Source organism: Trichoplusia ni, chromosome 9 (assembly GCF_003590095.1).
Source record: "Trichoplusia ni isolate ovarian cell line Hi5 chromosome 9, tn1, whole genome shotgun sequence".
Taxonomy (NCBI): domain Eukaryota; kingdom Metazoa; phylum Arthropoda; class Insecta; order Lepidoptera; family Noctuidae; genus Trichoplusia; species Trichoplusia ni.
Genome location: NC_039486.1, coordinates 3021895 through 3093983, shown reverse-complemented (window position 1 = coordinate 3093983; position 72089 = coordinate 3021895). Strand labels below are relative to the sequence as shown.

At 33.0% G+C, this 72089-nt stretch overlaps 1 protein-coding gene across 1 annotated transcript; it reads left to right on the top strand.

Annotated features, from left to right (window-relative positions):
* Window positions 1-20592: 20592 nt before the first annotated feature.
* On the top strand, window positions 20593-52487 carry LOC113497494 (carcinoembryonic antigen-related cell adhesion molecule 1-like). Its single transcript, XM_026877061.1, has 6 exons — window positions 20593-21156; window positions 25302-25510; window positions 27079-27289; window positions 29526-29653; window positions 40974-41142; window positions 51819-52487. The coding sequence occupies exons 1-6, from the start codon at window positions 21099-21101 to the stop codon at window positions 51920-51922; spliced, it is 879 nt and encodes a 292-aa protein (XP_026732862.1). The 5' UTR covers window positions 20593-21098; the 3' UTR covers window positions 51923-52487.
* Window positions 52488-72089: the final 19602 nt, after the last annotated feature.

Genomic DNA, 72089 nt, shown 5'->3' with positions numbered 1-72089 from the left:
ACTCGAACACGATAAAAAGTGCACGTTCAGTTACAACCCTTTCAAAAGTTGTGTGAAGTGTTTTTTTTTTTAACCAGTGTCCTGTCAAAGTGGTGACCCAATATTGTGTTGACTAAAAACGTGAAAACTTTTTATTCGAAAACTTTGTGACAGTTTTATTATAATTTCAGTTTTGTTTCGTTACGGAGTTTTTAACGTTGAAAAAAGTTTTCGGACTTTTTTTTGGGTGAGTTTTCTATTGAGTACTTAGCTCTACCTTTTGTAGCAATCATTTGATTCGTATCGATATAATCGGTATCGAGATTGAATCGCGAACAGAAAGGGATTGTGATTTTATTTCGAATCAAATTGTTCGCCTTACAGGTTTATCGCTTTTCCAATAATGACGTGAAATCGTAAAAAGTTTTAAGCTAATATATACGATGTTTCTTTATGATTTCCGTTAATAGCCCTTTTAATGATGGGATAAAATTTGTATAATTTTGTCGCAGACTTTTACGTGAAACGTTTTATAATTTAGGCGTAATGAAAGTTTTTACTAGACTAAAAATGTTGGTCTTATTATTATTATTCCCGTATGAGAAAATTCTAAATATTTGTTAGAAAAAAAGTATAAACAGAATAAATTCATTTATTCATGACTACATAATATAACATAGCCGTATTATGTTATATATTTCTAGCAAAGCTTATCCATGCCCCATTAATTCTAAATTAACATATTCCCACATTTTATAACGGTAACGGTTAAAATATCTTTCGTAACATTATCCTCAAGTAATAAAAAGGCAAAGAAAAACTCCCCACGTCTTGATCTCCCCGGTGGTCCAAAATGATTTATGTCAATCCACAAAGGTCGCATATCACTCTGGTTACATAGTGAGACAAATTGACTTTCGACGTAAACACAGTGTGTACTTTTTACGCACGCATAGGGAATTTATAAGGGTAGTACACACGTAATGTATAGTGTGTAATATTTTACGAGAGTGCACATAAAGGCGTAATGAAAAATTCGTTTATTTTACGCTTGTGAGCACTGTGCAGTTTGTTATAGCGGGGTTTCGATAAAGTCGGTGTTGTAATATGGTTTATATATTACGTCGCATTGACTTTTAGCTATTGCATATAATATATTGTTTTATCAATCAAGAAATTTTGAGTAAAATTATGTTGAAAAATTTTTAATCATAATTAAACAAAATGATAAATAAAGCTATATTACGTCAATAAATTTAGAGGGCATTTGAAAGAAAGGTTTTCGAATCGAACTTAATTTATGTGTCGCACTTAGTTACTTTAAATTTTCTAAATCACGTCAGTGTACGCAAAGCGTTAAAAAAATTGCTTCACGCATCTATTCTATTGGACTTCATAAATTTCATAAGGAACTATTGATTTAATTTTAAATATTTCAAAGATGAATTCTCAACACGAAGTCATTGCTAAAAAAGTACTTTATTTAACTCGAATATTTTAATACCGTATTTAACAAAGTATTAGCTGCTCAATATTTCAACAACGTATTTTGAAGCAGATATACTATTTTTCTTTGCTTTGTCTGGTGAATAATGGAATACTTATTGATGTAATTACAGTAACATTATCTTTGGTTATATACCTTTCCTCACTTAATAGTATCCTAGACCGCAGGCCAGACTGATTGCGGATTAGAATGTGATTGTATATGAATGCTTTGCGTATTTCAAGGTAATAACATAATTGAGCGAAGGTTTTTTTATTATTTATTCTATGTTTTTAGTTTATCATATTTATGCATATAATTCACGTTAATTTTAATTATATTTTTCTTTATACGTAAGTGACTGATCTTATAATTTAAACTAAAATACTGGTATCTAATCATTTTCAAGATCTAATCAAATCGAGCCAAAAACATTCCCGAAAAACAAAATCTAATTAACTCAAACAACCATTTTTTCAATACATTGACTTCTTCAGCAGTAAAAATAAATAACATACTACGTTACATTTAACTGATGAAAACAACTAATCGGTAGTCGTTGGAAATACGCCAATAACTTACAATGAACTGGTATGGTATATGACCCAGCACAAATTAATTCAATTTGCACTGGTTCCTATATAGCTGTGACGTAATATTGATAAAAAGTGAAAAAATATACAAATAGATTTAATAGGGATGCGGATTTTGTATGAAAAATCAAAAAAATATTTTTAGTCCGTCAAAATGATAATTCAAATTACAAAAAAAGATACGTATTTTTGCCTTTATCCGAACTATAAAAGATAAAGATGATTTAAAGTTTAGGAGTGAGCGTGACGTAATAATTACATAAAAATATAAAAATATGCCGATAGATTTAAAAAGTATTTAGATATCGATGAAGTCTTTTTAGTCCGTCAAACTGATAATTACAAATTACAAAAAAAAAGATACGTATTTTTGCCTTTATCTCAACAATAGTAATGACCAAGATGCTTTAAAGTTTAGGAGTGCTTATGATGTAACGATGTCGTAAAGTTATACACAGACATTGTTAATCGTAAATTCCAATCACTTTCATTTGATCAATGTTAGCAGTTCAAAAGAAAAACACGCATTCATATTACTCATGAAACTACTATTGAAATAAAAATGTGTTCTTCCCTTTTGTTGGGATTGAGGTGCATTTTGTTACAAATTACTATTTTAACTTTTTTGTATCCATTCGAAGGCAAAAAATAATATTAAGCTGGCAATATGTAATTCTGTAATATTTTCTTTAAAATCAATAGTTTTCTGTATTCATGTTTAGACTGGGCGTGTGCGTTATTTATCTTTTTGTATGGATTTCTAATTAAACAATGGTAAATGTGAAAATACCTAAACAATGGGAAATTTATATAAGTCAGTTTGACAGAGATTCGGTTACAAAACAATATGGCACTATATGAGTATGAAAAGCTGTTGTAATATTCTGTGTTAAAGTAGCTATTGTTTGTATACGTAAGCAAACTAACATTAAGATTCTAACATACCAAGAGGAATAGCTCCACTAATGAACCACACAAATATTCAGACAACTAAATACGAGTACATTTACACGCCAAGGAAATGAGATCTTTGAATGTCGGCCCCTTCAAAAGCAATTAGTGGGAACAAACCAATATCTTATGGCTTACGTAAACTGCGAATATTGAATGCTATATAACATCTGTATGTGAGTGATCACGTCTTTATGGATAATAAATCTTTAACAGCCTTTGGAGATTATTCCGCGTTTTCGAAATTTATTTTCAACGCTAATGTCCATATTTTTTTGTAGTATTACCGGTTTGCGCCATTTTTTTACATATAATTTTTCTCTGATCAAAGTAAAATACTATATTTTTTGGAAGAAAATGTTCCCTATACAAAATTCGAAGATTTTTTTATTATTTCAAAATGTAGAATGTCACTGTCATATCTAAAACTGAAACTATATCAGCCTAAAATTGTATTAATTCTATTAAAAAACTATTTTCTAACAGTTCCAACAAAATGAATTCAAACGATCTAAAAATAAAAGTTCTACAAATTAACTTAATTAATGATCAGGCCATTTAACATCGGAGTCTGTCGCCAATAGAATGCACTACCTTTTCAAGTAGAATGGGAACTCATTGCCAGGCTCTTTAGTAACTTACTACAGTCAATTAGATTTACTCTTACTTTTAACCCATATTGGTCTATTGTAGAAGATACACATTATCCAAATTGCAAATGATAAATTTTTTGGACTCTACAATAAAGGCGGACAGAAAATTACATTTACAGGGAGTTTATATTCTTTTTTAATTTTGTCTTAAGATACAAAATTAATTTCTAAACATTCTAAAAAACAGCACAATTTAATTTAATTATGACTTTTGTAAGGACGACAGTAACATTAGCTTTAATGGATTTGTTCATCATCGGCCTAGCCTTTTCCTGGTCGGCTTCCAGTCTAACCGGATTCAGCTAAGTACGAGTGTTTTACAAGGAGCGACTGCCTATCTGACCTCCTCAACCCAGTTACCTGGGCAAGACGATACCCCTTGGTTAGTCTGGTTTTCAGACTTTCAAGCTTCTGACTGTCTGTAACAACTGTCAAGATGTAGGAATAACAGCCGGGACCCACAATTTAACGTGCTTTTTTGTTCTTATAATTACAAAACATTAAACTAAAGTAATTACCTACTTACATGAAATTTAAAAAAATACAGTCTTTTGTTATCTGCCAGCCTCTTAAGCTTCTAACTCCTAAAGCTCTATGTTATACAAAGACACTATAAGTTGCATCCTCTATTTATTACTAACCGCTTTCCACAAGTAATTTGTTCGGCGGTCATCAGCAAGAGCTAAAGGAAACTAGGTTAGAGCTGTAAAGTGGAATCAGTTGACTCGCTGCCGGTCATAACTAAACTCATAATGGAATAAGACCATACGACCCACTAGGTCTCTCAATGCTGCCTTTAAAGTTTAAAATTTAGAACGAGCTCTACGAACAATGACTCGACGGAGTAAAAATCAAACCGAATCGAAGAACAAAAAAAAACTTCATCACAATTTGAATTACGAATTTCGAACATGAATGTCTTTGACGGCGTAAAAACATTAAAATCTTTTTTTTTTAATAAATCCTCGTATGACTCAAACTTGTTTCATTTTTACGAAAAAGATTTGTCAACCATTCACTTACTTGTAAAGTCTTTAGGAAATTTTAATATTTTTAAATTGTGCTTAATTTTGTACTGAATTAACAGTTACAATTACATTATACTAATACTAAATATTAATACAATTACAAGAAGCTGCATAAAGTTCTGGTTGTAAATAACGGTGGACTTTGGTGAATCGTGGCTCAGGAAGGAATGAAGTAAATCGTTCCAATTTTAGTCTTTCCAGCAAGAGCTAAACGTTCCCATCACACTGTATGCCACTTTAATGAATCAAAGTGAATGAGATAAATTCGTACAGTTAAGTTCACAAGTGTGAATGAAAAGGATAGTATTCAAATTCACTACGCGATGCGAAAAATGTTTGATGCGAAAAAAAGAATTTGTCCGTTGTCACGTTTCTATAGTTCGTTAACGTTGAATTCAATCGGTTGGTGCTGAATCGAGTGTTTGGTAAAAAGGTAGAGTCGATGACTAACGCTTGACGCGTTATGTGCCCAAGCTTTTATAGGGACTCATGAAAAATTCCGGTCAAATGTTTACTACGAAATTCGTAGCTAGTTTCGTAGCACTTTGTAGCTGCTCGTAGTCTGGTTTTAAAAGGTAAACGATTACTGTTACTTTTTCGTAATTTAAAAATGCTGAAGTATACTCAGTTTATAATTTAATTTCAGTATGAAACCGTAAGACTTTTTATTGAAGTCTCTTATTTTGGCTGAACCCTATTTTTAAAAGTCGTATTTAATCAACTTAACAGCACAATAACAAAAAAAGAACTAAAACAGTATTTAGGTTAATCATGAAAATTCCTGAAACAAAAGCTGAATGAAATTAAATGATCACATTCCTAAGAAGAACATTGAATACTTAATCAATAAAAGTTTGAGATAAAAACTCTTGGCTTTCGTAGCCAGTTTCATTTTACGCCCCGATCAGCATAGCGTCTCCACTTCAATATTACTTAGTTCAAAGCTTTATATAATTACTTAGTTGAAAAAGTTTCAGTGTCGCGATCACAAGGAGAGCTACAACGAGTTTTGAAGGCTACACTATTATGAGAGAATAAGAGGGACAGCGCTCTACATAAAAGAGAACACCGTCTCTCTTTCGCAACAGCTAAAGTATTGCTTTAAATTTTGGTGTCATGATTACAAGGATAGCAGTTAGTCGAACTTTATCGTTTTATTATGGTTCCTTCGGTAGTGCAACACGAACTAAACTATTTTAATTCTGAGGTTTCAGTTTGATGACTTTTTCGTCTATCCTTGATTGACGTCTTTGGTTTTTGGCTATAAGTGAAATTAGAAGACAGAAAACAATAATAAAACACATAGGTAACTACTGTTCACAATTGACTATTTTTATCATCCGTATTTTTAATTCATTTATAGACTTTACATTTTTCAATAAAAGTCAATCATATTTCAAAAATATTTTTCATACCTTTTTATTGCTAAAATTTTCATTTTTATCGAAACGAATCCATCGCTGTCAATATAGTACAGATGCTTAATATACAATCGTTAAGCGCTCGGTCATCATAATCTATCTTGCAATATCGCCGCATCAAGAAAATTGACTCTTAATATTGTTTACATCAAATTTTCATTGCCGAACAGATTTTAAGATTGTTTAAGCACATTTTTTATATAAAATCATGTCCGTAAATAAATAATGATTAAAGAATGGACTCAATTTTTTATTTTTCCATATTTAAACAAAATAAATAATTACAAAATTGAACTTTAGTAAATCAATTCACATAAAAAATCATTGTTTTCACTGGTTTGCAATTAAAATAATTTCACCTTCTCGATTCAAAAGAAGTCAAAATAACATTTTAGACAGAGGCAGTCAAAATATTTGTTTTAATTTTATTTGTACTCAATCAAAAACATAGCCAACCAGGTTAAATCTATCCAAATTCATCAGCATTCCGTCTTACAAGCATCTTAGATATAGCTTAATGGCTGACATCTCGATTCGTAATTCACACGGTACTGAGGCAAGCGTTGGCACACTTGCGAGGTGCCGTCAAAGTGACAGCGCGTTGGAACGAGCATCGCTGTGGCAGCAAATGTGTTGGCTATCACCGCTGGGTCAGTGGATCGAGTTATGCTGATGTAGTATGGAGTAAGGAAGGAAATATAAGCTGAATTGCGAGGTTTTTTGTTTTAATCAGGGTACAAACGCAGACTTAAAGATTTTACGGAACCGTGGTATTGTTACCATTATAACATATCTCTTGAAATCTGTCTGATTTCTTATTTATAATTGAATATCAGTTTTATATGAATTACTTGCCATTCATAACTTTCATATAAGGTTCAAATTATTAATAAATTTCTTACTTTTACTTGCTATATTTTGCTGCTCCATCTCACAAAAAGATAACCTGAATCTTCTCTTATTCGGCCTTTCCACAGTTTATTAAAATATCGCTTTGATACCGCATCTCAGTACTTACGCCCGCGGGAAATAATGCCATACAAACCTTTGTTGCTCAACTTGGTATCACCATCACGTTTCCGTTCGAAACTAGGTGAAAATTCTCAACATTTTTGTGTGGCTAATCCCTTCACATATTTTCCGGTACACAGAGTAATAAATTTTAAAAGCGCCGTGTACAGGTACGCCCTGTTTATTTATAGTTCACATCTAGTTTCGACTAGACTAGACCGATAAATCAAAAACTGTTTTCCTTCACGATGCAACGGGAACTCTTTGTTGCCGTCTCGGTGTGTGTTTGCTTATCATGAACTGACAGAGCCCTGCTTTGGCTATGTAGGTTGTAGATTTTCTCTATCATTTTAAATATTCTCTGTGGAATTTTTGTAGTTATTTCTTCTCAGAACTGTTGTCTTAGAAACTTCGCACCGAGATCATTATCGTATAAAAAAATGTACAACCCTTTGTTTCGCTAATTAATAGTTATACCAAATACTACTACATATTTAGATAGAATACACTATCATTATTTAGTTACGAAGAACAAACACAATTAATATTCAATTGAATGATAAAATGCTTCTCAACCAAGTAAAATCACAATTACTTAATAACACAGAAGTTAATTATTTAAAAACAGCTCAAGTTTTTGCTTACAAAAAAAATAGCTAAGAAACAATTTGATACGTTTTCCTAACAACATTTTAATGAGCATTCTTATCCTGTCTTCAAAATGAGAACGCTGGAGTATCAAGAAATTCCAAGAAATTATTTCTCAGGTTTTGTATAGTTCCTTTTCTGTGACGTCAGTTTTCGACATGCAACCTTCTTTGATGTAAAACATGTTTGTTACCTCCTTTTCCCTGTACACTGTAATTGGGTTCTGTATTATAATATGTTGTAGTTTGTCTTTTAGTTTAGGTACTGTATACTTCTAAAAGTTTTCTTAATAAAACGTAGGGTATATGTTATGAAATTGGAAAGGTGAGATAGTAAATGCTGGTTTCTTGAAGAAAGAACCTATTTCTTGTTTCTATTTATAATCGCTATTTAGTAACTTATTACTTCGGTAGTATCATTGTCAGTCAATACTTTGGTTTTCCTTTTGCGAATTTTGTTGTGTGTTAATCAATTCGATACCATTTTTTTTAATTCATTAGCTATCATATTCTAATCTATTTATGTGGATGTGTAGTTGTGAAATGGAAGAGGTTCTTAATTTTTTTACCTTAAAACTGAATGACCCAATTCTGTTCAATTTATTTTAAATTTAAAGTGAAATTACCATTAATTGGTCCCGTAAAATTTCAAGAAGGTTGGCTCAGTTGTTTTTACTTAAAATCGGTCGATTGTAAGTTTTTCTTCTAAAAAATATTACTTCGATTCTTTACTAAGAAAACTAAAATCTAGTTTAGGTCAATCGAAATGAGAGCAAACTAACCTATTTAATGCCTTTTATTAAGCAATAATGAGCAATTAACTTCCTGCCCTCAAAAGACCAAGGTCATATCTCAGCTTAGCAAAGCTTTGTCCAAATTCTTGGCATCTTTGAATTCTTTTTTTTTTTGGTTTTTTCTTTTTATTTTATTTTTTTTTGTTTTTTTTTTGTTTTTTTTATTTTTTTGTTTTTTCTCTTTTATTTTTATGGTTTTTTTTTTTTTGATTTAATTTTGTTTTTTTCTACCTACATAATTTTATATTGTGTTATTTATGTCTACTTACGTTATAACTTATTATATATATATTTTCTTTTATAGATATCGTGACTAATATATAATTAAATGGGTTATGTTTTCTAGACGATGAGCATATCCTCTCGTGCTCTTCTTGCCATTAAAGCGATTGACGAGCTTGTTTGGTGAGGTATTCTGACAGTGAAATATCAGATCACGTAAGTGAAGATGACGTCCAGAGCGATACAGAAGAAGCGTTTATAGATGAGGTACATGAAGTGCAGCCAACGTCAAGCGGTAGTGAAATATTAGACGAACAAAATGTTATTGAACAACCAGGTTCTTCATTGGCTTCTAACAAAATCTTGACCTTGCCACAGAGGACTATTAGAGGTAAGAATAACATTGTTGGTCAACTTCAAGTCCACGAGGCGTAGCGAGTCTCTGCACTGAACATTGTCAGATCTCAAAGAGGTCCGACGCGTATGTGCCGCAATATATATGACCCACTTTTATGCTTCAAACTATTTTTTACTGATGAGATAATTTCGGAATTGTAAAATGGACAAATGCTGAGATATCATTGAAACGTCGGGAATCTATGACAGGTGCTACATTTCGTGACACGAATGAAGATGAAATCTATGCTTTCTTTGGTATTCTGGTAATGACAGCAGTGAGAAAGATAACCACATGTCCACAGATGACCTCTTTGATCGATCTTTGTCAATGGTGTACGTCTCTGTAATGAGTCGTGATCGTTTTGATTTTTTGATACGATGTCTTAGAATGGATGACAAAAGTATACGGCCCACACTTCGAGAAAACGATGTATTTACTCCTGTTAGAAAAATATGGGATCTCTTTATCCATCAGTGCATACAAAATTACACTCCAGGGCTCATTTGACCATAGATGAACAGTTACTTGGTTTTAGAGACGGTGTCCGTTTAGGATGTATATCCCAAACAAGCCAATAAGTATGGAATAAAAATCCTCATGATGTGTGACAGTGGTACAAAGTATATGATAAATGGAATGCCTTATTTGGGAAGAGGAACACAGACCAACGGAGTACCACTCGGTGAATACTACGTGAAGGAGTTATCAAAGCCTGTGCACGGTAGTTGTCGTAATATTACGTGTGACAATTGGTTCACCTCAATCCTTTGGCAAAAACTTACTACAAGAACCGTATAAGTTAACCATTGTGGAACCGTGCGATCAAACAAACGCGAGATACCGGAAGTACTGAAAAACAGTCGCTCCAGGCCAGTGGGAACATCGATGTTTTGTTTTGACGGACCCTTACTCTCGTCTCATATAAACCGAAGCCAGCTAAGATGGTATACTTATTATCATCTTGTGATGAGGATGCTTCTATCAACGAAAGTACCGGTAACCGCAAATGGTTATGTATTATAATCAAACTAAAGGCGGAGTGGACACGCTAGACCAAATGTGTTCTGTGATGACCTGCAGTAGGAAGACGAATAGGTGGCCTATGGCATTATTGTACGGAATGATAAACATTGCCTGCATAAATTCTTTTATTATATACAGCCATAATGTCAGTAGCAAGGGAGAAAAGGTTCAAAGTCGCAAAAAATTTATGAGAAACCTTTACATGAGCCTGACGTCATCGTTTATGCGTAAGCGTTTAGAAGCTCCTACTTTGAAGAGATATTTGCGCGATAATATCTCTAATATTTTGCCAAATGAAGTGCCTGGTACATCAGATGACAGTACTGAAGAGCCAGTAACGAAAAAACGTACTTACTGTACTTACTGCCCCTCTAAAATAAGGCGAAAGGCAAATGCATCGTGCAAAAAATGCAAAAAAGTTATTTGTCGAGAGCATAATATTGATATGTGCCAAAGTTGTTTCTGACTGACTAATAAGTATAATTTGTTTCTATTATGTATAAGTTAAGCTAATTACTTATTTTATAATACAACATGACTGTTTTTAAAGTACAAAATAAGTTTATTTTTGTAAAAGAGAGAATGTTTAAAAGTTTTGTTACTTTATAGAAGAAATTTTGAGTTTTTGTTTTTTTTTTAATAAATAAATAAACATAAATAAATAGTTTGTTGAATTTATTATTAGTATGTAAGTGTAAATATAATAAAACTTAATATCTATTCAAATTAATAAATAAACCTCGATATACAGACCGATAAAACACATGCGTCAATTTTACGCATGATTATCTTTAACGTACGTCACAATATGATTATCTTTCTAGGGTTAATTAATTAATTAATTTAATTACCTACTTGGCTTGAGGCTGCAACCCATACACACATATCCATATATGTATTTATTATTATCATGCAGCCAAGACTAATAGGTAGAAGCCACCACTTCAAACTCACTGTTCGCAACATGTCGTGGGTTCGATCCCTGGACACACAAAATGTGTGACCAATGCTGGTTTGAGAGTGATTTTTTGCGCATATGACGTGAATGTTTGTGAAAAACTTACATTAATCATTTAAAAAAATTCAAAGATTGAGTTTGCATATATTGGCCACCCTCACAAATATTTTACAGAACGACACCTTCAATTATTACAGTTCAAGCTTATACGTTTAGTTACGTTTCATAATTAATATACAAAAACTAAGCAGCTTAATATTTCAAAAGCAACAATCTACCTAAAACTTTTATCCCCGTGACCGTGTCATATTCTCGGCAAATTATGATGCGTCATCTGGCAACCCTCTCCCACGGTCAAAGGTACAATAGGCCCGGTCTCTATTAATTTCATATTACTTTCATTATTAAGAGATGATAATACATTTTTTCCGGTAAATAATGGACAAGTGAGGTAATACGAGTCACGCAAGGACATAGTACATTCTTTTGTTGTGTGTGTCGAAATAAATAGATTATTTTTCGTATATGGAGGTACTGAACTATGAAATATTAGGTTGGTAGGTAGATGAGATAAGGAAGGCCGGCTGTGCCGGAACGTCTTTGCGTTATTATAATAATGAAACGCTAAGAAATTAATGTAACAACGATTTTAATGCTCAATAATCAATGTTTTATTGCATCCAAAGAATACATGAACCCTGTTGGGCACCGCAAGCTTCAGGAGCTTTCTCCTAATGCTTGCGGTAGAACGCGCAATAATAAGAACCTAAAAAGGTTATTTTCTTTTGGAATCCATTGATTATACATATACTGTTTTTATACAGAAAACTATCCGTTTACTAATACTGATTTACGTAAAAATCTTGTTAACAAGCCCAGCCTTTAAGATTTACACTGGCCGATATACTTCTTTCCTAATAGGTTATAATTGTAAAAACCGGTTAATTGCGAGTTATACGCGTGGCACTTAGGGTAAGTAATGAAAAGGACAAAAAAGAAACAAAAAAGAACGGGAATTATTTCAAATCAACCATCAAATTTATGACCGTGCCATACGTAACGTAATACCAACTTTCATTAGATTTTTCTTTCAAACGAGGACTCGGGCTTAGTTTTCTCTAAACGGACGGACGAAAATTTCTTTTTTGAATTATTATCCACGTATTCCCACAATATTCTTACAGCAGCTAATAAGAAAACATATTTGGAAAACACAAGAACACACGTAACGCAGTATCGTTATGAAAATTGATGTGTACTTGCGGTTGTTTTGTAATTGATTGTAATTAACTACGTAATGTGACACAGATGTTTCTTCGCGGGTGTGTAATATTAATTGCTTAATAAATTATTATGGTTTTGTCTTTGAGTTTGAATCATTCTTGAAAGGTAAATTTTCGGGCTACCGGAGTAGGACCTATATTTGTGTGATCTACTAATTTCTTTATTGATTATTTATGATTTCGCAATGAGCTAGCGTTGTAATCAATGCTAAACGCTCCTTACCTATATGTGTAGTCATATCCACCTAGCGGTGGGATTTATTTAGGCTCAGTTCATAATAATATTTACCTGAACAATGTGACAGCCCTAAAAGCTTTGAACGAAATAAACTAAAAACAAAATTCCTATTTCTGACTTACAAAGTTTTCGGTTCACTGATCAAGAGTTTTAGATTTCTTTAAACCAAACAACACGAAACAATATAAACTAGATACTTTTTCATAACTCCCAAAAGATTAGAGAAAATAAAATTTCGAATTTCAAGATCATTTTTCTTTATATACCTAACTTGTAACTTTTCTTCAGCTATCATATATAAAACAAAGCATGAATCATAAACTTTATTCCTCAATTAAATTATGGTAAAATGTACCTACGCATATTCACCGAAGGTTAAAATTACAATAGTCCTTTGAAATGCCGATCGTATTATTTGAAACTCAATAAAACGCTTTATAATAAACCTATAAACGTTCAGTCCTGACAATAAAATTCAAGAGCTTACAATTGCTTTAAACTTTACGCTCAGCGTACGTCATATTTGTATTTCAAACCAGTCAGGTGCGAGTCGGATTCGCAAGACTGTTCGTTCCGTACAAATAGGCTAAAATGTAAACATATTTTTGAATTTTTACTCTACTGTATTAGGAATGTTGGGTAACTCATGGTTTTGAACCATGATTTGAAACCATGTTTTTGTATCGTACAGCCGTAAGCGTCGCATACCTCGATAATGTTTTTTTAGTTTCTGCTTAAAGGACTTTCGGAACTGAAATACAAAAAATATATATGTATGGCTATCACGGTTAATAAGATACAGCTCGGTGATAGATGGACGGATAGACATTCGGGTCTCAGTATTACACCAACGTTTTTACCCTTTTTGCACATAACCCTAAAAAGGGCAAAGCCTCGTTATGTATGCCATAATGGGTACCTGAGAGGCTTTATTCAAATATATCCGGGTTCCAGTTAAACCGACATGAATAGTACATTTAGGAATATTAAAGAATTGAAAACAGGTCAATTAAGAGTCGCACTCAAGTATGCAGGATTCCGTACAATAGCTTAAGGTTGTACACTATGCATGTACTTTTATTAGCATAGGGGCCATTTTCAAACCTACAATTTTGTCACATAACCTTGGATCTACAGGGATGAAATAAAAGGAGAATTTACGTCCCACCGAGGAACTTATACCAGAAACAAACAAAACATTAAAATACCGTGTGAACATCAATGAACTATCCATTACTTAAATTTATTAAGACATATTGACAGCTAGACTGATGGTTAGAGGGGATAAGTAATAACACCTCTTCTGCTCATCCGTTTCTGTCATCGGGATGGATAGCGATCCTGAATATAAATGCAATCTAAATAATAATATAAAATTTATATAAATAATTCTTATGCTAATCTAACTTCTGTTACGTTTTTTTTTTTATTATTATTTTTTTTTTTTTTTCGCTGTACAAACTATAAATAAGATCGAGTCAACGGTTTGACTATATTAAGCTTCCTGTTGAAAAGTTTGACATTTTATTTGTCGCTTTAGATTTATTTGTACGAACTTTTTGAAGCTTTAAATCTAGGTCATAAGTACAAAATAATAGTAATCTACATAAAGCGAAAATCTAAGTTCAGACGTAAATACGTACTGCAGCAGCTTAAGAGCCACATAATACTAAAAGTGAGTAATTTAGAAATATATTAATTTGACTTAAGAATAAAGTAGAAAAGAGAAATAAAAAAGATATAAATCATCATTGTCTTTATAAAAAGTAAAAATACCTGACATGTATCTGCAAATGAGATATAATGATACAGAGCTGACCAAGATTTATACTACTCGTATATCAGGCACACTGTGTTCCTTATCGGATTAACACTAAAATGCATTTATTTTAGGTAAGATTGTCTTTATTTAAAAAACTCTAAATAAAAAAATAATTACTAAAATGTGTTAATCAGCTAATACATATGTATGAAAATATAAGTAAATGTATAATCTTTATCAGTCTCTGTAGGTTCATATATGTATATTTTTACCTACATATGTAAATTCGAAATACATAAATGTTTTACTGAAAGAGTCGAGAACTTAACTATCAAACCAAACAAAATACATCAAACAGAATACTCATATCGTAGAAATAAACAAATATGTTGATATACAAACAATTTGTCACCTTTAAACATTAATTTTACCTTTCACCGCCTTCCTTGACTCGTATGGTGAGTTAAGCTTTAGATTTATTGCCTTACAGTAAGCCCGACGTTCTTGTGATATAAATATCGGTATTCGAGATTGTTTGCTTTGCTAGAAATGACTTAGTAAATATGTACTGAAGTTTTATTTTGTAGAGATATTCAGCAATACATATTTTTTTTTTTTTTTGACTTGAAATGTCTAGCCTTGTTGTGAAATGGCTTTGACTGCTTTACCGGTGGCCGTGGGATCGATTCTGACCAAGGTCTAATGTTTGTGAGATAAGTACATAATTTAAATAAATAAATGCATTTAATTGGTATAATAATTTGTTAACTCTGTGTACCTCATCTTTCATCTATAGTATGTTATTATCAGTTTTCTGAGACTTACAGTACAATGCTTAGTTTGAGACTTGGCGCGTAGGTAGTGCGAAAGATGATAAATATTGTATTAGGTAATATAATTTTTGTTACTTTTTTTTTATTAATTAAAACAATTTGTAAGTGTATATAATATTTTAAGGTATATGTAATTACTGAACTTGGACTATCAAGATCTTACTAATCCTTCTAGAGACACAGTTTTCACCCAGTTCACAGGAAACTCTGCAATGATAATGTACACAAACACAATTAATTAAAACACAACACAATGACATACAACTGAAATGGATGTCCTCAAGCCTTAACACATGTTTCCGAACAAAACATTAATAATGACATTTTTAAATGAAACTCTCTCGCCACAATTATTTTAATCCCTTCGATTAAAAAACCAATGAAACAGTTCAGTAGGCAGGCTAATTGAAAATTTTAATATATTACGTTGTGTTATTTCTTCTTCTTGAAATAACATTTATTAGTACATTTTAAGATTAGCACGTATAATATTTTGATATAAACATTTATGACTTCATAAAGTTTATTTTATCGTTTAATTTTATTGAGTTCTTTATAGATATGTTTTAGTGCTGAAATAAGTACTCTGAGAATGGCCTTGAAAAGGAGGTTTTAGTCTAGTCTAGTTTTTAGTGATAGTACTTAAAGTTTATTTCCATATCATCCTTTAAAATACAAAAAGTTATGTAATCATGTTTTCTGATACGTTAAGTGGCATGATGAACTTTTGCATGAACCGTTAATGACCTTATGCATAGATTGAATTTCTCTGTTTAGTTAATACTGGCCATATCTGTCATAAGTTACCAATTATTTTGGAAAATATTTATACGATCGCACCAACAAAATATCTCATATAACAAAACCAATAAACCACTAACAATTATTTACCCAACAACAACCAAACGTCTATGTGGATAATTGATAAATACGTGAGCATCTTAAGGGGAAGCGAGGGTGAAACGGACCACAAATATGACGTATCGTTTTGGTAACCATCAGTCTTGTTTACACAAGTAGCGCTGGGTACGACAAATTATTTCATTTCCCACCCACCGCTGACGTAATGGAAGCCATTGTTTAACAGCGACGTGTACTGCGAATGGCCTATTTTTGCCAACTTTCCCCGAGTATCGTTGTTCCAGCCATCTGCTGTTAGTATGTAGGTATAAGGTTACTGGTAAGCTTTTAGTGCTCTCATTTTTTGGATTATATTTCTTTGTGAGGCATCTGGTTTCGTGTTGTGTGATTGTTTTGCTTTGGATTTTTTTTTTCATTTTTAGAGCATTTACGATTTTGTTTAGAACAATGTAATTTTCCTTCTATGGTTTCCCTTCTTTAATGTAGTATTGAAAGCCTGCCCCAATATTGTAACGCGTTGAGAATGTGGAAGAAATAATATAAAAAAAATATTCAAGCAATGCTAGAAGCTCATCTTATCTAGAGCATCTTGCAAAATAGGTATATTCTAAATACAAAACAAGAATTTTTAAAAACAGAGTTGTTACAAGTATAGAAGCAACTTAAATATACATCAAGTTCAAGAAATTCAGTTTTATTTCGAGAAGAGGCTTCGATCAAGACATCGAGATCGCATGAGAACCTTTGATAGCCGCCATAATACAAAGCCTATTGATATTAAAGATCTGAAACCTACACCATGCCGTTGCTACACTTTGAGAAAGCAGCGAGGCAGCAATTCGTTTTAACCTTATTACTTCCACGAGATCGGAACAATATGGCATTGAAAACTTTCCATTTTTGGCTTTTGGATGCTTATTGATTTAGTCCCAGATTTGTTATCAACATTCTGTAATTAAGAATCGTCGAATTCTTGTTTTTGTTTAATCATTTAGTTTGTATTTCATTTTCGTACGATTTTTTGTGTGTTAATAATTATAATTTAAGATTTTTTTCATGTTATTTGTCATGTCTTCTTTTGTTTTATACTCTGTGAAATAAGTTACGAGGCAAGAAATAATATTTAAATAGCCTTCCACGTTGTTTTTATGTACGGATAATACATTTAGTTTATTAAAAAAAGGAGGACTTCTAAAGTCGAAGCATTACCAATTTAGAATTCTTTGATTGAAACCCACACAAACGTATAAGGTTTTACGTAATCAGCAGCAATTGAAAAAAATGTGGAAAGTTTTTGGTAATATTGGAAGGAATCCACATCGACATGAAAATATATTTGTACCAGTTTGACTTCTGACGATTGTGCGATCCATAAATAGTACTAGGAATAGGTTTTTTCGCTATACAGGGAGTTTCTAGGGTGTTTCCTTTAACAATTAACAAAAACCCCTTTGTTTATGCTGTAGATGATCAAAGGGGTAGTATTTGAAGATAAAAAGGTGCCCCTCTTAGTACATATATAACATTTTTCCTAAGTCAATAATGGTTCTCAAAAGTACGTCAATGACATTTTGTTTCGATAAACTTCGATAGTCATCGACGAGATTTCAGAAACGTCATGTTGCCATTTTCTCCTTACTCAATCGAAGTAAGCTACCCAATTCTGTTGCCAATTTTATACGCCATATATCACAAACAAACTAAAAAAAATACTAAATAATTTATAACACCCTTTTTTATTTATAAAAAAGAGGTCGTTCGAATTTATTAACGATTCATGTTAGGACTTTCCATATTGTATTTTTACTGTTAAATGAATATGAAATGGGGCGTGAAATTTCAGTATGCCAACTAGCCAAATGATTTAGTCTGGGCTATTTGACGGATTCTGCCTAATTGAGTGGAAAATATGGCCGACAATTAGTGACGTAAAAATAGTTTTAGTGAATACTATTTAATTGCCTAATTAGGGTGTTAAATCTGTATGATTTTGCAATTGCGCTGCAATATTATTAAATAAATTGTAGGCATTATTTTTTGTTGATCGTATTACATTTTTGTCTTTGCTTAGCGAAATTTTGCGTCCTATCTTAGTGATGATATTAAATAGTACTGTGTACTGTAGACTATTCTATTATTACTAAGAAACTAATTAGTAATAGCCAAGTCACAATTTTAATTTGGGCCATTTGGTAAGAAATGCTTGGAATGTTTTTGTGTTTTTATTATAATATTAAATATGCTTATGAATAATTGTTACCATACCACAATGAAATAAAAAAATCCTCGAAACCTGTTTTTTTTTTGCTTTTAAAAATATCGCTAGAAGTTTTTGAAATAAAGACTAGCTATTGCCAAATACTGTTCCTTTAGTAACGCTAGAAGCTTCAGTTACACAAAGCTTTTATTAATGAAAACCTTCGTACATTGTATGTATTGACTTTAAGTATTTGTCCATTGAGAATTCTTTGGAAGTGGGCCACGAATAGGCTGGCTTCGTACGTTGAAAAATTAAATAACCAGTTTATCTCTAACTTTAGAATTCTATTTTGCAATTAAATTTGTAAGTCATTGTTAAACCTTTATTGCTGTTATTTGACCTTTGTTTCTGGATTAAGTGCTTTTTTTGTTCAAAAACGAAACTTGACCAATTTGAGCCTTTGGAGTTACTCGCTTGTTTGCTATTCCAGGCAATAAACAGTATGAACGCTTCATTTTTTCGATAAGATGTTATTAAGACCGAAGTTTAGGTTTAAAGCAAAAAAAAATCCACCATAAAAACCATTTATTTTAACTTCCAATTACACTTATTTTAATAAGCATAAAATAAAATTACGTATCCTAATCAGCATACCATATTCAAAACCACACCTGACCCAACCAGAAATATTTAATTTAAATCCCCACTGCCCACTCATATGACATCAACCTACTCCAGACATCCCTATTCTCGTCACGTAAACGCCAAGGCCTTCACCAACAAGTTTCGAGTTTCCCGCATCTGTCTCGCTGGCTCCAACACGACCATACATTAGTCAGCTGTACCGCAACCGCATCGTATCATAGTCTAAGAGTTTCAGCACAATGTACTTACGTACCTACCTATGTATTTTATTATATGGAGTGGTTTAAGTCATAGGTATATGTTTGATTATGTTGGCTGGTTTAATGTCTTTTAAGGATGGTTGACTAATGTAAGGTTAGACAAAGAGCTGTTTAATTATTTAGCATGAAAATTATTATTGTAAAAGTGAGTGTGTATGTTGTGTTTTTTTTTCAAATAAGAGGAAGGACTGGTAACTTAATTTGCTATACGCTTCTAACATACTTCGATCAAAGTTCATTTATTCAAATTAACCTCTAAATATAATTTTTAATTTCAAAATACTATTGACAGCACTCAGAGCCCATGCCGTCTTACTCTTTAAAAACGCACTTATAACTCATGCTCTGGATAGAAAATAATGCAAATTACTGCACGGACAATAGGGATGATGACTGGGTATAAAAAGAACAAATCTCATTAATCCCTCAGTAAGATAATTGAAAGGTATGAGACACGTATTTTTTCCTTTTTCAGAAAAACTAGAATTGACAAAAGGTTAACTGCTTTAAAGTTTAGGAGAGGGGGCTTGTGACGTAACGATAGAGTAAAATTTATACTCAATCGTGACGTCACGCGTAAGTTTCATTCACTGTAATTTGTTCAATTTATGTTTGCGGGACAAATTAAAAAATACGTATCCATTGTTATACAAAAATCTACAAGACGCTGCAAAAAAAAAATGTCATCATCCCTATTCTGTCTATGCCACTTTAATATGTTGAGGCAAGTATATTTGCTACCTCTTTACTCAACATATTGACTTTACGTAACTTTGAACTTAACTAATTAAGTATGACGTATGTAGTACTAAGCTGAAAACAATATTGTTATCCTTGCGAGAAACAGGTATTAAATACTAACACCACTTCTACGAAGAAAATTGACTTAAAGTTAATTATACTAAATAATGAAATACCTTAGAAATACGCTGCTTAACATTACACAAAACATACCTTTGTTATATTCAAACGAATCTCTTTAGTATCAAGTAAAGATACAAGCAAGAAACTAAAACATATGCTAAGAATGACTCATAAAGAAGGTTACAAAACGAAATAAAACACGTAGAGAGTCGTCTACTCAAGAAAATTGTCATCTTTACAAACCCTACCGTTTTGTACGGGCGAAGAAATGCCGCGTCCTATTTTACATAGTCTTAAGCAACGTGCTCACTATGTGACAACTAGCTTAGATACGGATCACTTAAAGGTTTTAGCGGCACGTACGCAGAGTTCTTGATATCAGCAGGTTTTATTTTTAAATTAAACTGTGATATGTAGGAAGCACGTAGGAGCCTTATATTTTTACTATTTATAATTTGTATACTAGAACGATTTAAAAAGGTGGACAGCTTGAGGTATTTGCTACCCGTTAGCAAGTCTATAAACTTATTAATTTTAAAATGTAGAACACAGGCGTAAAAAACCGGTCGTAATATAAACTGTAGGATAAATTATTGTTTGTTTTAATTACCTTGTACCAAATACATTAAAAAGTTTGCAATTTATAGAGTCAAAGTAAAGAACTACTTACGAAATTAAAAAAAGAAATATTTATACTAATTTGTTTTTGTGTTCGAAACATGGTCGTAGATTTGTTTGGCCTTAGTTGACTTCAAGGGCGATAACTTTGGGCTATGCTATTTAAAACCCATTTATCCAAAACGAAACATAAATGAAACCTTTCTTATTACAAATTCAGCTAAAATAACCCAGAAATGTGAAAAAAAAACAAAAAAGTATTCGCCACAATGAACACACATCTCTACAGCGAGGGTTTCCAGAGGTTATTAGCGCATTCTTTTGTTTCAGGAGCGATGACCTTCCGCCCGGGGGAGCCGGCCTGAGAGATGGCGCGAACCTCAGCCGTCTGCCTATTCACTGCTCATTTTCTCTGCTGTATTATTGGTGAGCACTTTTTTTGTTGGAAGCGTACTTGTATGATGCATTGTTTTGGTTTACAGTGTAATATATATTTTGGTTCAACAGAACTTAAAAAAGGTCTTGTAAAATATCAATATAGATTTTGCTGCAGTGGTTAGGTTCTGACAACTAATGAGTAACCATAAATTGCTTAAGAAAATATCGATAATAGCAAAATATTTTCTATAATTTCGGTTTCCGATTTCTAGTTTAATAAATTAACTAGAAAAAATATCGATTCTTAAATTAAATTAAAAATCGATTAAGTTTTGCTGCAGTGGTTAGGTTCTGACAATTAAAGAGTAACCACAAATTGCATAAGAAAATATCGATAATAGCAAAATATTTTCTATAATTTCGGTTTCCCATTTCAAGTTAAATAAATTAACAAGGAAAAATATAGATTGTTCTAACACTGCTTAGGCCACAAAAACATGTTGTCGTACAGTGATATCTGAAATTGCCATAAAGATTTAGATATCTCTTTATGTATTCGATATTTTAACTTTTTAGAAATATTTTAAGCTGAAATATTTCACACGTTGCTGGTTGTGTAGCAATATTTTTGATATAAAATATTTTACGAGTCGTACTAATACGACCATGAAACTTAATTACAAGGGGATGATAAATGTTTAAAAGTCACGTACCCTTATAAAAAGTAAACAAATTTTACTTACATCATAAAAAAAACGATCGTGTAAATTTTGATTTTACTACCAAACTAGCCACGCCGGTGAATACATATTAAAACTGTTTCACTAAAATTTTAAGGAAAGTAACCTTTTAATCTTCAAACATATTATACACCGTTATAAATAACTAGCTTTTCACCCGCGGCTTCGCCCGCGCCGATGTCGGTTTTATCACGTTACCAAGAGAACTCTTCAAAAGTCCGGGATAAAAACTATCCTATGTTCTTTCTCAAGGTCAACTCTACCTCTGTACCAAATTTCATTAAAATCAGTTCAATGGTTTAGCCGTTAAAGCGTAACAGACAGACAGAGTTACTTTCGCATTTATAATATTAGTAGGGAAGGGATAAATAACAGCAGATATTAACAGCTAATTTAGTCTCCCTCGTACCGTTTAATGAATACTTAGTACGCACGACGCTTGCTTCGCCACCCTTATCTGCTAAGCCTGAAACAAATTGTTAAGCCGCTTTTATAATTCAAACGATATCTCTCATTTCCTATAGAGAAACAGTTGACTGTTGGTTATACAATCAGTTTTGACGGAGAGTGGTGAGGAAATATCAGTTTAGTAAATTAAGTGGTTATGAGTAAGGACTGATAAGGTAAAGTTGCTTAAAATCAAGGGGTTTTTGTGAATCCCGCAAATTGTAATGCTTTTTGTGAGCTGAGATCGAACCATCAACCTGTCGCTCACTGAAGGTTGGACCATTCGGCTGTCCGTGCAATCCATACAGCTGACGTCATAATCTTGCACAAAATGTAGAAAATTGACATTAAATATTGCAAGTTTAAGCCAGTTTAAGACATTCCTAACAATTGGATATCAATCCATTTGTCATAGCCGTAATGAGATTAATTATTGATATTAAATTTTGTCTTCTGAAGTGCTGCGGATTGCATAGACCAAACGCTAAACAATTTTAGTATACTTTATCAATCCGATATTGACAGGCGAAATGAAATACGGTATGTTATTTTGTTTGCTGTATTAGAACACTCATCAGGATTCTTATTTATTTATATTCTTCTAATATAAAAAAACATGTAAAATGACGGACTTTATGCCTGAGAAATTACATATCAATCTAACAACAAGTAGTGAAGGGAAACGATGAGTACATGCATAATTTTATAATTTGAATAATTGAATAATAAAATTTTATTAATTCATTCGTTTTTCTGAAAAACACGCAATGCAGGTACGATACATCTATTCACGACAGTCGTCCATACATTTTTCATGTCCGTAATAAAATAGGTAAGAGCACGTGCCGGTTGCGTAACTCTCTATAGTAATAAAGTGTCGGTAAATTCGTCCGTGCAAAGCTGTGGGATCATAATTTAAAATTTACCACTTAATCAAGCTTCAACTGACAATCGCGATTTACGTCCCTTTGTGGACGTTTCATTTTCCTCTCAATTACTTTCTTCAGGTCTTTAAGAGCGCGATTAATTTTTAATCTGTTGAGAGAACCATTAATCTGATGGGATCGTGGCAGTTCTAGTATAAATTAATGAAGATATCGTCTGTTTATTGTAGCGCCCGTCTAAATATTCACAATTACAACTGATTTACGATTCTGTACAACGGACTGTTTGAAGTGAATTTCGTTTGGTATTCTTTATTGTTTGTTCACGCTTTGTTTTGTTGTTTGATTATAAATTAATTATGTTGTTTTAGTTAACAATGATATACTTAGTTAATTAACGATTAATTACAGCTAATGTTTGCAACAAACAATTTTTGAATAAAAAAATAATTGGAATTGTTTAAATACTGGACAAACACATAAATATGTTACAGACATATTCACTTTTTATTAATGTTCGGTCTATTCAGTCCAACTAACTTGTACCTAACATGGTCTAAAATTGTATCTGTGTAATTTCTCCTAAGAGATCAAACTGAATGGTAATTGGTAGCAGCAGAGTACCTTAAGTTCGTCATATAAAAACTAAAATTACAATTTCATTTCATACTGTTTTGATAATTTTATTCATTTCCAAACTCTTTTTCAAACAAGGTAAGAACTAATGTTTCTGTTTTCATCAAATTGGACTCAATAATAGGTACGTGTTTTGCATGACAGCTTAACCTGGTGTCTGTTGCGAGACAAACTAATTGTTTTCGTGTTAGCAATTGATTTACGATTTAAATTGGTCGCGTGTTTTGTTGAGTGACATTTTTGCTGCAGTAATAATTTGAATCTTTCTGTATTTCTAATTTGTTACATAAAATTGTATTTGGTTCCAAAACTTACCAAGTCAAAAGTCTTTGACATTCAAACACGCTTTCTTTTTGATACTCCCGATAGTAGAGTATGTCTTGTTCCAGTGCACAGTTGCATTACATAATCTGAATAAATGTTCCTTCCTTAAAGTAACGGCCTCAATAATTTCAGAATGTGCTACGTAAATCACCAATATCGTATCTGCAGTGCTACGCAGACCGTAGCACAATAATAATGCTACGGCTGCGTAACTTACGTAGCAATGACGTCACACTGTAGTACCTAAAGATCGTTTTCAACACTTATGTTTATGGTCATGTTATTAATTTAAAACCCTCTTCATTTATTTTACCTAAGTAAAAATATTAAATGAACAATATTAGCAACAACTAGCATAAAATCTAACAAAATTAAAACAAAATCTCTTCTAATCTAAAAGTGCCCATGAAAATTCCCATTCTATATAATTTTTACGTCTGAGGTTGTAAATTATAAGGACTTTAATTTATCAAAGGAGATCTTTAATCTAATTCGAGGAATAAAAAGTTCTTGCGAACTTTCGTCAAGGCTCCAAACACCTCGTTTCTTTAGAAAGTTGACTTCTGTAATTATAAGCTTTAACAGCGCACAAGATTTGTTTGTTTTGTTTATTTCAAAACGTCTCGGTTAAAAAATGAAAATTAAGTGAACCATGAAATAAGAGAAGAAATACACGACTAATAGAAAAAAATGGTCCGAAATATGGAAATACACGTCATAATATTTTATGTTCGCAAAACTACTAGATTTTCAGACATAAAATTCGGAGATATTTAGGCCAGCAGGCCGCCGTGATACCTGCAACGGGATATGTCAAGCTTCTAACAAAAATTGAGATATGTCGTTCCATATAAGTAGTAAAACTTGTATGAAGTTCCTGAATAAATTTATGCGTTGAATCTTTTTTGTATACAACATTAATATTAAAAGGCGAAAGTTTAATATATGCTATGCTTTACCAATTTTATGAAATTTAGTATGATTATTGACATCCTGGGTTAACACAGGCTACTTGTAACTGAAAGCAGGAAGAAGGTAATCAGAACGTCTAATTGGACTTATCATATGTATTGTTTAAAAGTGTAGAGCAGGCTTTTGCCGATGTGCCGATGAAGATTGTTAATTTTATTATCGTCATTGCTAACATGATCTCTATTTTCAGTATGTCGACAAGACAGCGGCAACAATCGCCCTCGAGACCAAAGCACGGTGTCGGAGTCATCCAGGCGATTCAGGACAGAGTTCCTTGAAGACTGGCCACACACTCCCGGAGCACCATACTTCGACCCCAGTACACCTGACAATGTGACCGGTTTAGTTGGACACCCTGTCATCCTGCTATGTAAAGTCAAGAATTTGCAGAATAGAACTGTAAGTTGTGTTTGCATTACATTTTTTTGTGGTTCTTACTTTACCGTATTCAAAAGACTGATTACTGGTTATCGCATTAGTATAAAGTATTTTAACATGCACATGTTATGTTAAGAGACATAACAGAGCCCTAACAGGGTATCATGTATGTACCTTTAATTTTTATAACATCTGTATCTACTCATGATCGCAATAAATATTTGAAGTTTAAAGTTTGAATAGATTTTTAAGGCAATTACAATCATAACCAAATTTAAATATTAAATTAAGTGAAAGAAAACCAAACCGCAAAAAAATAGTTAGTAGTAACTATGTAAATAAAAAAAAACGGAACTTAAACGACGTGAACTAATTACACAAACCAATTACCCAAAACTGCACGAAAATAATATGTTATGAAAACAACAGTTACAACAAACCAAACTAAACAGCAACCATTATACAAAACAACGTTAAACAAAGACTCAAAACTGCATTCGAATCCAAAAACTCGAACTGCAGTACAATTATAACAATAAGGCTGGTTAGTATTTGTTTAAATGTATAAACTTTACAATGTATTTAGGTACAGGTGCGATCGTTTGTATAAACTGTAATATAGAGCTAAAGGTCCCAGCAGGAACAAAGTGTGAACTCAATTCTGTTCGACTCTACAATAGGCAATTTTCAATATGTGTAGAACTCATTTTAGCGAGTGAATAGAATGTCATTTTGAGAGCTGAAATGTACTTTCGAAAATGTTTCTTTTCTTTTGTGTACGTTTAAGTATTCACAAAAGTGAGTGGATAAAGGTAAAGAGAGTTAGACGGAGAGTAAGTTGTCTAATATTTTTTTCTCCTATTTTAATACGCATTTAAAAGTTGCAAATCTCAGTCTACTGGCGTGAGTAAAAATAAAACATATTTTATTTACTCAACTTTGAATATAAATACTTTAGCGCCTCTATTAGAGTCCAAAATACCTTGTATTTATTGATCTTTTAGATGAGACTTCCAAATACTTTGATAAATCCTAATTGAAATACCAAGGAATTGATGAGTGACCCTTACTACTCTTACAATAAGACTCACTATTGCTATGGATTATAGATGTATTTGTTATCATTGTGAACCCTCCTCAAAGAAGTTAGACAAGGCAATCTTCTAGATTAGATATTGTGATGTCTTTTTGATTAACAAAATGTTTCGCCAGATTATTCGATAAGTTTGATGCGCTTTTGTTGGTTATAAATTGGTATTTCGAACTTGTCCAGTAATTTAGTTCGGACTTTAATTACACATTTTCTTGTTGGATCACAAAGATACTAACCTTATAGTATTCTGGCTTGTGTTTGCCTAGCAACCTAATTTGGTTGAAGCTTAGGAACTTTTTAGATATTAATAGGTCACTCGTTAGTGATTGAGTCGCTTGTTCGATTGAATACGGTATTAATTAAGCAATTGATTAAATTATGGTAACAGAAAAATCAACACACTTCAGGGTCATTTTTGGACTTGGCGGCTTCTACAATAGTGGGTCCATGAAAAGTAAGCTTTATGCACTTGATTTTAAGGTTGTTTTCGGTGCAGGTATCATGGGTTCGTCACCGCGACATCCACCTGCTGACGGTGGGGCGCTACACGTACACGTCGGACCAGCGCTTCGAGGCGCAGCACAAGCCGCGCTCCGAGGAGTGGGCGCTGCGCATCCGCAGCCCGCAGCGCCGCGACTCCGGCCAGTACGAGTGCCAGATATCCACCACGCCGCCTATAGGACATGCTGTCCATCTTAATATTGTAGGTAAGTAGAAAAACTTTTAATATATTCCTCTTCTTCACCACCTCGATGAAACAAGTCGAACGCAAAAATTTAAGCTAAGACAATAAGCATTTTCCTCATGGAAAATAAAAATTGCTAAGGGGCAGTAATTTCTGAAGGAGTAAAGACAAATCTTATTATTTTTTTCTTTCTCTTGAAGTGTTTTATGTTATTTTATTTTATATTAATTATGTTCGAAAGAATGGCCAGCAAAAAGCACTTTTTCATTAAATAGAATTTTACTATTTTAATTTTCTAGTCTGGTAGGTCAATTACTGAATACGTTTGATCTCAAAGTAGCTAGACAATTACACGACGTTTGGCCGTTCATCCCAAAACATCTAAACAACAGATTATGACGTTAAAGGTCAAAAAAATAATAATATTTGGATAAAGTGAACTTATGCTAATGAGTTTGATCCCCGTCTTGGTTATTTTCGATAAGAACGTTGAAAAGAGCACGTTTTATCTTGTTTGTGTCACATAAAACGTTATCAGAGTCATGAATATGTGAGGCACTAATTTCCACGTCCAAAGTACTCTGAAAATACTTACCCGCATGCATTCCTATTTGGATAGCTTCCAATTACACTGAATGAAGTCCATTCAAAGTTGGAATCGACCGCCAAATTTCATGGCTATCCAAAATCGTCCAAAGATTGTAACAAGCCACGTAATCTTTCCATATTTTCCGAAAGGATCTCGAAAACATATCTGCAGCCAATAGTCGTTGGTGATATAGACAAATTCTTGGCACTGGACTGAGATAGACACAAATAGTTGACGTTACTGGAGATCAAGGAGCATAGGGTTGGCGAAATTGAAAAGAACCAACTTCAGATAGAGGGACAAAGTTAAATAGAACACTTTAGGAGAACTTTTGTTTGTATGGTTTGTGCTTCACACGCTGTCCTCTGTGAATGTTACGTATGTTTACTTTGTTAGTTGTTGTTCTATTATTATTTCATTATATTATAAAGTTGTGCCCGTGTTTGTTTCGGAGGCAAATATTGAGTCGATTTCTGTAGTGTTATCGGTTTTGGAAGTTTTGATAGTTCGGTTTGATTTTATGTTTTGTTGGTATAACTCTGTGTACCTTCCCGAAGCGTTGTTATAACTTTGAAAAGTGTTTCGGTAAAGTTGCTATCCCTATTTTAGAGTTTTATTCTACTTTTACATTTTAATCTACATTGTTCGCAATATATTTTGACGTGTAATGAAACACTGGATCATTCTAGAGTGTGTTGTATGTAAAGTAAATATTATCCAACTAGAAAAACCAGTCATATAAAAAAACGAAGGGTAAATCTCTACTCCGAATAAAAAAATCATGAAAGTAAATGTCGTTTTCGCTTTCATGCTTCAAATGTAATGGAACCTTTCTGTTAACGAACATCTGTTTCGCACTCTCGCAAAATGTCAAACTTTCCTTCGGCGTAATGAAGCAAAATTCATGGAAACTATTTTTTGCTGAAGGTTACACAAGTTACAGATATTCGTCACGTTATTACGTTTTTGTTCGGCTGTAAGTGGTAATATTATACGGACATGTTACATGTTTCAATATATATGTTTTGTAGAGTCGTGGGTATGTTTCGTGAAGAATATTTTTTGTTTCCGTCATTTTCGCGACTTTCCTTTTTTTGTTTATGGCTTGGAATTTTTAAGCAATGCTTTAGGTTAATAATCATAATGGATATAAAGTGGTTATAAATTCCTTTTAGAAAAAAAAAACAAGGATTACGCCTAGCTACCAGTTTTCCTTGAACTGTTGTCGTGAAAAGACTTTAATAACATAAAGAGTTCTTGTTTAAACCATTTTCAAGGAACAATTAAAATTACTAAATTAAAAACAGTTTCAATAAAACATGTTGTTTCATAGAAACTTGTGGTTGTGCACATTACATAAGTGGATCAATCATAGGTAAAGTTACGCTTGACGCGGTTGGTCCGTAGATGGGTGAGCATTTTTGTCTGAACGAGTTTAGTAAGGGAAACGATGATGATGTTTTCCCAGAAAACTGATAGTTTATTTTAATAAAATTAAAAACCAACTCGTTCCAAAAAAATGTCCCCAACTCACAAACTATAATCCCGTCTAGCTCAAACAGCTTCCTTCACCTATTAAAACTATTTAACACTATCAAAAACCATACACGAATCTTTAAGCACAAATTAACCCTTAAGTAACAATGCCTTATTCAACCCTTGTTCGCAGAACCGGAGACGGAGATCATGGGTGGACCGGACCTATTCATTTACGCGGGCTCCACAATAAACCTGACGTGTATTGTTCGACATACACCTGAACCGCCAAACACTATTAATTGGACGCATAGAGGGAAGGTAAGGAGTTCACTTATTGAGGTTATTTTACGGTTGAGTGTCTTTTGTATTGTTCACGACGATAAGATCTATATAATCTTGGCTTGTTTGGTGAAAATTTGAAAACTAAACTCTTAATTAAAAATACGTCTTTCCTCTGAGAACATTTATTTTAACACTGACACATGTCATATCCTACGATACTTAGATGAGTGAACTGTATGAATGTAATTTGAATGTGTGTGACCGAATGTCTGTGCACGTGAAAGATTGAATCTGATTTGATGTATGAACTATGAACTTAATCTATTTAAACATACCGCCCACCAAAGGACGTAGTACTTTACAAACCTAAAAACAGTTGTATAGGTATACAAAATAAAAATCGAAACAAAGTCTGAGTACAAAATTAAGCTATTGAAACATCAAAGTGTGTATGTTGAGTACTTAAATGCAATACTTAAAAATAACACGCATATAAAATATATCTTCACATATCTTAAGTTCTAAACAATTTTATAAAGATCAGTGAACCCCGCCCACCGTGATACAAAATGATAACTCCACTTAGTCCTTACTTACTAAATGCATACTTAAACAGAGCAAATACAATAGACAGAATATGCTTCTACTTTATGAATAATACTTATGCGACAATAATTAGGTGGGGTTACACTCTTTAATTATCAATGTAAAACATTTAAGCGACAAATGTTAACAACAAACAAAAGAAAAAATACAAATCCCTGTTTGTATTCTATACAAACCTACCATAGCAAATGTTCGTAACATAAAGATTAACGTAACAAAATACAATATGTATATTAATATTTGTTCGTTTATACAATAATGGTTCTTAATAACTGGTAAGAAGGTACTTAGATATCTACATTATAACATTATAGCTTAGTAAGTTAACATCAATAGTGAGTAAACAATAATTTTACTTAGGTAGTAAACATAATTTACTAATGGGACGTTTGAATTCGCCATTTTTACATTTAACGGATACAACACGTGCGATATTGTCTGGCCCTAAATATTTTTTAGTTATTTTTCCTAAAATCCATTTAGCAGGTGGGATATTATCGTCTCTTAAAATTACTATGTCACCAACTTCAGGTTCGGATCTTTTAGTGTTCCATTTATATCGCTGATTAAGATTAACCAAATACTCCCTATACCAACGCTTCCAAAAGTTATTTACAATTTTTTGTGTTAATCTCCATCTATCCAGACCTACTACATTATGATTAGAATTATCTTCGTCGGGGATACTTATCAATGGTTCACCTATGAGGAAATGTCCCGGTGTTAAAGCTTGAGGTTCGTTAGGGTCATCACTCATTACTGTTATTGGCCGAGAATTAAGACAGGCCTCGACCTGAGCTAAAACAGTAGACAGCTCCTCATAGGTAAGTGTGCTATCTCCGATTACCTTGTATAAATGTGTTTTTACGCTGCGAACTCCAGCTTCCCAGAGACCTCCAAAATTAGGGGAATTTGGAGGAATAAAATGCCATGTTGTATGCTCTAAGCTCAATAACTCCTCAATTTCACGTGGCACAGATGACTTAGCACGATCGAACATCTCACGAAGCTGTTTGTTGGCACCAACAAAATTAGTGCCGTTGTCACTAAACAAATCTTGACAGTGACCTCTCCGTGCTGTGAAACGTTTAAACGCTGCAATGAACGCCTTTGATGTCAGATCTGTTACTACTTCCAAATGAATGGCTCGAGTAACCATGCAAATAAATAAACAAATATATCCTTTATAGGATTTCGATCCTCTACCAGGTGAGAATCTCACACTAATAGGTCCCATGTAGTCACAACCGGACGATTTAAAAGGTCTGGTTGGTTTCAACCTAACTTCTGGAATTTGACCCATCAGTTGGTTGCTTTTAGACTTGGAATATCTCAAACATTTAATACACGATCTGTAATGACTTTTAACTAATTCTTTCGCTCGCAATATCCAATATTTCGTTTTTAAATAACACAACATAGCTTGAGGTCCACCGTGAAAGGTTTTATGATGAGCATCACTAATTATAAGCTTGGTAAGATGACTCTTAGCAGGCATAACGATGGGATGCTTTGTATCATAAATTACTTCTGACTCATCAATACGACCGCCAACTCTTAGTATCCCATTTTCATCAAAAATGGGACAAAGAGTGCGGAGCTTACTTTTCTTGGGGACGAATTTCTTCAACTTTAACTGTTTTATCTCTTCACTAAAATTTTCTTCTTGAACTTGTTTGATGCATACAATTAAACTCTTATCTTTCTCCGCAGGTGTTATAACATTTGTATATGATTGTTGTTTTTCCTTTGGTAGTCTTAAATTCTGTAAAACCCTTCTCCAATAAGATATAGCTTTTAAGGTTTTAGACAGTGATGAAAACATAGTCCAGATGAATTTATTCTCCAATACAGGTAAAACAGTTAAAGATGTGTGTTTTTCTTCTTCATGAGTGTCCTCGATAATGACAGAGTTATCAAACTCTGTAGTTGATTGCGAAAGCCAAGAAGGTCCTGACCACCATAATGAATGTTCAGGTAAATCCTGTGTTGCTATGCCTCTTGAAACACAGTCAGCTGGGTTCAAATCAGTTGTGACATGATTCCATTGACTGTAGTCTAAAATATTAAGAATTTCCGACACACGATTACTCACAAAGGTAGTCCAGCGGCTAGACCCGCCTCTTAGCCAGGCTAGAACTATTGTTGAGTCGGACCACGCATACCAGTTGTCCTTCGGAATGTTCATTATTTGTGAAACTTCAAATAATAATTTTGCTGCTAGAGCTGCACCACATAGTTCCAATCTAGGAATTGATATCTCCTTCTCAATAGGGGCCACTTTGCTTTTTGCTGATACCAAACTTACACAGATTTCGTTGTTATTATTAATAACACGAATGTAAACAGCAGCGCCATACGCTACCTTTGAAGCATCACCAAATGCATGCAACTCAACCTTTGACCCTGGACTAAAACAATACCATCGTGGTATGTTTATATTATGTAAATATATCAAACTTTCTCTAAATTGTGACCATTCATTCGTTAAATCTGTAGTCAGTACATCGTCCCAATCAAGCTTCGACTTCCACAGCTTTTGGATAAATATTTTTGCGTTGATGATCACGGGCGCAATCCATCCTAATGGGTCGTACAGTCGGGCCACATCCGACAATACCTGCCGTTTAGTAACAGGTTGTGTAACGTCTGGTAATTCTAGTGAATACTGAAAACAGTCTATGTTCTTATGCCATTTTAAGCCTAATACCTTCATGACAGCGCTTGATTTTAATCTAAATGAATCGTCGCTACTGTGATTGTCCTTTCCTATATGTGTCAATAAGTCTTGATTATTGCTACTAAACTTTTGCAGTTCAAAGCCGCCACTGTTCATCAACTTGTTCATTTCATTATATATGTGTACAGCCTCTGGTAGTGTCTCACAGCCAGTCAAGAGATCGTCAATATAGAAGTCCCTCTTTGTAATACTTGATGCAGTAGGAAATCTTGCATGTTCTTCATCAGCTAACCTTTGAAGGGTTTTTACAGCCAAATATGGTGCGCACGCAGTACCAAAGGTCACTCGCAATAATTTGAAATGTTGTAACGGCTCGTTTGCTTGTGGTCTCCATACAATTCTTTGAAAGTCTGTGTCCTCAGAATTGACTTTCACCATTCTAAACATCTTAACGATATCTGCTACTATGCATATCCTGTGGCTTCTCCAACGCATTAGAATGTGTCTCAAATCCTGTTGTAACTTGGGACCCACCATCAGATTATCATTAAGCGAAAAGTTGTTTAATCCTTTACATGACCCATCGAAAACTACTCTCACTTTTGAGGTGTCTTTATCTTGTCGAACCACGGCGTGGTGAGGGAGATAAACTGCTTTGGGATTATCTACGTCTTCTTTTTTTATTGGTGTCATATGATTCATTGTAAGATATTCTTGTAGAACATTGTTATATGTTTCCTTTAGGGTAGGATCTTGCTGTAATTTCCTTTCTAAATACTCATATCTTCTTGTAGCTATTATTACTGATTTTCCATATTGACACTCTGGATCTTCTTTATCAAAAGGTAATTTAACTATAAATCTTCCTTCTTTATCTCGTGTTGTTGTTTTGTCATAAAATTCTTCACATTGTTTTTCTGTGTCTGTCATCTTCTTCTGTATCAGGTTGGGCTCATTTTCCATTTCCCAAAATTTTCTAAGCAGTTCTTCTCCACTTAAGTGTAAATGCATGGTGATTATTCCATTATCAGCAGAAGTTGAATTTTTTGACACCCTCCCTGATAATACCCAACCTAGGGTAGTGTTTTGTGCCAATATTTTATGGTGACGCACAATACCATCCAATAAAATCTCGCTGTATACTTCTGCTCCAAGAAGAATATCAATTTTACTAGGTGTGGCGTAACCTGGATCGGCTAGCGGTATTTTATCTAAATGTAGCCAATCAGGTGAATGTAACTCGGTTGAAGGAAGCAATGACGTAACAGATCGCAAAACATATGCATTTACTTGGATTGAAACCTCAGGGTTATGACGTGATACCACTCGAAGAGAAACCATGTGCTTGACATTCGTGTGGCTACCGCCACCTATACCGGAAACCGAACCGCTAACATGTTTACGGGAAAGTCCAAGCAATTGAACAACTGACTCGCTAACAAAAGACGCTTGCGACCCTTGATCTAATAATCCTCTTAACTGTTGTTTGTACCCGTACTCATTGTACGCCCAAACAGACACAGTAGCTAACAAAACTTGACTCGGTTCTAAACCTCTACTCGAAAAATTTGTTGAAATAGGTGTACTCACGGGTTTGTCTGACTCACTCTGCATAAAAACATCCTCAGTCTTTGATTCACTGCTCACTTCCTTTTCAAAATGTAATAATGAATGGTGCCTCCTGCCACATCGCTTGCAACTTGCTGGATTGCGACATTTAATAACTGGATGAGATGGAGAGAAACAATTAAAACACAAGTTATTGTTCTTAACATAATCTTGCCTTTCCTTTACACTAAGTTGACTAAATTCCTTGCAATTATATATATAGTGTTCACCTTTACACTTAGAACATTTAGTAGTTACGTTAGAAATATTCCTTTTACTTTCAATAGATCCATGAAAAGACTTCGACTTTGTGTTAATATTGGTACGTACCTTGTTCGAATCGATCATCTCCAACGACCTAAATTTCGATTCCAAAAACTCAGATAATTGTGTCCATGACGGTAAGTTGTCACTAAGTACACCTAACTTATATTCCCACTGCTTTACGGATTCAGGATCTAATTTAGAAACCACTAAATAAGTAACAAACGCATCGTTAATTGACTCGGTACTAATACCCATATTACGCAAAGATTGTAAACAAGTTGTAGTTGTATCCAATAAATGTCTAATGGCGCTAGAAGATTCGCTAGTAACCGGTTTTTGTGTAAACAATAATCTCATAAGTGCATTACAATTATAACGCTTATTATCATAACGTTTAAGTAACTGTTTCCAAGCTTCGTCATAATTATCATTAGTGATAGAAAAATTACGTAACAAACTTTCCGGCTCACCTGATAAATTACTTTTAAGATAATGTAATTTTTGCACCGGAGACAGATTCTTATTGGTATGAACAAGCGAATTAAACATATCGTAAAACGATTGCCACTCAACATATTTACCACTAAATGTAGGTAACTGCACACGCGGTAATTTCACCTCGCACTCACTGACCGTTTGTTCAGCACTTAATTTTGGTGTTACGGACGAAGTTTCACTCGTTGACGCGACATAAGGCTGCAGGGCTTCTTTCAATAAAGTTTTGTATGATACATATAATTCCTCGAACTCTTCATATATATCTTCCGTGAAGTATGAATGCTGTTTGTCCTTCAAGGTCACCTTGCCTATAATAGACTTGTGGCCATCTTTAAACACTGTCCACAGTTGCTCCAAATTGTCCAATCTGGTTTCCAAATATGGTTTTTTAATCCGTTCTTTCGGTGTCTTTTTATAGTTTTTTTCTGCCTTCTTCAGGTTTTCCAGCACTTCCATTTGATATGCCAGAAGCACTTCCATGGTGTGAAAATGTGTAGAGAGACGAAGAAAGACGTTAAAACTCCAAAATCCAAACAAATTTATATAGATTTGAATGATTATTTTGCTAATGATTTATTAGTTACTCGCACGATGTTAGCAAAGATAATCCACTCTGGCATGCTATTGTTCTCGCAGTGCCGACGACGCACGTGGTCATTGGAATCGACTTGATAAAATCCGGCTCGAAGGACCATATGTTCACGACGATAAGATCTATATAATCTTGGCTTGTTTGGTGAAAATTTGAAAACTAAACTCTTAATTAAAAATACGTCTTTCCTCTGAGAACATTTATTTTAACACTGACACATGTCATATCCTACGATACTTAGATGAGTGAACTGTATGAATGTAATTTGAATGTGTGTGACCGAATGTCTGTGCACGTGAAAGATTGAATCTGATTTGATGTATGAACTATGAACTTAATCTATTTAAACATGTATTGTCTTGTAGACTTTGAAGTATTAATTTGGTTCATTGTGAATTTTTTTTGGTCCTAGGAAAAGGAAAAATAAGTTTATATGAAAAATTAAAATCGAATAGTTTCACCGCCATCCTACTACTTCAAGTGTTTTTAATTGAAATCGTCTTTATTTTGAAAGAATGATTCTCTTAAAATATAATCCATTATCAAAAAAGCTGATCGCATTGATATGAAATTGTAATCGCAGAAAAAAATAAGGCTAAGAATATGGAGCTCAAATTCTACTTAATATATATAATCTGCATACAAGCCACGACATAAAACAGAAAGAATGAAAGCAAAATATTGTATAAATAGCTTTTATTCTTTCATAACGTTCACGTCACAGCTGACAGTTAAGTGCATTAAGTCTTCAGTCCAGTTGGAAACTACGACAGTATAATTGAAATAGTTCTTTGTAGAAATAAAAATATAACTGGTAAAGATGGAAAAAATGCAAACGTATTTCCCATTTTTATTTTACTCGTGACGTTGTTTGTGTTCTGTCAGCAACTTTGTAACTTCGACTTTAGTTATGCTTTTGTTTTATCACTTACTTTAAAAAAAAAAATTACTAGCTATCAGTTTCATTGTATGTTGACGTGGTTTAAAATAATGTGTCATTATTTTTCTTTTATACATAATATGCTTGATGTAGAAAAAAATTCCAGAGTTTTTAATCATCTCGTTTAAATACACCTTTGAAAAATGTCCTCGTGCTGTTTTGCTGGTTTTCCTTCACCGTTTTTGGCAAATCATAATCACTTGGTAATAGGCATGTAAACGCAAAAGAATAATAATATAATGTGTTTTTGTCTTGGCATTTATTGATAGTTGTATATATCCTCGTTGACCTTTGTATAAAAAATATACTAAAATAACTTGTAGTAGAATACAAGACTCAGCCCAATAGCGTTTAATTTGCATAATATAATATAATATATAATATAATAATAATATATTTCCAAATAATAATATGTCAATTGTGTCTCCCAGACGTGAATCCTTGACCATTACCGTGAGATTCCACAAAAATAAAATTCTTAAACTATTTCTATTTGTAAGAAACTTTAACCTCAAGAGCTTTTCAAATCCTCCAATCAGGTCAAGCTAAATCTATCTTTTCCTTTTCTTTTAATCCTGAAATAACAGACAAAATAAAGATCAAACTGGTCTCTTCGCTTTGCTTATAGTCTTTTTCTTTTAAATATTTTTTTAGTTTATCCCAGTGTTGTGCAAATATCTTCTTCATTATTTATTTCAGGCTGTTCTTAAGCCTTTGTTCATCAATTCACATTGAGCTTTGACTCACTTTATCTTTTATCAGGTTTTCGTTCACCATCGTTTTCAGCCTATTATGACTGTACATAATTATCAAGTCTTATTCATGAAATCACAATCAGGAAGCAAACACAATGCGGCCGTATGTAAATACTGAAGTCGATGCTTCTTTTTCATTATGTATGTTAGACTTTCACTATGTTTAGTTTGCTGTTATAGATTGTTCATGATACGTAACCATGTAAAAAAAATACTTTTATACGTATAATTACTATTATTTATTAAACCGCGACAAACCGTCGAAAAATTATTTGATTGTAACTTCAAACAATTAATCATGACTGGTCTGCCAACATAATAGAATGTTTCCAGAACACCTTCAAAAAATTTGATTATTATAGTTTTTCTGAAGGATTTGTTGATTTTATGTTTACGTTACATTCACAAGTTGTTAAGTAATGTTATTTTCCTTGCACTGTTGGCTTTGAACGGCTTTGCATAATATAATATATGTTAAAGCAATCGCTTACACGTCAGCTTAAGCGACTGCATCTAATTCATATCCAAGAGAGATATTGAACTGAACAGTTAGGTAGTTATATGTGATAATAGTTAATAATTAATATGAGGAGTATGATAAAATTTTCAATGTTTTAGATAACTTTGAAAAGTGTATGTCTATTTAAATATTCTTTTCTATGTATGGGAATGAAATGAAACTGAACTGAATATAATAAAGAAGTGGTTCTAATTTATGGCAAATTGCTTGAAATTAGGTGACCAAACTAATTCAAATGCTTGATAACGTATGAAATACCCAATTTTAGACATTGTTTTTATTTCTTTAACAAATGTTCCGCATTAAGAAGTTTCATGGCAGACAGATTCACAAACATTCAAGTTACAGGTGAAAAGGCCAACAGACTAATGCCAAGCCATCGTGAAAAGTTTGTGTTATGCCATGTCATACCCGTGACACGTCGCGCAAAGTGTGTTTTCGTAGTGACATCAAGAACTCAGCAATACGTAAACTCTATTATAAAAGACAGATGGCTTATACTCTCAAAATCCCGAAACTAGTGTGCACTCGCTTCAGTTTATATGGGCCGAGCTCGCTCGAGTGCATTCCAGATTGGCGTATCTTGAAACGCAGGCGAGTCGTTGAAACAATTACCGGAGTCACGGAACTCCAGGACATTATTTTAAACGAGAATTTCTTCGTTGTAGACACTCATTTGATGCTAAGCTCCTTACGTATATTCGAGATTTTCGGGAACTAAATGCTGTGAAATCTCCTTATTGAAGATGGGTATCACAATTGGATCTCCTTGTGTTTCTGTATAGTGATTTTAATTATGTTCGAGCAAAATTATTGCGAGAAAGCCTTATTTTAATCTAATTATTAATATATTTACCTACTCATTTCTTAATTTGACTTTATCTTTTAACAAAGTATAACTATAATTTTGAACTTTAGATTAAAATGAAACGTCTTTATCAGAGACATTTCAATTCAGGTCTAAGTATTAGTAAAGTTTGAACGAACAAACCTGTACCATGACGTCTTAAACAAGGACTTGCTATTGTTCAAGCTAGATAGAGAACTTAAAACGAGTGTTGGCATCTCTTTTACACATTGGCAGAAGTTTTACAACAAGAGTTCAGAAATATAGCTCTATGTAAACATCATTCAACTTTAACTCCAACAGTTGCTTGGTCTGATTAAAATCTTTACTGCGTCAGAAAATAATATTATTCTTTAAAGTTCTTAGGAAAAGTCAGACCTTAAGACTTGAAATTAAAATTACATTTCAGTTTTATTTGATCTTTCAGCTTAGTGCCTATCTTTGTGTGATTATGATTCGGATTGCCATGTCATTTATGCAAGCAAAAGATTCTAAATCTTATTTTTTTTAAAGTAGGAGATGCTGCTTCTGAATTCTGTAATTTCTTGAAAGATGTCTAGTGTGGAACATTAGATGCACTAAATCAAGAAACGTACTCCGCATATGGGGAATATGAATGGTCGATGAAGCACCACTTGCTAAGATTGAATTGCAGCAACCTACTCGGATTCCTATTTGGTTAAATGACAACTAAATAGATCATCAGTTTATGTTCTGGCGTTTGCTGACCTTAACACTTTTAGCACTTAAAATCTATTTTTTCTGACATTGTTCTTCGTAACTATATGCGTGATTATACCCCTAGGGAGTCTGGCTTGCCATTTATGCCAATATATTTCTAACTTTTCAATAGAACACAGTAATATAACTCAGAGCAATGAACTTATATCTACACATTTTCCTCACCAATATTATCAAAGATTCAAATTGTCTAACACCCTTGTGAACTTAGAAAAGTCCCTCTACACTGACGTAATAAAGGCTGCCTTCAAGAAATCGCAGGAGAAATCAAAATTACCATTAACTACGATTGTTCTACTGACTGTGTTGATAAAACTCTTGACAGCCCTAGAAACTTTCTCAATGAAAGTTTTATTATTATTTACGAGTATCAAGTAGTTCACGAACAGTTCTTGTTTATTTCGAGAGGTGTACGATTTTGGTTTGTTTTATCTAAATTGCTTATTTTATACGAAAAGTCAGTGGTCTAGAAATATCTCGGTATCGTCCGAGAAAATTGGTCTCCTTGTCTCGCTTCGCTTTGACTGTTTGTGTGAAACTTTAGTTATTCGGTGAAAATAATAATAACTTTAAACAAAAGAAGATACCTGCATGTTGTAAAAGGACGTGGTTTAGGTGTTGAAAAATTAATAAACATGTTTGAAGTCACTAAACATATGATAAAGTAAAAGCAATATAAGCCATAGTGATAATGCCAATTGGTTTCCCTGTATATAAGTGACTAATTATTAAATTCACTGTAATACAGTAGATTCCACTCAAAACAATACAAATACTCGAATAATACGTTCGTTATAATCAAATCAAATGGAAACGCCAAAGCAGTATGAAATATGCAACATTCAAATATTATGCAATATGCAAATAGGTCTTAACGCGTTTAACGGTACCCGCTCAGATTAATCTGCCATTTGACAGTTGTTCTAGCTAATGGTTTATTTCAGGGCTAGTATTTTAGTGACCTAGTTCAAAAGTGCCATTTATATAGATGTAAATCTAGGAAAGCCATTATAATGTTTTACAAGCTTGTCTAAAATTCGGCCCATTCCAGTTTGTGGCATTATTTTGTTGTTTCATGGAAATAAATCATGAAAATTTTCTCTTTTATGTTTCATGCACAAAAACCTTTTATAAAAAAGCATACCTGCATCAAAAATGCACCGGGTAAAAATATTTCTGTTCCAACTTTTTAAATAGCCACCGTTGCTTTCTAATTGTGTATTTTTTCTAAATTTGGCAAAATTATTAGTAGTTTTTCTATTTGCCTCACCCACAATTCAAAATATATTATTTGTCCAACAGACGATAAACTTCGACTCGACGCGTGGCGGTATATCCTTAGTAACTGAAAAGGGTATACACAGTAGCAGTAGGCTGCTAGTGCAGTCGGCGCGAACGTCAGACGCGGGCTCATACTTATGCGCTCCGGACAACGCGCAGTCAGCTACAGCAAGGGTACATGTACTTACTGGTAAGTCTAAAATGCTTCATATGTTCATTGTATAAGTCAAAGTTTTGATGACACTGTTTGTGCTTAATTTGAGACTAAAAAAACGGTTCTACAGGAATTGTAGCAGTGATGTCTTTTCATAACGTCATTGAATTATCATACTGTCTCTTGTATTTCAATATGTAGATAATAATGTTTTTTAAGAGTTGATTCCTGCAATCTACATAGTGTTGTTCGGTACCGCAAGCACCATAAAAATATTGACATTACATGTAAATATAGAGTTTTAGACCATTGCTTGGCTTTTTAGTATCTTATATTTGTAATAATGCATAAAACAATGTTTGGCATTGATAAGCTCTATTTTCTTTTTTTTATTGCATAATTTATTTCATTCTTCTTGTAAAAAGCAAATCAGCACAACGAATCACGAAAATGAACTTTACTGCTTGAACATAAAGACTATAAAACCCAACGTTCAATTTTACAGTCTCACGTCATTACTTGTTCTAAGTGGTTTCTGTTTAATGTTGTAGCAATACTAAGTAACACAAAAGAGAAAATACAACTTGCTGTACTAAGTACTATGCTAGCTCTCCAAAGAAAGATAGACAATAAATCAGAGCTGTCCTTTATGTAATTAACTACCGTCTCAGTACGTAGTTCAAATTAGTTAGACAATCGTTAGACGTCCCAGGATTGGATTTGTGCGGTTTTAATCATCCTTATGTGAAACTGGTTTATTTAATATTTAAAGACTTTGCTTGATTAAAACCATCTGCAGTTTGGAATTCTAGAATAAAGCTGTTTACAATTTTAAATTACTTCCGAATCCAGTTCTTTCTAATGGAATTACGACGATGTTGCTTCTTATGAAACTGATCCTAGCGCTAATTTATGGAACTACGGTAGATCGACAGCTGAGAAGCTGATGACACTCAATCGCTACTCGATCAAATCAAATAAATCTCATCAGTAGAAATAAACCTGCAGAACTCACGCGCACTTGTAAGACTTTTTTTGATCAACCCTGTTTTTGCAAATAGAATTTTGTAAACAGCAAAAAGAGGTGTTAAATATTCAGCTAGATGTAATGAAACACGTATAAATATTACGGTGAAAAAAGGTGGTTTCAAGAGAAATAGAAAAAAGATATACGTAACATATTATTTTTCTTTATTTGCAAAAACTGTAATCTACTGCATAAAACACTTTAACTGGACTACAAGATCACGTGCTTAAGGGAACGAAAAAAAAACGAATGATTTTATTTTCCATGCTTGTCCGTAATTTTTCCCAATGTAAACTCGGATTATCCCTGAACGTGAAAGTTAATAAAGACTGTGAAAGTCACGTGTGAGATATTGTCTTTCCCTTCCTGTTCATGTTTTTTCTTAATTTCCCGCACTTTGACATCGTTAGCCTGATTAATTAGACATTAGTCTATAAGTATGTCAACAGAAAAACGGTCTGCTCCATCTGTTGACGTGAACTAATTAGCTGTAAGGGATTTGAGTTTTTGCGAATATTGAAGCTAATATTTTCTTGCTTACATACGAAAATATAATACTTGCATGGTATACTAGAATATCGTAAATATGGAGCAATTTATACAAGAACAACGAGTATAACATAGTTATCGTACAAGGATCATTTGGTATAAAAACTTACCATTTTTGTCATTCAATTGGAATCATCATCGTGTTTTTTTCTGATCGGACTCTCTAAACAAAAAAATAATAAAACAAATAAATAAAAATACCGAAAATATTTAATTAACGTCTTTCAAATAAAAAAAATCAAGTTTCTAGACAGAAATAATAAAAGCTAGCAGAAAATAATTATAATTCACAACTTGAAGCTCCCTGAACATTCCACATCAGAGGCATGCATAATATAAATCAGTCCTTTCATTTTACGAGGCACCTTGCTTTAAAACATCCAGCAAAATATCTAATTAGTGAAACCAAGTATTCATAGTTCGTCAAAGAGGTCGTCAGACGTTCTTGCAAATGTTACTGTGGTTTTATCAACGACGGAGTATATTTTCTACATGCAGGTTGAATATAAAAGTAGCGAATTTTCTGCACGGATAGCCGAGTGGTACAGGTCACTACGCAAAACTAACTGTGCGCGACGAGTAACGGGTTCGATCGACGCGTAGGACAAGCATTTGTATAGCCCACAACTTGTTTGTCTCAGTCCGGATTTATTGTGCCTACATGTCACTTGAGTGTTTACTTTAAAAAAAAAACAAAATGCCATGTGTACGAGATCTGGTGTCTTGTACATTTGTTGAAGTATCAGACTATAAAGTTTTTATTCTCATCGTCTGCATTTAGACGTAATAAACACTGCAGAAATAAATATTTTATTTCGATTTAATGGTATTTCTTAAAGTAACCCGTTTCTTTTTACTGTACCAAAGTTTAAGTTTTATAAAATACTTTCTTGAATACTTTTCGTTTATAAGCGTTATCTTTCCAAAGAATTTGGACACGGTTTTGACTAAAATACTATTATTATTACTACTATTAATACTAGAAAATATTGTCGTTTAACCTAAAATGTAAAATATAATCTGGGTACACACGCACGTGTTGTTAATTAATGTACATACATTTTAGGCTAAATGCTACTTTCGTAATAGTTTATGCAAATTTTACAGACTCATTTATCAATTTAGTCAACCCACATAAAGACTAAATTAGGCTGAATCTAAAAGATAAGTCAAGACAAAAATAGTATTTAATCCAGAGCCTTAATTATTTAGTAATTAAATAATTAATTAAATACTATTAGCAATAAATAAAAAAATAAAGCAATAAAAAGATGTTGTCACCAGACATGGATTTTTAGTGCAAAAACCCTTAACTCACAATTGTGAAAATATAAAGTTGACTTTAACCAAGTATATTGAAATAAATACTACTAATATAGAATAGAACACATATAAAACCACAGGGAGATTTATTCTAAGATTCAAAATATACGGCTGCATTTCGTACAGAGAAATGCAAGCTTAGTTGAGCTTGCAGCGAGCTATTCTTAAATATATCGCAACATATTTAAGCCACAAAGCGATGACTGAATTTGTGTTATGTGGAACAGATAATACATTTGGGTCGAGTCCTACACAAAGACCGTTGCGGACTTACTATAAACTCATTACTATGACTATTGCTGTTGTGGAAACAAGACGTAGCTATGCGCGATGTGCTGTCTTTCTCTACCAACTGCAAAAGCTCTGTTTTGCTAGTAAAGGTTCTGATAGTTGTCTATTGATAACAGGATGATATTGTTAGCAGAATATTATATGTATATTTTGCGTTTGACTATCTTAAACCTATTTCTAACTTTAACTGGCTGTTTCGCGCGGTTTCGGTTGGTTGCTAAAACGTTACTCTTCTTTAACAAAGTCGGCCTAGTCTGCGTTAATTCAAGGTGTCAGCTACCTCCGTGCCCAAAATCGTTGAAATTGGTAAAACCGTTTGGGCGTGAAAAGGAAGCAAACTCACACACATACACACTTTCGCATTATATATACAATAATTAAGTTCTTTAGATACATTAATCATTACATGCATTTTGCAAACCCTATCTACCTATAGAAATAATACCTTTAACAGGTATACGAAATTGTATGTCCCGTTATGTAGACAACCTCAGGTCACCGTGCAAGCATCACGAGTGTGACGTAAAACTAATGTACTGCACTGGTATATAAATTGCATCATTAGTTCTTACTCCCCGGTGTTCAGAATAGCAGGGTAATGTTGGTTCTGATTTCTACTGTTTAAATGAAACTGAAAATTTAGTTTACTGATAATAGACGAGCAGAGAATTTAAATTATTTTGTTGAAGTTAAAGTTTGCACAAAGTTATCCTCTCTTTAAAGCTCTTAAATGATTTTAAAGTTCATTAAAGGTGTTTTTTTAGAGAGAGAGGATTTTTGGTCGATTTAGTCGATTCTTGAAATAAAAATGATCATTTAAATGAGAACGATTTATAAAATACTGTGGAGAATATTTAAAACGTTTTTATTGCTTCGTTTCCGTTGCTTGTTCATGTGGCTGTCAGTCCATCCGCCTATCCCAAAACTGTAACTCATGAAACTTTATTCTTCGTGTCTCCATCCTTCTAACAGTATCTATCTCAAAAAACGTTATAAGTACAAATAAATTTGTGGGTTCCATTTGCTCGTCTTCAGCCTTTATCTTCAAAACTTCTAGTGACGCGAGTCCAACCTGCACTTGACCAGTTTTATTTCAGCTGCACCTATTAAAACATAAATGGTAGGACGAAGACGCACCGTAAATTCTAAAATACTTACTTAAAGTTCTACGTCGAAATATACGGGATCGTATTCATAGCTTGGTTAATGTTTGCCAGTAGCACTAGCAAATTACACCATTAGTCCGCTGACTGCTATCGTTTATGTGCTAGTAATATCGTTACAACGTGGGATAATACGTACTAAACTACTGTACCTTCGCTTTCTTATTGTACGAGCATATTAAAACGAATATACTGCATCTTGAAAGACGCATAAAGTAACACGGTAAATGTGATAGAAGATGTGACTTGAAGTGATAATGTTCTTTTCTGAAGCGTAAGTGGTGATGCAAAAATTTATTTGTCTGTCTCTCTCTTAATTATCGCCTTTCTTTGTCCAAACTGGACACTTAATACCAGTAATTAACATATTTATATTAATAACGCTTAATTCAGTGTCTGCTTCATACTTCAGATCAACATCTTTTGCAACTTGTTTAACCCCTTTCAAATTAATTTCGTGTCTCTTGCAAAGTTCATCAATCATTCACTAATTTAATGACTATGTTTTTTGAAAAATACTGTTTGATTCTGCTTTGTGTATGTTTTCGTTATAAAATTTGTCACCAGAATAAAAATATATCTGGAATTCGTTGTATTTGATATATCAATAAATAAAACACAGTACAGTACTAGGTTCTGACCTCTTGAAATATTACTAGCGGGATTGCTCGTAAGACCGACACATAATAGAACAGCCTTATTGACTGTAGGCCGTAGACCCAGCTGATATATTTCTAATAAAACTATCCGGCCATGTAAATAGATCCAATCTCAGACATGTCTGCATTTATACATAAAAAATGTTACATGACAAATATTTGGAATATCAATGGATTTAATCAAGTCGTGTTCGGCATATTTTCATTTAGATAATGTCGCAATACCATATTAAATTGTTATGTATATGTATATCTACACTACTTGTTATATTTACCTCGCATCGGATATGATATTTATTTTTAAGTTATACGGGTTCATTCTCTGTCTGCAAAATCTCGTAAGCAATAAGCAAAACAAGTCGTCGTATCGCAGTAAATAGTGGACCTTGCCTTCTTTTAAATGACGACCTCCGTGGTCGAGTGGCGTACGCACCGGTTTCAAGGTGTCGCTAGCTCTGAGGTCCCGGGTTCGATTCCCGGTCGGGTCAATGTAAAAATTCACATTTCTACATTGTCTCGGGTCTGGGTGTTTGTGTTACCTTCGTAGTATCTGAATTCCATAACACAAGTGCTTTAGCAACTTACTTTAGGTTCAGAACTATGTCTGTGTTGTTGTCCGCATTTATTTATTTATTATTTTAAATTTCCCGATTAATTATATTTTGACATTTTAAATGTTTCATTTTTTTTTAATAGACTCCTTCACTAAGATTTTACACTTTACATCGCCGGGGTTTCACAGACATTTGTCACTTGTACAGAGACACCGAGACACAGAACTAGCAGATTCGTTCTCAATCACAAACACAAGAATTTCAATTACTACTAAGTCTCCCATCGATGATTTAAATTAAAACAAAAGAAAGCGTTCAACGGAACAGCCAATTTGAAATCCAAGTCTGAATCAAACAGTTTCGAATTGCATAAAATAATTGTAAAATTACAAGCGGACCTGAGGTACTAGTTTCGTGCCCAGTCTAGCGTGTAACCGTCTATTGTGCTTTGTTGAATCTCTCGCTATTTAGCAACTAGAAGTGCATTTGTTGAGTTTTACTTGGGATTGAAACTGGGAGTTTCGTTTGCTTCCGGTGGCACCGTCACGTAGTATGAACTATCCGTAGTTTTGAACAGTATTTTGCGGTATAATTAACAAGCTTTTGATGGAGAAATGAGTGCTTTAGTTATTCAGTGTTTGTTTGTTAATTACAGTTAGATTATGAATTATATTAGGATTGGTTTATTAAAGTTATTTGATTTTAAATTTTGGATTCTGTTTCATAAAGATATGGATCGTATAATTTGGAAAGTAGAACAGTGTTTAATCGAGATGTAAGCAGTTATTTCTGTAATTATAGAAGCACTTCTGTTTTAATTCTATTTTAAATATCTGCTTTTGCAGCGATAAGGTAAAATATCGATTTCTACAAATCATACCTAAAAAATAAAATTATGAGAAATACATATCATTCTATACCAATTTCTCCTAGTCTGCCTAAGAGCTGAGTTTTCTTTTACGCAATACATTTACAACAAAAAATACTACATACTATGAATTTTATGGAACACAAAAGACAAAGGAAACCTAAAAGGTTATTAAACCGACTAGAACCTTGAAACTTGTGATATTGAAACTTTATGCCCGAGTAACTGATATTAAACGCTAAACTATGTCACGCAAGTTTCAGGCGACCTACTAATATCCAGAGGGCCTACTACTATCACCTCTTAAAACAGTACTGCTGCAGTGAGAGCGAGATAGAGTACAACACTTTGTAGAGCACCGTCTCTTTTTCACAACTGCAATTGTTTCAGAATAACAGGGGATGGTAGACTCTAAAATTCATCCGTGTTTCTTCTTTTAAACTTTGTGTACCGGAGCCGCGATAACTCTTTTGGACAAACTCGCTGGCAGGGTTTGGCCCTAATCAGCCTCTTTGGTGATGGAAGTTACTTGGACAGAATTGACAGATGACAAAGACGAGCGTCAGACAGCGAATACGCTGAAGTTGATCGTTAGCTCCCAATAGTGTCACACTCACGTATCTCATATAACATATTTTTTTAATTCTGTGTGTCATGTACATATGTAGTGCTTCAAACAGTAAAAGTAAAAACTGGTGAAAACAAGAGAAAGCTTTATACAGGGCTTGAAAAATTTTGCTCTCAAAGGAATTGTTTTATGATGCCGTTAAAATAGAATTAACATGACTATGTTCTCATTTATGTTGGTACTTGAAAACGTAATTTTGTTACATAACGAAATGTGCTCATAAATTTACTGAAAAAATATTTTGCGACCCTTAGTCTGCCTACAATTTAATACGTAATATACAAATAATTATACGCAATTTCGTGGGCTAGGAAAAAAAACTCAAATGTTTCTCTTAACTACTTTTTTATTTTATTTTATTACTTACTACAAATCTTATGAATAATTAGCTATGTAGGCATCATATATGTGAAACTACAGGGTTATAACTAGCTTACTCCAGCCAAACTTTAGTTCCAAAAAGTGGTCTACTTTACTACCGTACTGTTTTACCGTGCAATCATGTCAGATAGAGCTATTATTACTGCTATTGAGAGTTGAGTGAGATTAATAGAGTATCAGATAATTATTATCGCGCTTATTTAAACCCTGTTAGCTTAATAACTGTACTCTCAAAACGTGCGTATTTTCGGAAACCGATACACGATTTGTATTTGAATACACACTCTATAAATTCCGATTTGCAGACGACGTGCTCCATTTGTAAATGTGATACACAGAGTTTATTTATTATCGCGCTACGTGCACTTTGTATGATATTTTCGCGATAACGCAACATAAAGAGAACGGCTAATAAAGATTTGTATTAAACTGTATTCGGTTCGTTTTTAAACGACTGAATTTCCCTGTATTCACAAACGTTTACAGGGAACACAATATCACATTGACAGGGAGAGACAAATTTGGAACAAACAATTGTGGAATACACAAATGTTGGAAAACGACTCGTTTGGCCTTAAGAAATAAACCGATCGCATGACATGTGTAAACTCATGATTTTATATTTATCGTATACATGTAACAACAGTAAGACCTTTTCGATCCGTAAACTTATCTAGGCACAGTATAAAGCGAAGTATTTGAATGAAAAATTCGTCACAAGACGATCGTCTTTCTCCGTACATTCTTGGAACATTCTGTTAACGAGCAAACTTTTCATTCAATCTAAAAAGAAACCTAAAAATAAGTTCTTGCAAATCAACCTAAAGGTTACCAACAACCTTAAAAGATATTCACAATAGTGTGGGTGTGTAATACGAAACACGAGGCTTTTGTTAGGTGTTGCGTCATACCGTTAGTATAAAGCCTTTCTAGGTAAGTATTCGTGACTGTAGCTTATAAAATAAATAAATATTTCCGTTCTACGCGATAATTGTGTTTATTTAAATAATTATATTCACATATTTTGACTTTTAACACCGTGGTCGAGTTTATGTAATGTTTTATTTACTGTCAACTTTCACGCATTCCAAAAGGTGTTTTTGTACACGCAGTGTTATAAGGCTTTATTTGTAGGACTGGTTGCGTTATCTTCTTAGCGTTAAAATAATATTTTAAATAAGAAAAATTGAAAACCCCTCCTTTTTTGAAATTGGCTGAACTCTCGAAAATATTGCACATTCTTCTTGATCTTATAATAGCTATATGGTCAATTGAGATCCATCTATTGTGTAACTTAAATAGCGTTGTTAAAATTTCAGATTTTAATGTAAAATTCAAATAATTTAACAGAACCAAAATCATTCAAAACACTACCAAACTCCTGACCAACTTAAAAGATAATGCCGTTTATTATTTACCTTCTGAATGTATCGTTAGCAGGCGTCGGATAGGCTGATACAAAACCACTAGAAAATTTAAACGCAATCATACAACAACGTTGCATCGATCTAACTGGGCCACAACTATCCTACATTCGTATATGTAGTTTGTTACCGTCCAGTGTCCGATGTCAATGCAGTTGTTGTGTCATTTTCAAACTGAACATCAAGTTGTTGACTGGACGCTCTTGTTTGACTGAGTTTTTTTTTAAGGGTTCCCAAAGGGTGAAATGGTAGCCTTTTATGAAGGTTTCGCTGTCAGTCTGTCTGCTAAAAGGTGTCTTTATCTTGAACTCAGATATAGAGTTGATCTTTTTCTTGAGATGATGCATTCCTGTTGCAGATTTAATTGACGTTCATACAACAAACATATTTTTCAGCCATTTTTAAAACGATTTTTTAAACTTTGTTTAAACTTTTACTAAATTGTGTACTTATACATAGTCAAATCTACGAATTTGTCAAGAAACTTTATGAGTATTAATGCAATAAATAATTAAGAACTGTAAACTGGTTTTACAAATTATTTTAGTATTTTCAAATTTATGTTCGGTGGACCAGACGTCATAAACAAACCAACACTGCGTCATTAGCGATAAGCAATCTAGAATTATTTATAAGATTATTTAAATTACGACTTACAATTAATAAGTTCGTAGTGTGAAATGTAAATGGTTTAATAAAACCTTTATAGGTACCTTACCCGGCTTCTTTATTTTTATCAGAAAATAAAGAAATGTAATCGGAGCTCATAATATGTGCAAACTTAAATGTATTTTAATATCCCAAGTATTATGTATGTTATTCCTTTTTTACATAATTACTAGATAAAGCAAATTAAAGTTATAAATAATGGAATCCCATGCCGTCACTGCCATATGACACGGTCCGTACCAAATATGTATATATGTGTCTATGTGTCTTCCCCATCTTAAACTGTTAATCATAAACGAAGCAGTTTGAAATATAAACAAATAAAAATAGAGAAAATAACTTTACAGTGGACATAAAAAGAAGCCCAAAGGCAGTTATTATAAATAACTTCAACATGAAAATATTTAATACGTCATCACGTTATGTGCTTATTCCATTTTGTCCTTATTTTCTTTTGAGTAGAACTATCAAGACATTCTTGAATGTTATTGTAAAACAAACAAAAGACAATCTCTTACACGAGCATGCACGCTTAAATAGAACATACATTTCGATTATACAACTTTCAGCGCACAACCTGCTACGTACCAACAATAAAAACGCCCTTACACCATTGTTATAAGGTTGATTTCGTAAGTCGTTGTTATTTAACTTGTGTGGGCGACTATACACAATACTCTACGACTTGTATAGTTTCCATAGATATTTTGTATAAGGGCTTATGTCATTTTCTTTAACAAACTTTTGAATCACATTGAATTTACACAAAAGCTATATCAAAGAACGTATGGAAATAAGTTCACTTGTCAATACTTATTCATAGGAATGTCAAGATCGTTAGATGATAATAGAATGATATGAATTTACGTTTTAGTATATTCATATTATATTCAGTCAAAAAACAAATGTGTGCTTTTGTGTAAATACTACTGATTCACTCTAACAAAAATCCATTGAATATTGCCGGATATTAAAATTCTTAATCGTTATCTGTTGAAAAACCTTCTGTTACAGCCGGCATCATTTGTTCATTTAGTTCAAATACAAAAAAATTCTTAATAAGCCATAAACACATGTATTATATAGTCTAACAAAAGAGTCAAAAAGTCCCACACATATAATTGTGGCCAACATCATTACAAAAATCAATACAATTTATTTTTCTTTCTTTCTCAGGGGAGACTCCCGCAGCGATGCAAGGAAGCGCGCAGTGGCCAAGCAGTTACGATTCGCACACCCTAATAGGCATCACCAGCCTCATATATCTACTAATTGTATAAAATAAATGTAAATAAAAATGACTGTGAATATGAAACTTTATACAGAATAGAAAAAAAGACACTGGAGTTCGAAAAGTGTGAAGTGAGCGTTCGATATTCGGATTCAGCAAAATGATTCGGAAAATCGATAAAAACATTGTTATACTTTTTAAAAGGTGAAGCGTTTGTAAAAATAACAGATAATGTTGAAAATAGTGTTGTACCGGATGTGTGACATCGTTATGGATGCCCGTTGATCCTGACTGTTTAAATGAAGTGTTCTATTTTAGAATTGCTACGTTAACTTTTTATTGAAACAAATTGCAATGAAGTTTATTGTTTTTTGTTGAAAATGTGTTGAATGTGTAACTGCCCATTCTTTATGTATTTATTTAATAGGTTATGTTAACATATAAAAAAGGATAACAAATTAAAAGCAAAGATTATTTACTTCGAAAAATATCATTCTGTGAAATTACGTTTATCAGATAGTCAGGTTTGAAAAAATAAAGGAAAAATCTGTGCCAATGATGCATAGAAATATATCCTAAGTATCAGGGTAAAGTTGAAATAAATCTAGAATAAAAGTATCTACATTTCAAAAAATCACGTTTCTAATATTTAAATCCATAAAAATCTACCACTTAACTGAATGATTGTCAATCTTAAAACATTTACAAACAAAGTTGAATTTTCATTGTAGTTATGTTTTCACATTGGCAATTATTTGATATCTTAAGAAAAAATTGTAAAAACTGTAGCTAACATTATAAATAATAGAATTAGATAATCTTGTTTTTGTGATCTAAGACGATTTAATTAAAGAGCATTTTTTAAAGATGTTACATTTTATTTTTCATGAGCCCTCTACGTAACTACATAAATTTTAACAGATTATGGGAATAACTACTCGTAATGTAAATATTCATTGATTGCGAAATACAAAGATAATTTTTGTGAGCAAATTGACAAGGAGTCACGTAGACAAGGTTAACACTAACATTGTGTGATAATGTTGCTTAAATACATGTGAGTGATAAGTAGATTAAATATTCACATGTTGCTTGAAAAATAATATATTTATTTATTTATTTATTTAATCTTTTACGTACAATTGTGGTACATAAGGCGGACTTAATGCCGCGAGGCATTATCTACCAGTCAACCTTTGGGTATAATGAAAGACATATATCAAGTTATTTAAAAATTAAATCAATCCTAAGGCAAAGGGATACAGTTTGCAATACATAAATTTATAGAATAGCTTCGAATGAGCAATGTTACATAGATTGGTTTCGAATAGAACATACAACGTTTCAATGACGCCAAACTAAGCCAGCTTCGAAAATAAACACGGATAACAGAAAATTAGAAGGAAGTGGCTTAACATTACAATAGGACACGCTTCATCAAACTCACTTATTTCCTCCCTGATTCTTATTGCTCTTCGTTTTCAGTCAGTAAAAGTCTTCATCCTTCCGCTCAATCGAATACAGAAGGAGTCATTTAATGTTTTTCATATATGAAAAAAGGTCAGTAAATTAGAAAATACAACCCATTTTTATAATCAGTATAGAAAATATGGTAAGAATAATCAATATCACCTACTGCCGACTCAGTCCAAATACCACTTCCTTGGGCTATTCTATGTTCTGTGTATAAATGACTACGCCCCATGAGATTGGACAATGTCGGTGACAAGCGGTACCGAGCCTATAGATAAGCGAAGGAACACCCTTTGTCTGTATATCTATTCAAACGTATTCAAAATCAGTCATTTAGAGTTCCTGAAGATGTATGATAAACAGTTCATGTTGATAAAGAGCGACCAAGATGATCAAATACGTTTGTGGCCATCAAATAATGTGCAATAATTGTATGCCATTTATTACTTTAAAAGGATAATACTTATAGTACTGTAGAAGTAACACTTAGTGTTAAAATTGCAGTGACTTTAATGAAATTGTTCGCAATGTTTACTCACGTGACTGCGTCATCCCCTGATTTAAACATTGAATTGGAGATATAAATGTTTGGAAACATTCTTGTTATATTTACAAGAAGAGTTTTCAAAAGGTCAGCTCTGAGAGCAACTTGTGACTCACTTTCTACCTTCCTCTTTTCTGTTCGGCTTTAAAAGAGAATAATGTTCTTGGGGGTGTTGGTCTTATATACCCATCACTAAAAGTAAGTACAAAGACGCAATAAATTCTAAATCAATGTCAAGTTTCTTAGATCCAAGACTCCAAGGCCTCGTTCTTTGAAGCCAACCATTCAAGTCCCAGAATAAGCATAACATAGCAAAACCAACCATATTTCCCATTCCCACGGCTTTCACAGCCTCTTAGAAACACGTTCACGTCAGCTTGTCTATTCATTCCGTACATTCATTCGAGTTTTATTTAAACCTTTTCATTTAGACGAATGTAGGTAGTTGACGTTCGAACAAAGGTCTGAGAGTGCCTTAGGCGGGTACGCTTCGGTACAACCAATCGAAACCAAGTCTAATGGAAAAGTGTTCTTGTTAGGGCTACCTGTTTTATCCCATTGTCTAGACGAAAGTAATGGAGTGTTTCGTTGAAAACTAGAGTGTTTACAGAGTTGTGATTAGTGTCGTGAAAGACGATATTTGAAGTGAATTATCTGTCTCCTTGTACGTGATCGATCAATGTAGTCTTAGTTGGAACACAGCTTGGGATGAAATCGAATTGATATTTGGAGGTGATCAATTTTCTGTTGTAATAAAAATGTTTTAAGTTTCCTTGAAAAACATTTTAAGAAAAAATATGCTGGCTTGTTTCTATTAAATTTACAAGACACAATGAATTATTCAGTGCCGTAAAACGCATTTAATATAAAATAATAAGTCTAAAAGTTAGAGGTAACAAAAAGTCTAGTGTAACTTTTGACTTTACACAAGAAATGTAATTTATTTAGTTACCTCCCTGGGTCCCTCTATAATTGAACAATCGAAAGTTTATTTATTATTCAATATCAATAAATTGAATTCGCAGCCAGATGAATATTTGAACTTATTGAATTCTTTACAAATATATTTCAAAGTTATTTCGATTGTAATAATTGATTTGAATTGCATATTTCATTTGAAAGAGAACTATTCAATTTTGTTTGACTTTTTGACCCGAACCTTGATCAATGCGAGAGTATTAATAATATATTAAAAAAACTAGTTTTATTTTGAGTTTTGAATATAATTTAGTTGAGCTGTGGTTTATTTACATACAAAGACTTTAAAAATATTTATTAAAAAAGTTTTTTTTTTAAGAAATTAAAAGACTTTAAAAACATCATACAGATAATGTGAAATTTATCTAAGCTTAACTATAATACATTACACAACCTTTGATTTCTTGTACTATGAGATAACAACTGCCTGAATCTAGTTTCGGACGAAAACAAGATCCAAAACGTAATTAAGACATTTCGCAGTACGTATAATCTAAAACGGATTATCTCAATTATTAATTACTGAATACCCAGCAACCCTAAAACACTGATTCTCTGATTTCTATTCAATGGAAATTAATGCTTGAACATAAAAACCGATTCGTTTAAAAAAGGAGATATCGGTTAAGCACGACCCAACGATTTCCATTACGAAATCCTTGTTTTTATTCGACCCTCATTCCGATGGACGTTTTATTAATTATTGAAAATCTTTTGTTGAATGTATGGAAGTGAATGAAGTAGTTAATTACTTAGGTTGATGTTAGTTAAAGCTAATCTTGATAAGCTCGGATATTGTGTTTCATTTTTAACCAACTTCAATAGTACTTTCTTTTGTGTTCGTTAACCTAGGACTTCGGTTTGGATGAACTGATTTTGTTGATTCTTATTCCATTTATAGTGAAATAGCTGTAATTTGATCCATTTAAAATTCAGCAGATTTGTCTCAGTAGTTTTTTAGTTATAGGCGGGTATGCATTGTGTAATTCATGATTTAGGGAAGAACGTTGTAAAATTTCAAAAATCTTGAACCTTTTTAACTGGTCTCCTAAACTGCTGAACTGAACTAACGCAATTCATTCAATTATTAACTTGCTATCGTCCATAAAATGTAACATTATTGAGTTTGTCGTTGACTTGATGTTAACCTCAGACCTCAGATGTTAACATTCTACGACTCGGGCATAGTATCTATGCATAAATTTTTACTCACTTTACTTAAAGAGCGAGTTTTTTAATACTTTAACAGCATCGTCATCTCTTACCCCACGTCATTCCGTCCACTATGTGAAGTGACATTTAATGTGACATTAAAGTTATTTAGAAGATAGACTAAATAGGTTACGCAAAAAAAAGAAAAATAATTGTTATTTGCTACATTATTTTTTATTTTGCCATAATAATCATATCAAAAGCAATAAAACCTTTTCACAATAAAGTATCATGTTGTATTAATAACCTATATGAGGAGATTCCAGGGATTGTGTTTGGTACGCAATTTAACGTAACGTATTTTAACGTTCGGTTTTGAAATATGAAATAATTTGGCGATTATTTGTACCTAGGGCTAAACTTACAACTTAGTTTTGTTATTTAATTACACTGGTATTATTTAAGAAAAGTGTTAAAAAATTATCTGAGTTTCAGAATTTACTCCTCTTATTGATTCGACGTAAAACCTTAAATTTTAGAGATATAAAAAAATGAGAACTTTAATTGTTCCTGGCAAGTAAATGAAAAAAGTGAAAGCGTTTTTTAACTTTAAAGGAACGTTATAATATAACAATTACGCTTGATCAGGTATAATTTATCATGAAGTACTTAAAAAAATATCAGCCATTGAGAACAAAAACAACATTCAAATTCAAATAAAAAAAAGAAAACTTCAAAACAATAAATGCTGTGTTATTTTAGATTCTATCGAACCAACTGAAAACTGCGCTTGTTATTTAGTTTTTAAATTTAAAACGTCAATTACTTACCTCCGCTGTCAATCGCTGGCTGAAAGAATTATGTTCAGTCAAAGAGTTTTGTGGAGCGACGAGAAAAAAAATGCAATCCGTTTGTTTAACTGCCAGTAGCATTGAGCTATAAGGTAAGATGTTAAAAAAAATGTTTCAATTTGTTGCCGTTGCTTCTATTAGCATTCATTATAGATTTCATTACTTCAATCGTAGTTTTTTATGATTATAAAGCCGTTACGCAAAAATGCGATAAATGTATTTAAGTAGATTTTTAATACAATAATTACCTATATCGATTTCGATGTGTTGGCTTATGATTCAGAACTCGTGTCGTGTCAAAAACTAGTCAGGAGGTTTGGAGAAATACCTAAACTTTATTGTTGTATTATACTTATTTTATTAATTATAAATATTTTAGTTAAATTATAAATAATATTGTAGTTCAGTGCATAGTTAATACAATCATTATCCAAGGATAAGTCGCATGAATAAAGGGTAATACTAAGAAAGGCGGTCTAGACTCGGGACTAACTTAAGCCTAATTGGTTGACCCTTCAAAGTAGACCCCTAGTCCTTTACCAGACTTTTGATTATAAAGGTCAAATAAAAATGCAGATGGACTTGTTTCGTTTTTAATCAAGAAATAAAAATAACTCGTTATTACTCAGATTTAATCGTCAAGCTTCTTGAGACTTAATCATGTTAGATACTTTTTTTATAATTCCAAAACATTCCGAAGTTTAAAATTCAAATTATGCGACAAAGTATCACTTTTTTAACTTTAAAGTGAACATTTTTTAATACTCCGATTTGCCACCTATCATCGTTTACTAAATGATCTAGATATGGAAAAGACACTGCGATTTAAACTCCATATGACAGTCCGCTCTCTCTTCATTTAAAACAAGATAAAAAAGAAACCAGACACATTTTTAAGGTCAGGTAAGGAATCTTAATGCTTAATGCTTAGATAAAGAAATACCTTTTCACACATTTCTGGTACAAAAGCAGACTATAGCTCGCGATTTAAAATACGTAACACGTGCAGACAAAAAAACTGCAGTAAAAAACAAAAGCCCGAAAATATAAAACAGCATTTATTCGCACAAAACCCATCTTAAATTGCATTTAAAATTCAATTTAAGGACAATATAAACAATGTTTAAGGCCACGAACTGTTGCGTGAGCAAATGTATAATTAAATTCATTCGGAACAAAATGTTTAAATAAGGCTTAATTTATTGGCAGTACTGTTCTCACAAAGGTGTTTAACTGCGGATGTACGCACCATTATACTATTTGTTCTGTATATTTTAATAAATTACCGCTTACGTTGGTTTTTTGTAATTATGAATGGCCTATTAAAATCTAAGGAAAAATATTAAACGTGCTTGTGGGGTGGTTCAATTTATCTACAACTTGCAACTGTTTTTGTAATTTACTTTGAAAAGGTCTAAGACCTATTATATTATTAAAGTTTAAATTTGTTAATAACATAAAATAATTCAATTAAAAAAATTACGATCCTCAAATAAAACTATTACAAGATTTTTTTCTTAAATCTCCATATTTTTATTACTATACTAGCTGACCCAGCAAACGTTGTTTTGCCGAATATTTTTTTCTAGTTGTATATATTTTTAGTGCCACATTATAGAAAAATAAAAACAAAAAAAATCGTCCAAAAAGTAAAATATTTTTTTTTGTGTGAGCAACCCTTAACACTTAGGGGTATGAAAAATAGATGTTGTTCTATATTCAGACCTACCCAATATGTGTACAAAATTTCATGAAAATCGGTCGAAACGTTTCGGAGGAGTACGGTAACTAACATCGTGACACGGGAATTTTATATATTAGAAGATATGATATTGTAATACAAGTATATAACAAATATCTGGTTTTGTAAACTATAAAAGGTCTGCAAAAAAAAGTATCCGTACATAATTTTACTCCATAATCTTGTATTCGCTTTCCAACTCACTTTCCAAAGACTTTTAAGAACGTAAAACAAGTAACAAGAACGTTTTAAAATCGCTGCAAACCCCAGTCGAGTTCACACCACAAAATACTCACACCTTTATAAATTTAAAATATTTTACGGCGTTTTTATTTTGTCTCTGCAGTTTAAAAGGTTGGCTGTTCAAGCCACAGTTTGGCCCGAATACCTCAGAGCTCTTTTGTGCTATTTCTTCTGACACTTAGCGAAGCAAAAACAACTGGGCAGTAGCTTAAGGCTTTGCTGTTTCAATCGTGTTTGGATTATGCATTTATTTTGTTTTATTCAAGATGTGATTAAGTAATGAGTGTTCTCTCTTAACAGTTTTACTAAGTGAGAAAAAAAAAATCATTTTGCCTTCGATGAATACATTCAATGCAATTTGATACATATTTGTTATATGTTTTGGCTTATCAATAGGGATGATGACAATTTTTTTTTTGCAGTGTCCGTCGTGTAGTTTTTTATATAATAATGGATACGTATTTTTCTATGTGTCCCGCAAACATAAATTGACCAAATTACAGTGAATGAAACTTACGCGTGACGTCACGATTGAGTATAAATTTTACTCTATCGTTACGTAACAAGCCCCCTCTCCTAAACTTTAAAGCAGTTAATCTTTGTCAATTCTAGTTTTTCTGAAAAAATACGTGTCTCATACTTTTCAATTATCTAACTGAGGGACTATTGAGATTTTTTTTTATACCCAGTCATCATCCCTATTGGTTCATTACGTACATTCAGTAATTCATCAATCAAAAGTTACAAATAACAAAACTTATCATTATTACAGAAGCAAATTTGTATAATAACATCCTCTTAAAATCGTTTGATGACCACGATATTATAAATTGCACGCGCAAATACTGGCCCTCGATTTTAATCGAAGATTTATGACTTGGAAAAGACATTTAGCACCCCATCCGCACCCTTTCCTTTTGCTGAGGGTATTCAGTATTTCACTTGTCCAATAATGTCGATTCCACTTTCTACGAAAACTTTGAATTTGGATTCTTTGACAAATATTTTTCTTTACGATATTTTTATTGTACTCTTATTTTAGAGCGAAAAAATATCAAGACCTAGCTTCATGTTGATTCATCATTGCTTACATGTTTTTGCTAACTAACAAGATATATAATAGTCTGTTATATTATAATTATATTACTCACAGATTAGCAAAAATATGTTCGATGAGCAAAATATTCATTCACTCAATTACAATTATATATTTATGTAATGGCTCCAAATAATCCTGCAAAAAGGAGAATTAGTCCAAACAATTACACACGGGGACAAAATTATTAGCCAAATAATATAAGAAACTAAGTAAATGAACTTTACCCAGAACTAACTATATTAACGGTCCATTTTCATGCGCCCATCTCACAGGATCTACCAAGTATTAAATTACTTAAGGGCTAAAAGCCGAAATTGGGGATCACATCATTAAATTTAATCTATATTCTAAACCATTTAGACTTGCCTCGCGTGTTCGTGGATTATCCCGGATTATGATCTAAGTGGTGGTAATTTGGCTGTAACCATTCTTTTGGTCCGATGGTGACGCTTTGAATATCGTAGTAGATGTATATACATATAGATTTTTTATTGAAGTGTATATTTTTTTGTATTTATTCACAGACTACTTTTTATTGGTGTTATTGTTTATTCCGTCAGATGATGATGAAGTATAATTTTTCTGCTCGGATTAAAGCAATCGACAAGAATGCTAAATGTTTTGATTCGACGGCACTCAGGATTAACAAAGCAAACAACGAATATGCTACATTACAACTGCATACGTTTTTTCATTATAATACATAATGTTAAAACATATATTATAGAGTCCTTATCTTTTTGGCAATACTCACTCGCCATAATCCTTTTGTATCCTTTGTGATAACAAAAGGTATGATTTGAATGGCTGATAACTAAACAAAAATACATAAAACAAATGTTGCATTTTTTTTGGGTAGTATAAGATTCAGCCAGGTTGTCTGGCTAAGCAAGCCAAATAATTCTTTGTTTGAATTGAATTGTATGACTGAATTTTTACAATTGTTTTGCTTCTTTTAATTGAACAATCACGGCCTGGTTGTTTGTTATCTTGAAGGACAACAATACTCGGGAGTAAAAATATTTTAGGTTATCTAAAAACCAATTGTGTCCTGTTCAAGGCCAATTATCAAAAATAAAATTATCCTCCAGCTGTTAGTTCAAGTCAATTCAAGTCCCTAATAATATCCAAGTTTAGCCTAAATATATTTTCTACGTATATTGTTAATTTTAAGTCCAGGTCAAGGTTTTTAGGTATCTGACTTGGTAAACAATAATGGCTCTCTGGAGCAAAATTTAAAGGGTCAGGTAAAAAAGGTATAGATTTTATCATATTTTTTAAGTCATACTTTAAATAATGAACGATATCGGTGGAAACCTATGGGAAAGGTTGGCAAGATAACAATGGGAACATGTAAGATATCCTTAGAGTGATAAGAGGCGAGGCGATATTGGCGAGGCCATCTGACTTTTTTGACTCAAACACATCGTTTTTAGGGTTAGGACCTCGTACAGAATCAAAAGTTAAAACGGAACCTTTTTACTAAGGCTTTGTGGTCTTCTATCCGTCTACTTGTCTGCCCATCTGTCACCAGGCTGTAATACATGAACTGTAATAGTTGTTATAACTGTTGAAATTTTCACGTTCATGTAGTTTCACGTAGTTTTCGTCGTTTTCATGATTTTGCAGGTTGTGGATGAAATTGAATGTCATCTAGATCTCTACAGCAGATTTTGGTTGTAATGTCATCATATATAATATAGCATTAATTTTGTGATGGAAAAAAGCAAAACAGAAAATATGTTGCGATATAAAAGAAACAAATATTACATACCACTCTTCGTTCCAGTGGAAAAGAGAAGTCTACGAGGAATACTACCAAAACAATATTTTCTTTTTAATCATCCCCTTAGCACGCGAATTGTCAATCTTCATTCATTCACCCTTTCCACACACTCAACCCAAAATTATCCAAGACATATTCGTAACCAAATCCCATGTGACCAACAATGAATATTTAAGTCAGTCCCTAAAGGGATCAATTGATTGGATACGAAACAAGAAGGTTTGAGATGTCGGAACAATTGTCAAGTTGTTGCTAGGATACCCGGAAGGTGCTGCATACGTAATTGGGAAGGCGGTACGTGTTCAATATATGGGGATATGTCGGTTGAGTAACTAAATGGTGACTTGGAAAGGTCGTTCGTCTTTTTGGCTTTTTAAGTTAAAGTATACCTTTTGGGGCGCTTAAGGCAAATTGGAGTGATATTGAGAATTTCAGGTGACTCAGAATTGCTACTCAGTAAATAGAGAGAAGAATAAGGAAATGTATCATGAAGATCGTTTAATGTTGACGTAATAATATAGCTGTTCTTAAAAACAAATTCAACGTTCACAACTACATGACTCAGACTGAATTCAAATATTAAAAAGGAACAGAAACGTGCTACGCCATATTGTCGAGATAAACAAAAGACGTAGCATCGCCTACGACATTTTTCACGTCATCGCTACGTCAACTACAACGTCGTAGCCGATCTGCTACGTGACAAACTTTTCAATTCACTGTACGTATTTCTTTCTTTAACAAGTTTTTTTAGATAATTGTTTTTATTTAAATACTTGAAATATAGTTCTGTAACTACGTAGTATTTCTATCAAACTCGTATTTTGTCTTAAAAAATGTCTGTGAACCCAGGTGATATATTATAAAAAAACTGTTGCCTAACTAACCATAAATAAAACCTCGTAACTCGTACTTCATAAAATGATGAATGTTGGGTTTTTTAATCATAAACTCAGTGAGTGATGAACGTTAATATTCTAAGCACGAAGCCTCCATTCCTTTGAGCAAAGATATCACTTCAAGTTTGTTATGTAAATATTTTAGTTTTAGTGAATTTTGCCTTTTTTGAAAGAGTTTATTTTAAGAACACGTTTCGTTAGTTTGATATATCAAAATTCTTTTTTTAAAGACAGAAGATATTGAAAGGTGGTTATGTACTATGCCATAATATTTGAAAATTAATCAATTAAATTTAGTACGAAAAATAAGCCTTTTGTGAGCACGTTTTGAACATACTTTAATGATGAGATTTTGGAACTTCTTTTCATATTTTGAAGTATTTGTCAATATAAGGAAATGTCGGGTAGACTAAATTTATTATCATTTTTTTTAATTAAACCCTGCATTTTTCACCAAATTATAATGCATAAACAGACACAAGACAGACTTAATAGCTAAATAAATATCTTCCGAACAGTTCAGGAGACAATTGATTGAAATGGGTCACAGACTCGCAGTAGGAGACTTCCTGATGCCTGCGTGTGACGGCCATGCTTTCACCGCTCACGAGTGTCATAACATTGAATTTTATTTTACAACGTCTGTATTTCTGTAACGTTTACGACATTCATATTTGATAGTGATGTACGTATTATGATGTGTGTTTTTTTGTTTGAAATAACCCATTTGGACGTTGCGCGTAGTTGGAAATGTTCGTAATTTATATTTTTAGATATTTTTTGTATTATTAATTGCACAGTAAATAGTTTATATTTTATTATTAATTTAACAATGGTCAGTATCGATAAATATCGGTGTAGATTGTTTTCAAATGTTACAATGGTTTTTTTTATTCGGACTATTATAATTCTAATTTAAATTACTCTCTCACTTTGTGTAAATTTAGTCAAAACAATCGAAATCTTTCTCTTTTAGGCCCGATTTTTCAATCGCCTGATAACTTTTATCTGAGGAATAAATATGGCCGTTTGACATATTTCTATACAAAAGCTGTCAAAACGTCAAACATATTCGTCAAATAAAAATTATCTGGCGATTGAAAAATCAGCTCTTAGTCTACTAAGCGTCAAACATATTCGTCAGATAAAAGTTATCTGATGATTGAAAAATCGGGCCTAAAAGACAAAGATTTACGTTGTATCCCGATAGTAATCGAATAATGAGAACTTGTAATAATTCCTCCAAAAACTAATTTTCTATATCAACACATTCCCTTCCACACCTAAATCTACGCACTTATCCCGTTATCTATTAAACACAAAATCGAAAAAGTTTTAAATTAATTCGCGGTTCAACTGACTTGCGTGAGAATTATTATCGTTATCTACCACGAGCAGAAGTTTACGAGACCGCGAAAGAATGTTTGGAAACTATTAAAGTGTTGCGAGAATGATTACAGATAATAAGGGTAGACCGTAAACTGAGTTTTATGTAAAAGTAAGATTTTGAACTGACTTAACTGGTGCCAAAACGTCGTTCAGAAGGAGTAAATTAGACAAAAATGTGTACGAGAAATTTTTTTATCATCCTAATTTGGATTCGTGTTTGTAAAGAATCAGAGATATTAAAACGAAAAGCGTTCGTGTTAATATCAGTAATTCTTTACTAACACTTTTATTACTTTACTAAGGCTTTTTGGGGTTCCGGACGCGTAATATAAAACTGAGCATAATATGTCTTTTTCTTAGCTTCATTTTACGACAGTCTCATAGTTACGAGTCCGAGTCGCACTTGACCAGTTTTTACCGTCATATCATATAACCACTGCAAAATGTGTTTTTCGACGATCATTTTAAGAGTTACATCATAAAATGAGTTCCAGGAAACAATCTTCGCAATTAAATGTAAAATTCGCAAAAGTCGAAACAGTCATTGACTTTATACTGTGCAAATTCAAATATAATTAACTAAAATGTACTTAATACATTGTTGCAATTAGTAATTGATCAGTGAACACTGATATTCAGTGGACAGTCTCTAAATATCATAATTGCTTTGTCCAATTAGTGAATTTCCTGCGTTGAACATTATACTCCCAAAGTACAATTTTATGCTCCTATTTAATTATTAAATCAAAAACCATCATCAAGCCTAGCCTTTTACCCCTTTTACCAACTATGTTAGGGTCGGCTTCCAGTCTCACTAGATGCAGCTAAGTACTAGTATTTTACTGCCTATTTAACCTCAACCCAGTAGGTTCGATCCCTGACCTGAACCCAGGAGGTGTGATCTACGATTCTGCTTCTCTTAAGTCTGTTTGCCCATATTTGTGCATGTGAATAGAATGTTTGCGAAACAATCTCGCCGCAGTCCAGGGATAAAACGACTTCGGGCGGAGACTAAATTTAAAAATAACGTAAAGAAACGTATCAGTAGACCCTTGACCTAATCGAAATAAGCCAAAAATACCTTTTTTACATAACTACAACCAATTAAACGAATCCAATTTGTTCGTTATCCCTGCTAATACTTTCGTTACCGGTTTTAATTTTAATCTTAAAGAAATTCAAGTCACAGATGTAGTTAAGTTAAGTGGTCGCGATAAGCCGTGTTTGAGCGAGCCAGACGTTTACAGTAAACCGTAACATTTGCATAAGTAGGAACCGCTCAAATTTGCTAAAACTGTAACGTATTTGAAGGAACTATTTTGATGCCTTTATCAGTGTAGACACGCTCTCTGCTCAAGTGTTACTTTGCGTTAGAACACAATATATGTCTACTGTGAAAATATGTTTCGCGACAGAATAGACTTAGAAAAATTAATTAATGAACCTACATAGAGACGTGGACCAAGCAAATGTTGATTTGCCATCATCATTGGCCTAGCCTTTTCCCAACTATGTTGGGGTCGGCTACCAGTCCAACCGGTTTCAGCTAAGTACCAGTGTTTTACAAGGAGTTTTACAATTCACTCCTTGTAAAACACTGGTACTAGGCCTATCTGACCTCCTCAACCCAGTTACCTGGGCAACACGATACTTTTGCGATTTGCCATATACTCGTAAATTATTTTAAGGGAATTTCCGGTGCAGAAAAATCATTACATATTATGTATCAAAAAATGTTATGTAACACGTAAATGTGTAAGCAGCTTCTTGCCGCCTCTCAAGCCTATTAAACTAACATGGTAAACAAAAAATTTAGCATCTACAAATGAATAAATTAGAGGAATTTTTTTATTTCTACATTGACTTAATTCTCAAAGAAAGCGCTAAAGCATAAGGAAGTCTTAACTAATTGCAGGACGATTCTTAAACAAAAAATCATACTGCTATCTGACCAAAGTGTCCCACGGAATGAAGAATGGAAGCAAATTAATCTACCAGCAACGAAATTAATCAGAAGGGGCTTATAGGAGGAGTAGGAAAAACATTTTTTTGTTGCTTGTGTTAATGAAAGTTCTTTTGTAAAAAAATAATGTAAAAAAGAGTAAATTGAAGTATTGTTGGGTACGAAAATGTTTTGTGCTTTAATTAATTAATAATTAAATTGATCAACCAAATTACTAGTATAAACAAAAATTGGTTACTTTTCAGCGTTTTGCCCAAAATATAAGGTATTACATTATTCAACTTACAACCATTTTACGACCAACGATTAATAAAAAAAAGTCCATTGACCTACTGATTCACATACACTATGACGAAATTTATTGCCTTCATAAACAGTTCCCTAAACAGAAGAAAGTCATTGCAATACAATCCTACGCGAAGGCGTTTATATCAGTTTTATGGACCTTTAAAGAAGTTTGGAGGTTAGTTCTTAAGCTGGGGTCATAGCGCAATGAACCACACGTCTAACACTAAAAATGATATACGAAAATCTACTCTAACACGTTTACATAAAGTTGAAAATAATATCGAAGCGCGTCTATATGTCTAGTTGCCTATATAATAGGATATCATGCCGTAAAACATTTTAATGATTTTAGTTTCAAGAACTTAGTTTTACGTACAGAGCTTTACTTCGAAATTAACTCTTCAATAACAGAAATCGCAAAAATACTGGTGTATAGTTACCGGCACAGATCTTGAGCGCTGACCTTCACCTGCGCAGATGTGATTTTTTGGGTCCGTTTTGCGATATTAAGTGAGGCGCGGGGCGGACTAAGTGCAGTGATTGGCCCGCAGCGCATCGCGTCATAGCCGTCGCTCGTGATTGGTTGAAATTCGTTCTTTGCTGCAGTTGCATGCATCACAAGACGACGAGTACGCACAATTGATTGGCGTTTTATTTTACGATGCGCAAAGCGATCCCCACTCTTCCGCTGAGCGCTCAAGATCAGTGCCGGTACCTATACTAAATTTTAGTTCAGAGTTGAGTACATTATTAACGTGAAAAGTTTGAAAGGAGCTTCGAGTTTCTTAAATATGTCATCTTATTTATTTATATATTTTACTACACGTCCTAAAAAATTTGTATGTTAGACATGATAATCATTAGCTGTTGGTAGCGTTTTTGCAAGCCTGAAATTAATTGAAATTTCAGATTGTTTAGTAAACAGATTGTTGAAATTTAATATCTAGTATTTAATATATAGACCAACTAAAAGAAAAGACTGAAGTCGCAACAAATGCAGAAGTTAAAGAGATGATGCAAGATCGAAAAAGATTAAAAAGCAATACAGAGAAGTGACCAGTACTTTGATTCGTTGATGATAATTATGACAGACAAGTGCTAAAAGTACTAGTAGTAGTGCACACAGCCATATTATTATACTAAAAATAAAGATAAAAAAAACTTTTGTTGCTGAATTTCAAGTTGAAACTTCGTTCGTTATTTTTAAGGTGTCAATCAACGGCATACGTTTCACAAAGTAACATTTTATCCCTGTCAAAAATGTACAGCAACAGCGGCAAAAATTGTTTCGCCTTTTTGTTAAAAGCAAGCTCAGCTTCGGCAAAATACCGTGGCAAAGGCAGAACTATTTTTTACTAAACATATTTTTACACATGTTTTTCCTTTTCCTTAATTTAGCGTGTAGTACCAGCGAATACTTTGTTTCGTGGAAAAAAATACTGTTTTACACAGCGTGAAAAGGACCTGTGTTTTTGGGGGCAATACACCTAATCCTTCGGGAGCCTTGACCAAATAATTCCAAATTAAACCAGCCTACAAATAGGCAAAGAATATGTAGGTTGGACTCTATGTAAATATGTGGTGTATTCCAATCCTGCCGGTGTCTCTATTACCTTAACAAACATTTTTTTATTTTAGTTTCCAATGACTCCGGGGAGTTTTTCTCGTTATTATTTAAAATACGAAGAAAATTCCATTTGGTAATATAACATGCCAGTATTATTACAAGGAAAAGCTAAAAAAAAAACGCGATCGATAGATTTACTCATGAATACAAACTCGAATACAAAATCACCAGTATTTTGAACTAGTGACCCAAAGTATCGTACGTAGAATTTTTAGGTTAACTAAATGCATTGAAATTTTCTAACTCTGTAAATATTTACGCAGTGAACGATGAGGTCATTGAACTTTATAGATAAACTTGTTTTTCCAATACATGAGTTATTCGTCAGATGACCTCGATTCTGTAAAAGCATTATCTTGTAGAATACTCGATACCTACACGTATGATATTGCGATACCTGCTGTCGCACGTACGTGACAAAACAATGTGCATCATGTAAACGAATTAAGTTTCGCTTCGTTTTATGAACAAACATGGTTTTTGTTTTTCCAAATAAAAATACATTAATAACAAATTCAAATTTTATTTAAATACAAAATGAATCGAACTCGTGAAAACGCCAAAATCGAATGTATTAAAGACACAAACCACTTGTGTTTAAAACCTATCGGAGTTTCCCGAAAATATTCGTAAAATAGGTATGTATTTTGGCATAACTGTATTCTTACAGAATGTTTTGGAAGAAAAGATAAGGACAAATAAAAATATTCAATAAATAAAAAAAAAAGAAAAACCTAAGCTAACTATTTAAGTAAAAAGTATTCACGTTCGAAATTCTAATCGTTTAAATAAATCATGACGATTTTATGTAGACTCATCCACGAGGGAGCGACGTCTGAAAATATTTATTTTCCTTTTTAATTAAGTGTCTCGAACTGAAACGTGACTTACTGCCGACATATAATAAAAGACTCATTTTTTAAGTATAACGAAATATTGCGAGGTAGGAAAATGCCAGGAGTTTCGTAACGCCATTTTCGAATTAGCATTTTTCCGAAGCGGTAGCAAAAGAAGTTATCAATTTTCAACAATAACCAAGAGTTTCAATAAAAGTGAGATTTTAACTATATTGTAGAAAGCCATGGTTCAAAAAAACATGGAACGAGCTGATCGGCCTAGTAAAGGGCGTATGAGATAAGGTTTTTCTTTAATCATATTACGTTTAATCCTTTTTCTACAAATTTATGTTAGCTCCTAAACAACCAAACAACTTGTCGATGAAAAGAGATAGGAACACTCACACACTCAGAATAGACGCCGTCTCTCTTTCACAGAAGCAAGTTTTGCTCAAGGAGTTTAGACGCATATTTCATACAATTTAACACAACATTTAACCATCTAGACAGGAATGATTCTAACATGCTTTTGTTACCACCAACCAGCATTCTTTTTTGACAAGAGTTCGGAGCAGCCGCATAAAGTAATTAACTAATTTTAATTTGAAATAATATCTTGGGGCCTCTTATGTAGGCGGGAACTTTATACTCTAGAGACGACAATAGTTCAACAACCCTAATTTATAAACGATAAAGGATTTTGAACTTTAAATTTATGGAAGTCCATAAATTTCTATAATTCCATCAATTCCTAATCAAAAAGTTGTCGTTTTTTTTTGGGTTTAATCACCCAGACTTTAAAGAATGACACCTAGTGGTGAAAATCCTGACCTTGAATTAAATTATTTCACTAGCATATATTAGTATTCCATACCAAATTCAAGGCATGAAAACCATTATCCACATAAAATCTATCCAAATTGGTTCTAATCCACATTGATACATTCGCCAAATAATATTCGGTCAGAGTTCAAGATTACCCACATTCACGCCTTACTCTAAGTTAATAGACCGCCATTTCATTTCCTGTCCCAACATTTCGCGTCGTATGGTCACAGTACGGGCCCAACGTTGACGACTTTATATTCCACAGATATTAGGTTTTCAGAAGTTCCGAATTTATTGATCGAACACATAAAGGTCATCAGCATTCTTGTGATGTACACGTTGAAAAATGTTCTAAGTTTGATTCCTATATGGAAGTTTGGCGATGCGTACAAGTTCTTGGAAAATGGTAGCAGATATGTTATTATACCTTCAATGAATGAGAGGTCTTTTACTTGTATTGTGACAGATTCCATAAACACCGTTTCTTCGAACCTAGCACTGAAAAAGGCGTAAGGAAAGGATGTTTTTTGTTCTGCCTTGGGATAATACCGGTTTAGGTAACGGCACAAGTTATTGTCTAGTTCCTAGTTAAAGCATAATACGAGTATAATCACTTTTTGATGTTAATTGGAGTTTTTTTACACCTCCGTTTTTTTGCTAAAGTACCGAGAAAAGATTCCTAGAAAAAACAATTAAGCACTAGTGTTTTAGCTTGTAACAATTTTTTGTTTTTAAGGCGTGTTTAAATCAATATATTTAATAAGGAAATAGCGCTTTCCAACAAATAAATATTTAACTAAAACCAGCAAATTATGGAAGACAATTACGGAAACGAAAATTGCAATATCCTAGTTTCTAAAACCCAAACATATAAACTCTGATATGCATGCCATGTCCACTTGAAAACTTTTTGGTTCAGACGACACCCACGGGATGGCAAACGTTGACCTATTTTACCTGAAAGAGGCGGTAACATTACGTATTACGGTAAAAGTGAGATGAATGAGGTGCTTATTTAAATATGACTTTTCTTTTGTTCCACAAAATGTAGTTGTAGTTGGCATTTTTTGTTATCTGCAAAGGTATCTTTCGTCTTTTGTTTTTAAGGTTGAGCAATGGTAGTACCAGTACCTTTGTGTTCTTGTCTACTTTTTAGGATTTCGCACAAAAATTGTAAATACAGAACCCTATAGTCTGTCACCAGACTGAATAGTTAGTTGTCTCAGATGATGCATCGTATAAATCCCTGATTTTTTTCCCTATAGGCTATCAGCATAAAGGATCACATTCAATGATTGCCATAAAACGTAAAGAAATGTAGTTTTTTTTTTACAATGTATAGGTAAATTTAAGCCCTAATATATTTTCGTCTACCAACACCTCATACAGTATCACAGCAAAGCCAATTTTAGCGGCAGCTCTTACGTAGAATACGATGTAATTTTCGCAAAATCCAGGAGTAATGTCGCAAACCACCGCTAAACATTTCCAAGTCCTGATTAATAACCCCGTTGCACTCAGGGCCAACGTGAGCCTTATTGCTTCGAGACTCAGGCTGTATACATCTCATGCAATAAGCAAATTAACTGATGTAGTGCTGTCTCAGGGTATTTACAAGATGAGAAGCAAATAATTAATCTTTTACAGATGATTCTCTCAAAAGTAAACTCTCTTTGCTTTTTATTAGACTTAGGCAGAAATAGTTAAAGATGAATTGAGAAATCTGTGATTAAACTTCTTGGATGTGGCTGATGATGCATGTGGGTCGGAAAAGTGGCTTTAGGTTTCAACGCACAACTGTTGACTTCATGAAATCACTTTTGTTTTATTGCTCTCTTTGACTAATTATCATGCCAATGCATAAGGAATACTAAATGATTAGTATTTGCTCTTAAAGTCAAAAGCTTTATTTATTCCTGTTTAAAAGACGACTCCCGCAGTTCTTCACAGTTACCCAATTATCAAGTCACGAGTCGCGCTTAAAAGTCGCACAAACTCAAATACTTGGCCATTCATACAGTTGAAAAGAAAAAAAAACTATCTATATGAACGAGGTTATTTCTCGGTGGTGCTAAATCTACGTAGGTCATAATCTATTGGTCACAATACCAAAACCATGGTAAACAGAAATAGACCCGGAGTAACTATAGTTAAAACAAATTTCATTTAAACAAGGTGTGTTATAGACAACATCCGTGGCATCTGTGCTTCCAACGCAATGGCTGTACTTCTACTTCAGGGAATTATAAAGGAGAATGTGAACACGATGTAGGTAAAGAAATACATGATAAAAGGTTAAGTAGTGAAAAAAAGTAATTTCATCTAAAATTTCGATAAAGTAGCTGTGGATATATTTCGATTAACGTAATGTTCTCTTGAGATTACATAAAACCTGTATTCTATTAAAAATAAACATGTGATGATCGACCTTGCCTTTTCCCAACCATGTTGGGGTCGGCTTCCAATCCAACCGGTTTCAGCTAAGTACCAGTGTTTTACAAGGAGCGACTGCCTATCTG

Excerpts from the sequence above, each read along its gene's own strand:
- LOC113497494 (XM_026877061.1), top strand. The coding sequence starts at position 21,099 with ATGGCGCGAACCTCAGCCGTCTGCCTATTCACTGCTCATTTTCTCTGC. Across the intron at positions 21,157-25,301 it reads TTTTCTCTGCTGTATTATTG|TATGTCGACAAGACAGCGGC; the intron begins GTGAGCACTTTT and ends CTCTATTTTCAG. Across the intron at positions 41,143-51,818 it reads AAGGGTACATGTACTTACTG|GGGAGACTCCCGCAGCGATG; the intron begins GTAAGTCTAAAA and ends TTTCTTTCTCAG.